Raw genomic sequence first — 72089 nt, forward strand, 5'->3', positions numbered from 1 at the left:
AGGGCAGACATAAAGAAGACAGAAGTGTCCAGTATCCGAGATGAATGAATGAATCGCTCACTTTAAAAAGAAAAATTTATTGGAAAATGTATTCAATGAAACAGGAAACCTTTTACCTATATTATCTTTATGTCAGAATTGTCCATTATCAAAGTTTCATCAGTTTTATTGGACGACCTGCAATGGATGTGAACGCTAAAGTATGGCACACTTTCCAAGGGGAGGAATGGTGACTCTGCGAGGTGATAAATATTAGAGGAGCAAGAATTGGAAGTGACCAAATAAACAACAAAGCACTTATTATCAACATTTGGAAAACCAAGAAAGCATGATTTGACTCTCTTAAAAGCTATTGAGAGAATGTGCAGATTAATCGCAGTGATTAGTACCTTACACAGTATGCGGCAGGACTCCCAGTCACGAGCCCTGCAGCTTTGCTTTGAGTGAAAGAGTCAGTGAGACATTATTAAATTAATTAAAAAATTTATTTAAAATATTTTTATATATTACAAATAATAATATGGGTTGTAATTACAAATGTTTTATGTTGGGTTATGATTAGTTTATATTTATTTTAATTTATAATTTGTTATGAGGGTTAGTTAAAATAGATTTATATTTCACATGAATATGATGGTTCAATATCTTCGCTGGTTTTTAGATAAAATTGATAGAAAAATATATTTGAAAAATGACCAAAATGTGTAATAATGAGAACATTTAAAATGTGTTAATCTTAATTATAAATAGTTCACGTGAAGTACTTTGATTTGTGGTCCAATCTTAACCAGGACTCCAGGGAATTGAACCGATGACTCCACAGGGAATTGAACTGGTGACTTCACATCAAGGAGTGCCTTAACAGAACACTCGATCATCCTCTGTTGGTGACTTCACAGGGAATTGAACAGGGGACTTCACATCAAGGAGTGCCTTAACAGAACACTCGATCCTTGTCTGTCCAAGACCCTGTGGACTAAGTATATGTCAATATTACTTGACCCATCATATTGAAATATTTTATCCATCATTCACATTAAATTATTACTATTATTCATATTTTTGAAATGTCACATATTAATTTTATTTTAACAATTCAATGAAGTACACATCTCCTTGTTATTTTTCTCAACAACAATTGCATTTTTTTTCAATTACTTCTTCTCTTTGTCCATTAAAATATTTTATTTTGTGTCACATACCCCGGTAACCTCGCATGTAAAAGCAGGGAGTTAGAATTTTTTTTATACAAATTACCCACAAGTAATTATTCAATTCACAACTCCACAATTCCTCATTAACCATTAGATATAATGTTCATTAGTTCATCAAGTAAATTTCAATAAAAGATGGTAAGTTGCATAACCATTAACCACCACCGTGGTAGTGTAATAACATAAACTGTCTCATGAATCCTTCCATCCATTTCATGATTTCCTTAACCATATTAATTAATCTCATACTTGGACTTTATGGTTATGCCATTAAATAAAGAACCATCAACATCAAGGATTCATCATCATCAAACTAACACAAAAGGCAATCACACCATTGAACACCAATATACCCTGGAAACCTCGTAGGGTGAAAACCAACAAACATTTAATCTTATTATTAAACGCTCGTGAGGGTTTCACCCTTCATTCAATGGCTTATAAGGGATTCCACCCCTTAACCATTGTTATAAAATCATTACAATGAATTATCATTAAGTTGTCATATAACTAGCTAAAAGCTAATACATTTTCCATGAAACTCTTTTCTTACATACCGCCACATGCAACATTGCTTGTGGCATGATTGTTCTAGCAATAGACGATCCTGCAACTCGAACTCATCTGCATGGACCATCAATCATTTTCCTGCCACAATGTCAAACATCACTTTTCTTTGGCACCAACTTCCATAGTTTCATGTCCATGTTGTTGTCAACAAGCTTTGGCAACAAGATTAGATACCATATTAATGAATCAATAATGAACCTCTAAAAGAGATATTTTAACATCTATTCATATGCATGAACAAGCATGGAATACTATTTAACTAATACATATACTCAAGTAAATATTGTTTTACCTCCACAATGTTTATTCACACTAATGCATAATTCTCTTTAAGAGATCTAACTCATTAGTTCTACTAACATGTATAACACAATCATTATATCTTCATACATGTACATGTAATAAACTGTTCTTTCTATGCTTAAGCACATATGTTCTTTTCACATAGTTATTTTCAAGAACTCAACATAGTTTCTCTATCATACGAAGAACATAACTCTTATATCACAGTGACTATTCTTTGTGCATACATTAGCTTATCATAATAGCCCTTCTTTAATATATGCAACACATATTCCCTTCATTAGAATACTACCATCATTTCATGTAACAAATCACATACTTCTTTCTTAAATGAAGTCATTATAACCCCATTTCTTTATCTTCCTATAAGTAAGTTCCTCATGCTTTCTCTTTCAAGAAAATATTGGGAATACCCATCTTTATGCATAAAAATCAAGAAAAAATAACAAGGTTAACTTACCTTTTTTATGCACCAAACTAGAAATCGACCCAACTCATCTAGCAAGACAATCTTTTCAAGAGATTAATATTTCCAAGAAGGTTAACTTAATACTTTCTCTACGTACACCCAAAATCATATTTCCAATTGTCACAACAGCTACCCTTATGTGCATGCAACATGTGTTTTTCCTAACACAATTACTTTTAATTTAATGCACATAATCTTTTCATGAAACAAGTATGGATTCTTGATATGATATGAACACTATTCATAGGTCCTTTAAGGAAGGAACCTCTATTTTTGTTTGCAAGAAAACTCTCATAAAAGCCTTCATCTTCATACATGAAGTATGCACTCTTTTTCTGAAAAGAAACTATAGAAATGAATATCTATGTGCCTAGAAACACGTCATTAGCTAATTCTATCATGCATGTAATACATAATTATTTCACCTGAACTTAGAAATTAGCTAGTATCACAATGCAATTAGCATATATCCTTTTTCAAGAAACCTTTATAAAAATACATATTTTAATTCAAGAAAACTTGGCCACTTTTCACATTATGTCCTCAGGACGTTTATATGCCTCATCTTCTTTTCTCAAGAAGATATTTTGGCTATATTTAGCAAGGATTTTATTCCAAGAAAATGACAAGAGACAAGCATTTCTCACACAAGACTCACATGTAGTCTTTCTAAGAGGAACTACCTATTTTCTTTACCAAGGAAAACATATAAAATAATCATTCTTTTACTGCATGCATTAACATATTTTCTTACCAAGAAAACATATAAATTAATCACTCTTTTACTGTATGCATTAACATATTTTCTTACCAAGAAAACATATAAATTAATCATTCTTTTATTGCATGCATTAAAATATTTCTTCTACCAAGAAAACATATAAATAATCAATCTTTAACTGACAATCCAAAAAAAACAACTTATTCTTCTCTATAAGGAATGCAGTTACTTATCTGTACTTTTGCCTCACTCCAACAAGGAAAGTTGAAGATTTTAATTGGCACTCTCGGATCTAAGTGTGCGCATTTGACAATGTAAATAATGGAACACGCATCTCGGCTCTCCATACGTGCGGTTCTACTTAACACCGAAACAAATCAAAATACATCTGAGCAACCCGTTGTCTTAAATGCTTAGATTTCAGAAGCCTTGACTGAGCTACCGTGGATGGGATTGCAATACTTCACATGTAGAGCTAGGTGATACGCCCGGGACATGATTTCCCTCCAACCGGGACCAGAGAGACCTTAGAAGTGAGTGCCATGGCCTTGTAGCAGTTCAATAAGCGTGCTTTCCTTAATAATATCATTTCTCGACTCTAGATTCTCCCATTGTCTGGTCTTTTGCAGCAGAGCTCGCATTAGTGAAGGAAGGGAACTTCCACGGGCTCTTCTTTTTTTGGAATCTTGGCCACAGCGGTCAGCTGGAAAATAGGAAAGACACAAATGGCTCTTAACAAATTACTTAGGGCCGCCAAAGGGGAAGGGACCTCCCTCGTCTCTCTACATGGAAAGCTCCCGCCCCCGCCCAAAACACCGACCATTTTTTCTTGATTTCAGTTTCCGACTAACAAGAATCAGTTTCGCAACTAACTCGTAAATATTTCATAACTATTTATTACGCTGAGTTATTACGGTAGGGATGTTACATTATGCTGATCGGTATGTCAATTTCAAAATACACCTTCTAGAATTTTAATTTAATTATAAAAAATTATTAAGTAGATGGTGGAGATTTAATATGCTCAAATATACGTAATAATGTACACATATGAATAATGAAGGGTTAATATTTATCTCCAAGTCAGTCATGTTATTCTAATTAATGTATCTCAATTAATTATTTAAAGAAAATATCATATCAACACATCATATTGGGTATGTGTTATTCATAAGTCATGGTATTGACCCATAGTATTTTAGCAAAAACTATTTACAAGTTAAGAATTTTCATGGTAAAATGGGGTGAATATTTGTGGTTATGAATATTGTTTAAATCATATATTAATTATTTTAATAACAATATAATAATAGTAATAGTTTAAAATCAAGCTGTAATTTAATTAATTTTTTTGTTTTTTTTTTTTTTTAATATGGGCAATGTGAGATGTATTTTGGAATAAATGTTTTGATGCCTATCATGGATGCCTATAGGTATTTACCAACCATTTAATATTTAAATATTTTATTTATGGCTAAGAGTGTAATCTTTTTACCTCATCTCCTCTAGACTTAGTTGTAATATTAGCAACAAATAGAGTGAGCATGTTAAAAGTAAAATATTTTGTTTATTTATAATTATTTTTCTCTAATTAAAATTGATACAAAATAATGTTATTTCACATGGACATTGAAATATTTTAAATATTTTTACCACTTTTACCACATTTTTTTCAGATTAAGTTGTAATATCAACAATACATTGAATGAATATGATGAAAGTAATTTTTTTTATTATTATTATTACTCAAGACTATTTTTTTGTTATTTCATTATAAAATTAAAAAAAGAAAATTGTTATTTTTTTGTTATTCAATTATAGAATTAAAAAAAAAAATTGTTGTTACATGACTAATCATCTATTCACCAAGGGTTGTAGTCGTTAACAACATAGAAGCTCAGAAGATAAAATTGTCCAAACAAAAATTTCAGCCACGGTTAGCCAAATGGCTATAAAAGCAACCAGTCCTTATAACAAAGATAAAAACCTGCTTGAGCTATATAATGGTTATAGAATAAACCTGGATATGTTGAATAATAAAACAAGATATATACAAAACTTCGAGAGCAGAAATTTCAGATGAGATTTCAGAAAAAACTGGGATTGTCATTTTAAACATGTGAGACATGTTATGTTGAATTACTGACAGTTCTTGCGGTCACATAAGTTGCTAGAAACATTAATGCAGGAAGGCTATAGGAATGGTTTGAGCTCCCTGAACTTTGTTGCTGATGGTATATTCATTGATATGTTGTACCCTATAAATGTATTTGTAACATACCCTGGTAACCTCACATGTAAAAGCAGGGAGTTAGAATTTTTTATACAAATTACCCACAAGTAATTATCCAAATCACAACTCCACATTCCTCATTAACCATTAGATATAATGTTCATTAGTACATAAAGTAAATTGCAATAGAGGATAGTAAGTTGCATAACCATTGACAACCACTGTTGTAGTATATTAACATAAATTGTCTCATGAACCTTGCATCCATTTCATGATTTCCTTAACCATATTAATTAATCACATACTTGGACATTATGATTATCACATCAAATAAAGAATCATCATCATCAAGGATTCAACATCATCAAACTGACACAATAAGCAATCACATCATTGAACACTGATATACCCTGGAAACCCCGTAGGGTGAAAACCAGCAAACATTTAATCTTATTATTAAACGCTCGTGAGGGTTTTCACCCCTCACTCAATGGCTTATAAGGGATTCCATCCCTTATCCATTGTTATAAAATATTACAATGAAATATCATTAAAATGTCACATAACTAGCTAAAAGCTATTACGTTTTCCATGAAACCCTTTACCTACATATTGCCACTTGCTACATCCTTGTGGCATGATTGTTCTATCAATGTACGATCCCACAACTCGTACTCATCTGCATGGACCATTAATTCTTCATCTACATATCACCACTTGCTACATCCTTGTGGCATGATTGTTCTATCAATGTATGATCCCGCAACTCATACTCATCTGCATGGACCGTTAATTCTTTACCTGCCACAATGTTATATATAATCTATACTTTGTGTAAGTAATCCAACTTTTCCTACCAATGTTGTCATTAACAACATTGATATCATGATTACATTTATAAATAATCATATTAACTAATATTTCCCTTCGCATAAGCACATATTCTTAGAGGACAAAACACTAAGGCATTCCTTTGAAGGGACTAACTAAAACATCAGTTATAATCTTCTTACATGAAAATTTACATAAACTTTATCAAAAGAACTAGTCCTTTAGCTATTACTTTTGATGCATGCAAATATGTAAAGCAATCTAACACAACTTGTTGTCTCTTCCTGCATGCGAATGTATATCCTTTCTAATGAAAGCTAACACAAATCTCGTGTGCATACACATCTCATTCAACAAGAAACTAAGATAATAGTTATGTTAGCATAAAAGTAATCACATATCATTTTCCTAAAGAAATATGGCTCAATAGTTCTTCTATCCATACAAAGAACATATCTCTATAACACAACGACTATTGTTTGTGCATCCAATAGCTTATCATAATATCCCTTCTTTAATGTATGCAACACATATTCCCTTCTCTAGAATTGTACAATCATTTCATGTAAAAATTTACATACTTCTTTCTTAAAAGGAAGTCATTATAACCTCATTTCTCTATCTCCCTATATGTAAGTTTCTCATGCTTCCCTTTCAAGAAATTATTATAGATACCCATCTTTATTCATAAAAATCAGGAAACAATAACAAGGTTAACTGAACCTTTTATGCACCAAAATCAAGAAATCGACACAACTTATCTAGCAAGACAATCTTTTCAAGAGATTATTATTTTCAAGAAAGTTAACATAATCTCTTTCTCTACGTACACACAAAATCATATTTCCAATGTCACAATGGCTATCCTTTTGTGCATGCAACATGTGTTTTTCCTAACACAATTACTTTTACTTCATTGCACATAATCTTTTCATGAAACAAGTATGGATTCTGGTTCTTGTATGAACACTATTCATATGTGTCTTTTAAGAAAAGAATCTCTATTTTTGTTTCAAAATATCTCTCATAGAAGCCATTATTTTCATACATGAAGCATGCACACTTTTTCTAAAAAGAAACTATCTTAATGACTATTATTTATGTGCATATAAAACATACGTTTTCTTCAAGAAAGTTAGTAATGATTATCTTTGTGCCTGGAAGCACATGCTCCCTTCAAGAAACTAAAATGAAGTGAGTCTAGCTCATTAGCTATTTCTATCATGCATGCAATGCATAATTATTTCACAAGAAACTTCGAAAGTAGCTAGTATCACAAAGCATTTAAGCACATATCCCTTTTCAAGAAACTTTTATTAAGAAAAATACACATTTTATTCAAAGAAAACTTGGCCACTTTTCATACTATGTCCTCAAGAAGTTTACATGTCTCACCATCTTTCCTCAAGAAGATATTTTGGCTATTTAGCAAGAATTTCGTTAATTTATTCCAAGAAAATGACAAAATGACTCAACTTTTACTTAGCTTTTATGTCCACACATTTTTTCACATTCTTCATTGCATACTATTATGTATATATTATCTATATTTGGTAAGAAATCTTTCAAAAAGATACCCAAATAAACATACATATATTTTTCCTTCAAGAAAGTGAGCAAGTTACTTATCTTTTCCCTGGCAGCCTCCTTGCCTCCATTACTTGTCAGAACCATGTCTTGAAAAGCCTTGAATATCGTATGCATGTTTTGTTCCATAACACCAGCCACAAACTCTCATGTTACTACTCGCAGTGGTGGGGTCGCAGGATGTATCGCACATCTGTAACCCAGATCAATTCCCAAGCGAAAGTCAATTCTTCAGTCTTGTTGAGAAGCTACTCGTAATTCTGGAACAAGACATGACCATCAACGGTAACAACCACGCTACGACGATGTATGACAAAACCACAGCCACAACTGCGGACAGTCAAGCAGTGTGCTATCCGCTTCTGGCAAGTTTTCCCCAATGTCACTGCTGCTACAGTTGAATACGTTGTTGATTCAGTTGGATACCATTTCAATTGTTTCCTCCCCTATTCGACATACAACTATTAGTTCCTCATTCATTTTTTTTGAATATCAAGAATTAGTTTTTGAAACTAATTCGTAACTTTTTAAAAATTACTATTTCATAAATGATTTTACCTTGAGCCTTTTTTAGGGATGTTACATACTCCCCCACTTAACAAGAACACTATCCTCGGTGTTCATCTCTCGTTGGAACTCATGATATAACCATCTGAATCGCACAAAAAGTGATCCTTCCTCTTTAAAATCAAAGATTTCATTCCAAGAAATGACAATAAACAAAAATTGTAATGTTATAACATAAGAAAAAAAATCAATAGTCATAAGTATTTATAATTGCAAAATATGCAAGTTCTAATTTCCATCGCTTGGCCCTTATTCAAATTCATAATATACAAAAACAAATCTCTATATCAACTAACCATTACTTACCAATGACTCTTGAAAATCATGAGCACTTTCATGTAAGCATTTTAATAGCGATTGAACAACCCATCAACCCTCCATGGTAAGTAACCTGTAATGTATGACTAATAAATTCAATCGCATTAGTCACAATATTTTGAGTCAAATGAAATACTTTTAACTATTAATCAATTGTGCAATGTTAGATGATTTTTAAATCACAGTACTTCTACAAGTACTTAAAGAGCACTAAAACTCTAATCATCAAAATGATAATTCAGTAAATCTCATGCACATTGTCTTAGCTCCCGCTAAACACATCCACACAGTACTTCTAAAAGTACCCAAAGAGCACCTAACTCTCTAATCATCAAAACAGTCAATAACTGCATCAAGTGAAAATCGTCTTAGCCCCTACTAAAACGTTTACAAGATTGGTAATACAATAAAGGAACTAAAATTCCAATAACTCCCTATAGATCACTAAAATCCTTTTGTGTTAAAATGTGCATAACATATTTTACACAACTATATATAAAATTCATTTTTAGTATAACATATAGCTGATTAGTTAATTTATTTAGCTATGAGAACCACAATAGGCTAAAGAATTCTCCTCCCAACCCATGGGAACTAGTTTCCATAGCTAGATCGAGTCATTTTCACATCCAGACAATTTCTTTGATAGAGACCTCACCAGGATTAACATGGAATTCCATTGGCTAACCATCTCAAGAATTCCAATGACCACATAGGGTCCAATATAGGATTCCTCTTGGGCCTCCTCCAACAGGCTCCAAATCAACAGAGTTGCCTCAGGATTTTTACCCTCTTCACCATCTTGGGCAACTCTTTTCCCTTACTGAGATCATTTATCTCTAGGGAAAGGAAATCTGGGTAGGCAAGTACCATCAACCCCTTCGGGCAGGCAACTGCCATCAACCCAAGGCCTTATAGCCTTTCACAACTATTTGCAACTTTCTGGCATGTTAAATTTCTCTTTTATCACTCTTCCTCAAAGCAATTTACATAATGAACCATGTGCACATTATCATTAACAAAATAAACATGCATGTACACCATGCATTTACACTTAACCCTCAACATGGGTCCACAACATCTAGATTAATATGAAACATATCTATCATACATGTTGTATGTATTCTGATTTTCCAAATAACACAATCATGCATATCATATAACATTATAATTTCTCATTTATGATTGCAATTCACATTGCAACAATTTACGTGACGAGTTTTCTTGTTGCCGTTAAGATACCACTACTTAATCCCATCCGCAACGTTAGTTATACATATGCATCATTTAACATGTATTCACTTTCCAAATCATTTTAGTTTGAGGCACAATACTATCATGCATAAAAGTATTTGCAAATATTCATTAGTGTTTAAATGCCAATGATGGTGGAGGTAACAATCTAAGCATTTCCAATTTCCCACAGTGTATTGCTATCAACAAACCGATACATGAAGTAACTACCATAATCACTTGTTTGTGAATTGTGATAAGCTTAAATCAAATTCAATTCACGCATATAAGTGCTATTAGTTAGTCATACAACACTAACCAATCACAACTACCAATCATCTTAATGAAACCATGGCAAAACTTAATAAAAAATTAGTTATTACAATCAAGTCTCACTACTTGACTCATTGTATATTTTCAATATCTAAAGGGGTTCTTCTAATGTCCTTTTAAAACACTCTGTCGTCCTATTCAAGGATGTTCCCCATATTTTACATTCATGCATTGACTCATTAAAATTAGTTCATTGTAACTTAATCATGTTCATTAGATATATCATTATTATTGCCATATTTGCAAAGCAAAAGTTGGTAGTTGATTGTCACTTTCCTTAATGAGTGTTCAATATTGTTCACATGTGTAATGAGTGTTCAACATTGTTCATAAGTGTGACAAAAGTTTTATTGTCTTTTATCCTCATTAAGAATCCAATGTCATGAACATAATTCTACAACAGTCTTTATTACTTACTACTCAATGCAATTATAAACATGAATCACTTATATCATGTCAAAAGTAATGTACTACATAAATCAATATGTAGTTTGTTAAAGTCATACTTGAGTTAATTCCCACTGGTGGCAAACCTCAATTTCTTTTCCGCTTACCAATTCCCAAAGGTGCCAGTGTTGCAACCTTTAGCTCTGATACCACTTGTAACATACCCCGGTAACCTCACATGTAAAAGCAGGGAGTTAGAATCTTTTATACAAATTACCCTCAAGTAATTATCCAAATCGCAACTACACATTCCTCATTAACCATTAGATATATTGTTTATTAGTACATAAAGTGAATTGCAATAGAGAACAGTAAGTTGCATAACCATTGACAACCACTGTTGTAGTATATTAACATAAACTGTCTCATGAACCTTGCATCCATTTCATGATTTTCTTAACCATATTAATTAATCACATACTTGGACATTATGATTATCACATCAAATAAAGAATCATCATCATCAAGGATTCAACATCATCAAACTGACACAATAAGCAATCACATCATTGAACACCGATATACCTTGGAAACCCCGTAGGGTGAAAACCAGCAAACGTTTAATCTTATTATTAAACGCTCATGAGGGTTTTCACCCCACTCAATGGCTTATAATGGATTCCATCCCTTATCCATTGTTATAAAATATTACAATGAAATATCATTAAAATGTCACATAACTAGCTAAAAGCTATTACATTTTCCATGAAACCCTTTACCTACATATCACCACTTTCTACATCCTTGTGGCATGATTGTTCTATCAATGTACGATCCCGCAACTCGTACTCATCTGCATGGACCATTAATTCTTTACCTGCCACAATGTTAAATATAATCTATACTTTGCGTAAGTAATCCAACATTTCCTGCCAATGTTGTCATTAACATCATTGATATCATGATTACATTTATAAATAATCATATTAACTAATATTTCCCTTTGCATAAGCACATATTCTTAGAGGAAAAAACACTAAGGCATTCCTTTGAAGGGGCTAACTAAAACATTAGTTATAATCTTCTTACATGAAAATTTACATAAAATTTATCAAAAGAACTAGTCCTTTAGCTATTACTTTTGATGCATGCAAATATGTAAAGAAATCTAACACAACTTGTTGTCTCTTCCCGCATGCAAATGTATATCCTTTCTAATGAAAGCTAACACAAATCTTGTGTGCATACACATCTCATTCAACAAGAAACTAAGATAATAGTTATGTTAGCATAAAAGTAATCACATATCATTTTCCTAAAGAAATATGGCTCAATAGTTCTTCTATCCATACAAAGAACATATCTCTATAACACAATGACTATTCTTTGTGCATCCAATAGCTTATCATAATAGCCCTTCTTTAATGTATGCAACACATATTCCCTTCTCTAGAATTCTACCATCATTTCATGTAAACATTTACATACTTCTTTCTTAAAAGGAAGTCATTATAACCTCATTTCTCTATCTCCCTATATGTAGGTTTCTCATGCTTCCCTTTCAAGAAATTATTATAGATACCCATCTTTATGCATAAAAATCAAGAAACAATAACAAGGTTAACTTAACCTTTTATGCACCAAAATCAAGAAATCGACACAACTCATCTAGCAAGACAATCTTTTCAAGAGATTATTATTTTCAAGAAAGTTAACATAATCACTTTCTCTACGTACACACAAAATCATATTTCCAATGTCACAATGGCTACCCTTTTGTGCATGCAACATGTGTTTTTCCTAACACAATTACTTTTACTTCATTGCACATAATCTTTTCATGAAACAAGTATGGATTCTGGTTCTTGTATGAACACTATTCATATGTGTCTTTTAAGAAAAGAATCCCTATTTTGGCTTCAAAAGATCTCTCATAAAAGCCATTACTTTCATACATGAAGTATGCACACTTTTTCTAAAAAGAAACTATCTTAATGACTATTATTTATGTGTATATAAAACATACGTTTTCTTCAAGAAAGTTAGTAATTATTATCTTTGTGCCTGGAAGCACACGCTCCCTTCAAGAAACTAAAATGAAGCGAGTCTAGCTCATTAGCTGTTTCTATCATGCATGCAATGCATAATTATTTCACAAGAAACTTTGAAATTAGCTAGTATCACAAAGCATTTAAGCACATATCCCTTTTCAAGAAACTTTTATTAAGAAAAATACACATTTTATTCAAAGAAAACTTGGCCACTTTTCATACTATGTCCTCAAGAAGTTTACATGTCTCACCATCTTTTCTCAAGAAGATATTTTGGCTACTTAGCGAGAATTTCGTTAATTTATTCCAAGAAATTGACAAAATGACTCAGCATTTAAAACACAAGATTCACACGTAATTTTTCTAAGAGAAAACTACATATTTACTTTATAAGAAAAACTACATATTTACTTAGCTTCCTCACGAGCGTTTAATAATAAAATTAAACGTTTGCTGGTTTTCACCCTACGGGGTTTCCAGGGTATATCGGTGTTCAATGGTGTGATTGCATTTTGTGTCAGATTGATGGTGTTGAATCCTTGATAATGTTGATTCCTTATTAATGTGATAGTCATAATGTCAAGTATTTGATTAATTAATATGGTTAAGGAAATCATGAAATGGATGCAAGGTTCATGAGACAGTTTATGTTATTATACTACAACAATGGTTGTTAATGGTTATGCAACTTACTGTCCTCTATTGCAATTTACTTTATGTACTAATAAACATTATATCTAATGGTTAATGAGGAATGTGGAGTTGTGATTTGGATAATTACTTGAGGGTAATTTGTATAAAAAATTCTAACTCCTTGCTTTTACATGTGAAGTTACTGGGGTATGTTACAGTATTGGAATCCGATGTTAGAAAATGTAGTTTAATTTTCTCAATTGTGTGCTTCCATGTTGCTAAATTCATGACTTCTAAGTGAGCACAACCTGACAACTAGTCGATGAGACATTTAGAGTTGCTAATAATTAATTTATTTTTTAAGTTCTTAATTTAGCTAGTGTCATGAGGGCCTAAATAACAACTAAACCTAAATAACAATTAAATTAGCTTTAGTATTTGTTCTAAGACCAAGTCTAATTCTAGAAAATTTTTTTTTTTTTCCATGTATCTTTATCAGTCTCTCTCTTTCACGCCCCCCTCCTTCACAAGCGCTCCCTTGGTCCGCTCCATCTAAAAATCCTATAGGGAGGTTATGAGGGATGATAAGATATTGGATTCTCCTCTATGTTTTTGATATTCCCTATAGAGTGAAATGATCTTTAAAGATTGAAGAGTGACACTTTTCCTTCCATCTTTGAATATAATTTTTTTTCTCAGGTGCCAAATACCCCATGCCACAAATATAGGCATGGCATCTAGATTTTTTGTATTTCGTAGCCCAGAAATGAAGTAATTCTTCAAATGAGTTCTAATCCAAGTCTTCTCTAATACCCATAATTTTAAGTACAATAGAACAAATATTCTGAGTAGCGGGGAATTTAACTAATAGATGATCAACAAATCCTTCATGTTGTCTACATAGAGCACATCCACTTGGTCCCACAAAGCCTCTTTTGTGTAAAGTTATCCCAGGTCAAGATTTTGTTACGGATGACCAGCCAAGCAAAGCATTTTAACTTATTTGGTATGTGTCAATTCTAGATAAGCTTATTCCATCATGTGCTATTTGCTTCTACCTCAGTATGTGCAATCACTACATATGTTGAGTAGGCTTTAATCTTTCGAGATGTGAAGTCCCAGCTCCAAACCAGTGTATACCTGGAATTTGAAGTTTCACTCCATTGATGTTTATCTCTTTGATGTAAGAATTCCATTCCATAGCAAGTGAAGCACTCAGTCCTAACTTAGCTTAGGGCATCCAATAGTTTAGGGAGGGCTAAGAGGAGTCCACTTTTTTTATATCATGCAAATAATAAAGCCCCTTAGAATATAAGCATTGTCTTAGTTCAGGGGACAATTTGTAGACACATTCATTACCTATAAAGGGGTATTTTCCAATGATGACTTGCTTTCCATCCCCAGCATTCCAGACTAACCGGTTGAAAAGATAGGGGAAGGAGGCCATGAGCACTTTTCAGATTATGGAGTCCATTTTGGTAGGTTTATTGGCTTGTCCTCTAATCTAGTCCACAACCTCCATTCTGCTTAGATATTTCTCCCCTATGATTTGGATCCAAAGTCCCTCACTAATTATAATTCTCCATAGGATTTCCTGGGACAAAGATTTTGCAAACCAGGAAAAGTTTTTGAAGCCCCATCCCCCTAATTTTTTAGGGATAGATAGGGAGGACCAGCTTTCTAGATGCACACCTTATTTTTTTTTTTTTTTTTTTTTTTTTTTAATTAATTTATTTTTTTTACTTATTTTTTTTTTTCGGATCATAGAAAATTGAATATCGTTTGCCTAATGGAAATGAGGATAATAGTGGGAATTTTTTCCATAGACAACCAATAAACATGAATGTTTTCCAAAACAATTTTTTCTAGAATCAATTTTCCCTTCAGTGATAACAAGTTGTAACAACATAAATTTAATTTCTACTCCACCCTTCTAATCGTCCACATCCAATCATCCTTGTGATAATAATTTTGTTTAAGAAAGTAACCCAAATACTTTATTCCACTTTCCAATGGGTAGAGTGTAAAGGCATGAAATTTTGAATCTTCGAGAGGATATCCGACCTGCCAATAGATTGATGGAAGGAGGATTCATTATGGTTGATTCCATAACAGTGACACTGCAGAAGAGGTTTATGGTTATGTGGAAATCCTACTATTCAAGTACATAACCTATTCCTAGGAGAAAAACATCATCCATGAACAACAGATGGGTGATGTATTGGTTTTTGGAAATTTTGATGCCCATTATGTTTCCTTCATGTTTTTCTTTCAGTTGGGGGTGACTCAAACCTTCCATCACTATCAAGAATAGAAGAGGTGACAACAGACATCACTTCCTGAGTCCTCAAGAGCAGGTGAATTTGTTTGAAGGTGAGCCATTGATTAAGATGGAAAAATTAGTTGAGGAAACACAACCCATGATCCAATTTGTAACTTGTAGGCCTAGCCCGATTTGAAGGAGGACTAGTCTTAAAAAGGTAAAATTGACTTTATCAAATGCTTTGTTAAGGTCCCTCTTGAAAATGAGGGCATTCCGTTTTTTAGTTTTAATACAATGAAAGACTTCTTGCACAATGCTTATGTCGTCATGGATTTGTCTCTCAGCTAAGAATCCAAATTGATTAGGAAATGGCTTCTTAGATAGGAACTCCTTGATCCTATTGGATTACTTTAGTGATTATTTTATAAACGAGGTTCCACAGAGAAATAGGTCTAAAATCCAGAATGGACTTAGGCTTTGAGCATTTTGGAATCAGAGCTATGTAGGTAGCATTGATGGCTGTTGAGACTTTTCTAGTTTTTTTTATCCTCCACCATTGATTTTAATTTTTTAATTAATTCTAATATAAAATGATGTTATAGACATTGAAATAATTTATTTATCACCTAAAGTAAAAGTGAAATATTTTTACCATATCTTCGTTAAACTAGATTATATAATTATTAATATCTTTAAATGACTTTAATTAAAATTAATTAATTACATAATTTATTTTTAATATTGTATTACAATGAATATCAAAGTGATAATGTCATTATTAATATCTCTAAATGATTTTAATTAAAACTAATTGATTACCTAATTTATTCGGTATTTTATTATAGTGTATATCACTTCGAAATTTAATATTTAAAAAATCACGCATCACTTTTTTTTAAATCATAGAATGTACCTCAAGAAATAATAATTAAAAAAAAAAAAAATTATGAAAAGAAAAATAAATAAAATTACAACAAAGTGAATTATATGAGACTCTGTCTGTGAACAGTCTCACCCCCAAATGTGTTCAAATACTTTCATAGAATGGTACCTCCAATTGACAGCTAAACTCTGGTTGACCGAGTTCTCGGTATCTATTAAAAAAAATAAAAGTTCAAATACCGTTGCACATCAAATTTGGTGCTGCATATGGCTCAGTATGCGTAGAAATAGATTTAATTTTTTGGGAGTAGTCTAGCGAGGCGGAGGAATTGTCCGGTTTCCGGTGCCGCCCGGAAAAACCTCCGGCTCCGGCAACCGGACAATTCCTCCGCCCTCCACCACCCTACTCGACTTCCGCCCACCTCCGCCACCGTCAGCTCCGCCACCACCCACATTAACTGCGTCTGACAGGAAGATGTGAGTTAATTCCGAAGAATGAAATTTCAATTCGAACTCTAGTTTTTCGCGCGGCACCGGAAACCGGACAATACTCCAAAATAATACTCACAGGGATAAACAAATCCATTTTCGACATTAAATCAATTCCAGGCATTCTTCACTGGATGAAACGAATCACAGGCGAAAGGAAGTGAGAGTTGCTTCCTCAGCTCTTTATCCTGTAACTGTTCAGCCTAACCACATTAAACATTCATAATTACAGCGATATTTAACCTAAAAAACCCTTAGATCACAAGAATAGGAATAGGAAGCCCCACATTGAAATCAAATCGATTTTAATGAATGGCCCACCGAAAGGGCTTTGAACCAGGAGGCCCCAGAAAATGGCTGCTTGCAGTACTGTATCTGGTTGTGCTCGCCGTAGCAACAACAGTTTTTTGTACCTGTTTATGCTATATGATTTCAGAGAAAAAACAGGATCGTTCAGCCCGTGATTGTATCAATGCCTGTAATCATGAATTGACGAATAGACTGAATCGAAATATTGATTTAAGTACTGGTTGGAGCGTCAAAGCTAATTCGTCCCCGCCGGACGTTCAGATCGTAGGAGGAATACATCGAGCTGCAGCTGAACAAAACGCTGAATCCGAGGCTCAGGAAGCTGTGGACCACCCGGGACTGGAGAAGGAAAGTAGACGTGTTTTCGGGCAGGTTCTGGGGCCTCATGAAGGGTCAATTGCTGAGACGGGGTGGAAGGCACTGTGTATTGGAGCGAGGGTGGGGCAAGAAGTGGTTGCCCTCAAAGAAATAGGAGTGCGTGACGCCATTGGCATGGATTTGGTACCATATCCTCCTCTAGTAATCCATGGAGATATGCACAGCCACCCCTTCCCCGACAATACCTTCGATTTTGAATTCTCGAATGTGTTTGACCATGCTCTCTACCAATCCCTCTTCCTTTCGGAGATCGAACGGAGTCTGAAACCCGAGGGAGTGGTCGTCCTCCATATGACCGTCCACAAACGGGGAGACAAATATTCTGCAAACGATCTGTACAGCGCCGAACCACTTATTGGTCTAGTCTCTTCAAGAATTCAACCCTTGTTCATATCAGGCGGGTTGACGGCTTCGGCCTCGATACAGAAATCGCTCTTCGCAAGAACAATATTGATCTAACCGCTTCTCAGGTGGGTTGAATTAGAAAAAGATCATTTGATTGCATTTAATTTCATTTCGTTTGATCGACACTCGAACCTCCTGATATGTACACGCTGTCCTGTTTCTGCCCAATGCTTTAGCAAATGTAAACAGACGAAATACTTCGATTCCCCAGGTGGAGGAACAATCTCATTTCGTATTGACATGGAATGAAAATTTTACAAGTATAACAAATTGCACATAAAAAATATTGAACATTCCACTTGATCTGTCGACATGACCGTCTAGTATCCCATTGTAAATGTAAATACACCTACACAGCACCTGGTTTTCTTTTCTGTTGCTCCCAAAACTATGAAAATTTTCTGTGGCGTGGCCATCATATTTGAATGCTGTGATTAATCTTATATCTTAGGCGATCGTCTCAAATCCCCGTGTCCTGCAACTACACAACATAAATCAATGTGGGGCTTCTCTTCACTGAGAAGCTTACTCTGGATTGAAGGCGAAGTGGCGAGAATGTGAAGCATTTGCTGAGCAGATAGGGTTTTCAGCACGAATCACAGGCGAAAGGAAGTGAGACATGCACAGGGTATTTTCTGTTTAATTTAGTGCAAGTGGATTTTTTCCACGAAGGCATGCACAGGGTATTTTCTCTTGCAGGTTTCAAACCTCCTGTCTATGTTATTTGAGTATTTTATCTGGTATTGGACTTTGGATTTTGAAAACTTCCTGTGCACGGGTTGAATCAATTTAATGCAAGTGGATAACTTGCATTTTTTCCACAGAGACATGCACAGGGTATTTTCTCTTGCAAGTTCCAAACCTGCTGTCTATGTTATTTTCCACTAACATGCATAGGATAGTTGGTGGGTCAAGCCAACCAAAAAATACTCTATATGCTTTAGCCTGAGCTAAATCTTGTGCGACTTTTCCACTGAAACAAGCACAAAGAATTTTCAATTGCAGGTTTGAATCCTGCTGTCCACACCATCATGATATTCAAGGTTTGAAATTGTTGTCCACACATATACACTTGAGCAGAAAATAAATTGCAGATCTATGTGTCAAGCATAGATGTTTTAGGTATTATTGATTTATAAATTCTCAAGCATAGACGTTTTTGGTATAAATTGCAGATTTATGTCAACCATAAACATTTAAGGTATTATTGAGGTGTGATATTAAAAAAACATACATTTTAGGTATCATTGTAAGACGTATTGAAAAACTTAAAAGTGATTCCAGGTGCTTAACGAGTAACTGGAAGGTAAGATTATATTATTGCAAATGCAAGGGCTTGACTAGCCACTGGAAGGTAGGATTATATCTATCAGAAAACGTGGAAGTAATGCAAAGTAATTTAGTTTCTAGCCTTTCCTAATTCTAAGGTTTGTTAATGACCTACAACAGTGCCCTGCTTAGAGAAAGAGATAAGGCAGGGGTTTTTCTGAGCTACCTTTATCCTATCTATTTGTTATTTCTTCTATTGGGATGTTGCTTCAGAAAACACACCCCAAGGTTGGGGGCCTGTACTTCACAACTTGAAATTTCTTCAGCCTTCATGCCAGGTTTGAGGGGCAACTGTTCCACCAAAATCATCTTGAAGGTAGGATTATATCTATCAGAAAACGTGGAAGTAATGCAAAGTAATTTAGTTTCTAGCCTTTCCTAATTCTAAGGTTTGTTAATGTCCTACAACAGTGCCCTGCTTATAGAAAGAGATAAGGCAGGGGTTTTTCTAAGCTACCTTTATCCTATCTATCTGTTATTTCTTCTATTGGGATGTTGCTTCAGAAAACACACCCCAAGGTTGGGGGCCTGTACTGCACAACTTGAAATTTCTTCAGCCTTCATGCCAGGTTTGAGGGGCAACTGTTCCACCAAAATCATCTTGAGATTAGCACCTGCCTTCGTCTCTTTTTGAGATGTGCCATTTGGGTGGGAAAAGACCACAGTGAGAAGTGAACCCTGGGGGATGGCTTACCACTCCGTTGACCTCACCAGTGAACTTATGCCCTGTTGGCAAATCCATCTGTTTTGATTTTTGGCAGATGTAATTTTGATATTTGAACATATTGAAAAATGCCTTTTGTGCACACTTTTAATATATCAAGTTCATTTGTTGTAACTGGTGTATTGTTGAAGATAGTAGAATTTCTTTGATTGTTGCTTATGGTTATTAAATTCTTCATGCAGATTGTTGAAATTGTTAAAGAGCTTGAGGGGACAACATTTGCACTTGAACGAACAGAAAAAGAAGTTGGTGATGAAGTCATTTCATTGTTGTGGCAAGATAAGGATCCTGGTAGTGGAAATGATACATCAGAAATGGATGTTTTTCGTCGGGTGGCTACTAAGCTAAACATCATGTCTTCAAGAGTTGTGTTGTCAGAAAAAAGAGCCTTAAAGAGATTGCTTGATAAAGCCCGCTTTGATAAAGACAAGAAGGAGTCCATTATCATATATCTCTTGCATCTTTTAAGAAAGCACGCTATGTTCTTCAAAAATGAGTATTCAGATGGTGCTGATTCCCCAAACTCAGGTCCATGTTCTCCATCCATCAGAGATTGCATTGGTGAGGTTAGTAGGAATGGAAGAAACATTGAACGTCGTGCTTCAAAGCTTCACTCATTTGATACAGATGGAAAGGAAATTCCTGGAAGCTCAGGAAGCATTCCAGTACCTCCTGAAGAATTCAGATGTCCAATTTCTCTGCAACTAATGTCTGACACTGTGATTATTTAATTTGTCCAAACTTATGAACGGGTTTATATAGAGAAGTGGACTAATGAGGGTCATGATACATGTCCCAAAACCCAGCAAAGCTTGACACATCTTGGTGTAACTCCTAATTATTGTGTCAAAGGTCTAATTGCAAGTTGGTGTGAACAACATAGAATTGAAGTTCCAGAGCCATCTACTCCATGCCCTCCTGTGGCAGGTTGGAGATGGGACTTGGCAGATTCTGGATCTGTCAAGAGCATTGATGGTGGTCGCCTGAGGGAGGTCAAGGTAGTCCCATTGAGGGACAATCAAGTTGCATGTGCTTGTGAGGATGATGTTAGCAGATTATCAACTGGTACTTTTGGTAACAGTTCTTACTGTGATTCACCAGCTATTCTAAGAAATGAAGGATCGAGTGAACTAGGTGATACAAGCCTTTCCTGGTCATGTGACATAGTTGAATCTCAAAATGTCAAAGACGACCCTTGTAAAACATATGAAAGGTTGCTCTCAAGCCTTGGTGGACCGTCACTAGAACTGCAATGTAGAGCAACAAAAGAGATTAGATTTCTCGCAAAGGATGATGATGAAGCTCGTTCTTACATGGGTGCCAATGGTTTCATTCACATGCTTGTGAACTTCCTACGTTCTGCTATTGATGCATGTAATGCCCAAGCACAAGAGGCTGGAGCTTTGGCGCTTTTCAATATTGGTGTGAATAATAACAGGTAGAAGGATGTCTGAAATATTTTTTAGTTTATCAAAATACACAAGTCTAGCAGATGTGATTTATTCTTTTACTAATCATCTTAAAACATTTTTGCTTACTTGTGTTCATGCTTTGTATTGTAGGAACAAAGCAGCAATCTTGGCTGCAGGTGCAGTGCCTCTTTTGTTGGATCTTCTTGATTCTGAAACATCTGAAGCAGCTGTAGCTGTCTTGCTTATGTTATCTAGTTTGGAAGATAATAAAGCTAGCATTGGAGCTTCCGGAGCAATACCTCTTCTCATTAAACTGATGGACTCGGAATCTAACCAATGTAGACAAGCTGCTATAAATGCCTTGTATAATTTATCAACATTCAAGGGAAACAGGTCCTACATGGTATCTGCAGGAGTTGTTTCCAGGCTTGCTCATCTTCTTCTTGTTGCAGAGGGTGACTGTACAGAAAAATGCCTTACAATTTTGTATAACCTTGCTTCTACTGAAGAGGGCAGAGCAACAATTGCTGATACGGAAGGCTGCATTGGAACCATTGCAGATATTCTTGATACAGGTAAAACCATTGCACAAGAACAAGCAGCAGCATCTCTCTTATTGTTATGTACTAATAGTTTTGAGCACAGTCAAATGGTTTTAAGGGAAGGGGTCATTCCTTATTTGGTTACTCTTTCTATGAATGGAAGCCCAAGGGGAAAGGACAAAGCACAGAAATTGCTACAGCATTTCAGAGAGCAGCGACAGCAAGATGTTTCCTGCCAGTCTTCTACAGCTGTGTGTACCCCTCAGCCATCAATCTATGGGGAGAGCTTGAAGGAAAATAAAACAACTCATAGAACAACTTCCAAAAAGATTGGCCGAACATTAAGCCTCTTTTGGAAGGCAAAGTCATTTGCTTTTTATCAGTGTTAGTATATGCGAACCAAATGGAGGCAGAACGTTTATCTTTAGTTTCTGCTGGAAGTCCTTGTAAATCAATTTCGATTGTTGTACGGTTCTAAATTTTCTACGTAGTTGGGACCATTCAGAGGCTGCCCTGACTGTTTACCATTCAGAGGCTGCCCTGACTGTTTGTTGTAACGAAGTTAGGAATTGAATCATCTCATAGCTTGATGATTTAGGAATATACTGTACAAAAGTTTCAGAGGTGAAAAATAATTAGATAACACTGCTTTGTCGCAGATTTGTACATTATCACAGAGAGGATAATTACCTCTTTCAGTAGATGTGATGTTCTTCTATTCTAGTATAGCCTGTAAATATATATCGGAGATTTAGTTTGATCATCACATCTTAATACATTCCAGACCAACTTCTCCTTGTTTATTGGATCACACTGAGTTTGCACTTGTTAATCTGTTGTTGCTACCAATAGATGTGTAAAATTTTCTTTTCAAGGTGGCCTATGGGGAGTGGTGATTGCTATGTTTCTTGAAGTAATTGTGGCTGGTATAGTATTATCTGTCCACCAAAGGACAGGAAACAAGAGATCAACGCACACGGGGTTATGTAATCAATCTTTCTCCTCCCATCTAAACGTTGTATAAAAATGTTTATTTTCCAAGGTATATTTTTAAAAAATGCTGCATATATTACATTGTAAATCAAGGATACAAGTACATTAATATTGTACTTATTCTAAGAAAATTTTAAAGGGAAATATTTGACCACGCATATAGGTGTGCAACTTTACAAACTTTTTAGACTCAAATTGCAACTATGTTAATTTGATCTTGAATTTGGTTAATCTCTCTTCATTACTATGTATCTGTCCAAGTTTTGGTATTTTAATTTTGAACTTCTGTATCTGTCCATCTTTGCATATTATGTCACAAGCAACCATACTCTCGAGTCAATATTTATATGCCTATATTGTTACCTTTGTTTCTTGTTATGTAACTATTGTTACCTTTGTTTCTTGTTATGTAACTGTATTTTCCTGCTAGCATTTTTCTAATGCCCCTTGATCTTTGTAAGCCTTTGAGCTTGCAATCTTTTGTTTTCTTCTTGCCTCCTTTATGCTTTCAAACATGCCTTTCTTTCCAGTGTCATGTTTGTGCTGTTGATTCTGTATCTCTTTGTCTTCCTTTCTAACAACTTTGATTTCCATATTTATGGTGTTGTTGACATGCGAAACAATGTTGATGAATTGTTAGTACATTGATTAGTAATCAACATTTTAAACAGTTGATTACTAATCAATGTACTAACAATATGATTTATATAATATTTTAAATCATACATGTTAAATGCACAAGTAACATCTTTTAGGGCAATTCCAACAGCACTAAATTGTATGAACCTCCATGGTGATGACATCTCATGATGTTCTGCAGTGCCCATGTAAAATTCTATTTGTGAATACCCTTGCAGCAAAACTTCTTGGATATACATTCCTTATACATTGATTGAGCATAGCTTTGAATCTTGAAATATATGAGGAAATGCAAGTTGCAGGAAGGTTAGTTAACCATTACTCATTTCAAATAATAGGCAATAGAATATTTACTCTCCGATTTCATGCTTTGAGAGCATCATAAGCCAAAGAATAGGCTTTTGGTTGCTGTAAGGACTAGGACAAATGGTTCCTAGCACACATCTTCTAAATTTCATATTCTAAAGTCATAATAAGTATTCTACTCGAGTCATGTGCATGCTTAGCTGATAGAAAGATGAGAAAAGGTGGCAAAATGAGGTTAACAAATTAAATTTTCAAAGTCAATGGGATTGGTGAGTAGTGAGAAGTGATAGTAACTGAATTGGACACAAGTATCAAGATGTGGATTTTTGAGAAACAGAGAATCAGGCATGCAGTAAATTGGATAGGTTGCAGAGGTGTCCAAAGCACCTGCACATCTCAAAAAGAGAAATATTCGAGAAATGTTGAGAAATGAGCTTAATTTCTGCATTGGTACTTGAACTGACTGGTGATTAGACCCAGATGTTAACGAATTTTTACAGCCAGTCGGTATGAACAAGACTTGGTGTTTCAATGTATGTTGTAATTTTGTGTCACTGTCAGTGGTAGTTTGGAATTTTCACGTTCTATTCACAGAATACTAGATTTAAATATTTCTAAACCTTGCAACACTCACAGATTATTCGAATAATACTGAACTCAAACATATGTAACCGTTGAGATTCTTGGATATCATTAATACTGAATTCAAATTGCTATATCAGTATTTGTGGTTCTTGAATTGCATTAATAGTATTGATCTTTTATGAAGAGCAATATCATGAGCACCGAAGCAGGAGACAGTCCACGTTTCTTCTCAGAGTCCACTAATATGATACAAATGGCCCAATTTAAGAAGGAAACTAAAATCAATAAATAAGAAACCTTTTAGGCCAATACAGCAGGCATAGATTTTTCGTTCAAATTCTCTGTTAAAAAAGTGAGATTGAGATATGGCTCCTTTCTGTCTTTTTCATGAGTTTTTAAAGTTCAAGGCTCATTGAGGCACTACCTACTCTTACATAAGGAACAAAAATAATTCTCAAAAAGAGAAATATTCGAGAAATGTTGAGAAATGAGCTTAATTTCTGCATTGGTACTTGAACTGACTGGTGATTAGACCCAGATGTTAACGAATTTTTACAGCCAGTCGGTATGAACAAGACTTGGTGTTTCAGTGTATGTTGTAATTTTGTGTCACTGTCAGTGGTAGTTTGGAATTTTCACGTTCTATTCACAGAATATTGGATTTAAATATTTCTAAACCTTGCAACACTCACATATTATTAGAATAATACTGAACTCAAACATATGTAACCGTTGAGATTCTTGGATATCATTAATACTGAATTCAAATTGCTATATCAGTATTTGTGGTTCTTGAATTGCATTAATAGTATTGATCTTTTATGAAGAGCAATATCATGAGCACCGAAGCAGGAGACAGTCCACGTTTCTTCTCAGAGTCCACTAATATGATACAAATGGCCCAATTTAAGAAATGTAGCTCAAGTCGGGGTAATTGATGTTGAGAAATGTAGCTCAGACAAGAACTTCCTGCACAAGCTTCAGTATGAATGCGGAGTGAGTGGTTTTAGACATTATGAGGAATGATGCAGAGGACAAGATGACATAGTGAGACCTACAGCAGAGAGCAACAGAATCTACAGAATCCCAATCCTGCAATCGTCTCAACAATTTGATTTCCAGACAGATGCAAATTACTCACAATAGTGCCTTTTTCTGAGGTTCCATCAAAGAACTCCTAAACTTGTATTTTATTGATTACCAAATGGAGTGGAGCTGAACATCAAAAGTTTAGAAATATAACAGATTGCTAGCAAAAAATTCACTGCAATGGATTTCATTATATTCAATTTATTACAAAATGCTAGAACTGTTTCCTCAAGACCGTGGAAACTGCCACAATATTGAATAATACTTCCCTTATGCTTCTAGAGCATCATTTCATGTAATGATGCCTATACAAAAGGTAAATTAATCTATCATAGGTTTATCGCTTGCTGTACAACTGGAAGTCGGAAAACCATGGACTAGATAAAATACACGCCTTCAACCATGACCATCACTTCCATGATGCGTTTTACAACAAAAAATATTTGTATAGATAAACATTGTGTGCTTGGAAAAAGACCACATTGCGTGCTTGGATGAGAATTGCATGCTTGGAAAAATACCACATTATGTGCTTGGCTGACAATTTATGTCTTCCACATTGAGGTTCAATGCATGGACAATCCTGGTTGGAAGCAGAACTGTAGAACAACCTAAAAAAAAAAGAGCATCCACGTTAAAATTTTGAAAATTAATCAACACCATCATTATCCTAGCAGACCATAAACTATATGTGACCAGGAACATCACCACACATATATACATGAGCACACAAGATCAAAATAAACACTTTCACCGAACACACAACTAAAAGATAACAACCGACGTTGATTTGGGCAATAGGACAGTTAACACTTTATCACAAGCATAAAAGGATAGAACATCGTTCAGTGAATATCAACAAATCATGAAGAGGGCATGTTCAGAATAACATAACAATCTACTATGCTATCATATACTATTCCATGAAGGAAAAATCAGCTTGATGAAGTCATGAAAATCCAACGAGATCTCTGACTAGAGGCAAGGAGCAAAAAATCCAACAACAAAAAACGAAATGATAAGGTTCAAACCTCATTGGCCTTTCACCATCTAACCATAAATTTATAAAGATGTAAAATATAAATATCTATAAATCTAATAAACATCGAACCATGAACATAGGTATGAGAACATAGTAACTACATGTTTAAGTATAAAAATCAAACATGTTGCATGAACATAAATAAGTAGAGAGATTCTATTTGACAGCCAGCATGATGGATAGGGAAAAAATAACAGCATGAGCATGAACAGATTATGAAAAAAGTATTTTCATAACAACATAACAATAGGGAAACATAAATATACTTATCATATGAAAAAGGGCCACCTGACGATGCCATGAAAACCTAGCTTATCTATTCTTTGTGCATACCTCATTGATTCCCACTAGAGTTGAAGTCCTTCCATAGATGATCAGTCATGGCAGAAGATGATGCTTCTCCACTTATTCTATAGTTACCTAGAAAAGTGTCAAACGTTATCGCAAAGAAATTTTCTAGAACATCAAGGTATATGTGCACACACAATGAAAGAGTGTCAAATGTACCTGGCATGGCAGGTAAGGTTGGATGGTCTTGCATCTCCCTTTGGTCTTGGGTTATCGCCATGGTTGGGGATTGTTGCATTGCTGTAAAAATAAACATAGCACATGTTAAAGAATGGTGATGATGAAATACTTAAATCTAAAACAATGACTTTATTCAACACATGAAACTAACCTGGAACCATAGACACAACATTATTTGATCGATGACGTCCTCTCTTATTGAGGTATTGAAACTCAAATGGTTCATATTCTGATGGATCAACATTTAAATCAATTTCCAAACCATTGTTTTTTTTTATGCTTCTTTTTGTCTTTGTAGGGCTAAGGAAACTCTTTTTCCTCTTCAAAGATGGATCAAGAGAACCCAATCCAGGTGTGAAGTCAAAATCAGTAATGTGCAAATTATTGGCTTCATCCAACATTTTTTTAAGCATACCAGTCAACTGGATTGTCTTCGTCAAAGTAGTAGGAGGGTTATCTAAAATGAGACGTGTATAGCTAAACAACTCTTCCCTTGCCAAATGAAGTGCCTCGGCATCTGCATCAACAACAGTTGTGGCCATACGAGTAGCATCGACATCTGCATCATGGTTTTGAGGCTCTATATCGATCTCAGGTGGGTCATTGCATATGTTATCCTCTGCATGCTGATGAAGCAATGGATTTGAATTATCCGAGTGGAAATACAACCAATTAACCTTTATGGCATGCTTGCAAATGTTTCCACGGATAGACCATGGACATTCACACGTTATAAAATCCTTACGATACCAAGTGACAAGGTATTTTTTACCTTGATCTGTCTGACTTCTCACCCAATAAGAACGGTTTATGCTCTCATGAGGACAACAATCAGTATCCATAATTTTTCTTGCTCGTTCCACTGATGATTCTAGTTGCTTTTCTCTCTTGTAGTTGTTTAGAAATCCTTCTTCTTTTAAGATTTCCTTGAACCGATAACAAGGTTCAACTGTTTTGAGTAGCATATGCAATAACCAATCCATCCTCCAGGCACATTTTTTCCTTCTATCAGATAGAAATGTTGTTTTTAAGTAACAATGGTATGACTCAACAGCATTATTGGTCTCCTGATTTGCATGAGGAAACTCCCGACAACCTTTCACCCACATGCCTAATTGCAAATAGAACGATGTCAGTCTCACTATATCACCTTTATAAAAGAAAAAAATGCATATAATATGAAAAAAATGTTTACTTACGAATCTTATCTCCAATGACCCAATTCTTGTTGAAATAGTCTAAGAACTTCTCTTCATCTGCAAACTTAATAAAAAATTGATTGATTGCATCTTCAACTTCATAATTGAGAGTGTGTTTCATGATGAAACCTAAGTCACTGAACATCTCTTTGGCTTTTATGGAACTAGTGGCCAAACGATTGACATTTTTTAACCAAGCCCTCCGTACATGCCAAACGCATAAGATCACATCACAACCTGTGATCCTCCTGCCATATTCAATGCATGTTAGTGTGGTATTTTTAGAAAAAATGCAAGTTTGGTTATATCATGACAATGTTAAAGTTACCTCAGGGCACTGATTTCAGCCAGTGCATCATCAACCATGAAAGCATTGACTTTCCAATCAGGACGAGCTTGGAAACACTTGTGCATGAGCTGCTCCAGCCATATTGCAATATCATCTGATGTGTTTCGTGATGCCACGACCCATGCAACAGGGACTCCACTTTGTTGTTCATCAAATGCCACGAGTGTATACAACTGGTACTGTCATTTTCAACATTACATAAATTCAAATACAAGTTATTAATTATTCTGAATGTATACAAATTAAATAAATATATTCAATAAATCATTGGCATCTAACTTACCCCGTATTTATTTGTGTTAAATGTTGAATCCATGGCTATTAAGCTATTGTGCGATAACTTGACCATTGTCTCCAACATCCACTTTGTTTGAATCCCTATTATAAAAGGGACCTCCACACCATTGGGATTTTGGTAAAAGAAAAAATCTTCTCGATGCTTTTGATACCAAAGGTTTACACTCATTTCATCCTTTTTGTGAAGTTGATAATTTCCCTTCGCCAACTTATTATAGATGTTTACAATATCTTTCCTGCATAAGAAGAAATCTCTATCTCGAGCTGCCACATCGATGTCAACATGCCTTTTAATGTGGGTTCTATACACTACATCAATAGGCACTCCCAAAAAGAAACAACTCTCTACATATGCAACAATGTCCCTTGACAGCTTTGGCCTATGCAAGGCCCTGGTCTCACCTGAAATGTCACATTGACCATGACAAGCCCAACCTTCCCTATCTTCATGTTCATACATATTGAAAGTTAATATTGCTCTATCAGGAAATTCATGCATAACTTTCACAATAAAGTGGCATTGGCAACCCCTCTTCTGCACAAATGAGGTCCTTCGTTTAGCTGAAAGATTTCCTCTTTTGTCCTCTGGACCAAATGAACAATGATAACTACACAAAAAATTTAAATTGTTAGTACATACAAAGAAAGATAACCATGGTTTCAAATGATCCAAACAATACATATTTTAAATACTCACATATCATATTGCAATGCAGCAGTAGCTCTTTCTTTTGGTTCTTTTTTTGTTTTTCGTACGAATTTACATGGAGCAATAGGATTTTCCTCCTCTCCTTTGATAAAGTCAGCAACTCGTCGTAATGGGATTACAGCAACTCGATCAATACTATTGTTTTTTCTATTTATTTCCGCCCAAACCAAGTCTTTACTAGAGAACGTCATTTTGTCTTTGAGGTCTTGCACCTCAAGATCAATGATATATTGCCATTTGCTTCGTTTGTGCATTTTCAACTGATCTGGTCAAACAATATGCAAGGACATCAAAACCAAAATTTCAATCTTAACAAGTTATCCAACATATATATAAATATAAAACCTCTTTTATGCTTTTTTTGAGGTCTAAAATATCAATCACTCAATAATGACAAAAATAAATAGCACAAAAGGATACAAGAAATTTGGAATGCAAGCATTTCCTTTAAGATGTTGCTTCTTTCCTCATTCACTTTGAACATGGCGTTCCTAAAAGAAAAGATTCCTTTGACAACATGAACAGATGCAATCCAATGAATGTTGGCCATGTTTTTTTAGGGTGACCATTTGCTAAGCAGGACTAGACTTGAATGAAAGGGCTTTCTACAATGTATGTTTACATCACAACTCTACTAGTACTAGCTTTCGATCAAATGCCATATTTGAGTTTTTCAACCAAATACGAAAAAGAGGCTTCAAGCCATTTACTTACCCTTGATAAGGTTACTGCCAATGGATCAGATGGATTCTGTTACAAACCTGTCAACCTATTAGGAGACAAAAGCATTCAAAATCAGTCCTTGAGTCCATGGGTAGGCTCGGTTCCCATAGCCATTGCTGCTCCTCCCCTCTATTTCCAGCTTTAACCAATGTTTGTGATTGCTATATGTATAAAGCACATTGGATTTGGGTTTGAGTGGGGTGTTTTCGGGGTTGGGTCGATGTAAAGATTCAAAGAATCATGGAGAAAAAGGATGGATACTGTAACAAAGATATGTATGAGTTAAACAAGCATCGTTTCTAAATCCTTACTCAGCGAGATCCTTTTAATGAATTTTGTACCACAAAAACGGTCTATATTTTCATATTGAGCCATATAAAAGTTCTCTCTTATATTCTAAATCTAAGAAAAATTGTGAAAGGATTGGATTTTATTGATATGGATTCAGTTATTGTTTCAAGTTGCTGCTCTTTATTTAGCTGGATATCCTAGAAGAACTAAAGTTTTTCAAATTGAATATTTTTCTTGAATCTTCTCAAGAAGAGGAACCAAATAAGGAATGACCCCTTCCCTTAAAACCATTTGACCCATGAATGCAAAGAAACTCAGCTATTGTTTCTGATTGCATAATGTTAAGAAATTAACCAAGCTACAAGATTAAATCATTTAGAACTTCCTGAAGCAATGGCCCACATTACTGGCCAATTATGCACTTCTAAAGGTAAAGCTACTCGTACCAATAAATTTTCCCTCCTTTTCTATCATTTTCTTATAATGGAAGTACTTTCATATCAAACAAAAAGTCAATAGGTTAAGCAAGCACATGGAACGAAAAAAGAGGGTTAGAAGGTTAGACAAGCACATGCACTTTCTAAGATATTAGTCTCATTCATGCACATCATACTTTAATCCTAAAGCTGTCCTGTACTTTACTTTGTGATGTTATTCCACATTTGAGCACATCAGTAATCCTAGACAAGTATTTCTGTATATTGTATCACATGAGAGATGGTTTGGTAGTTTTTTGTTTTCTAATTCTTGGAGCTGTGGCTTTGTTGCACCTACCCCTGAAACACTTACATTTTAGTATGATCTTTGCCGATGTTTTTAGATGGAAAGAAAAGGAATTCTGGAATCTGGAATCTGGAACTTTCTTTTTTCTGTGTGTGCTTGGGACAAAATATATTTGATTGATAATGTCATTGCATTTGTGAGCTCATTAGAGAATTTCTACACTACCAAAAAGTAACAGAAATAATAGTCATGTTACCAGAGTGAAAATGAAGTTGATTTCTGAGCTAAATTGTAGCCCTTCCAGCTCTGTTTTCTAATCCTTGTTTCAGCTGCGTGAATGGTTTTTTTGATGCACAGTAGGTTGAAGACTCAATCTTTCTTTGAAAATTGTCTAAAAAACTGGATGCTTGCTTCTTTGGATGCAGATCGAATGTTATGTGATTGGATATGGTTTGGAACTCAACTTTCTCTACCTTATGATCCTACTCTACTCAGTATGGTGTTTTAGTGTAACTGGAACAAAAGAGTTTAGGTTTCAGTTTCCATGTCCTCAATGTTTATGGAAACAATTGAAAAGCTACAAGGCCTTTGCTTCTCCTTTTCCGTTGATTGGAGGAGATATGAATTTCACTTCGTTTCTCAAAGAAGTTTTAGATTCCAACCCCATAATGGATCCGCAAAACCATTCATTCTATTATATGCTCGAAAACATTCCCCTGATTGATTTAACAAGTTAAATTGTCGCCCACTTGCAGAAATTTCCATATTGATGTCAAAGTGGTGGCCAAGAGTTTGGACAGATTTTTGGTGTCTGAAGAATGGATGGCCAGACGATTCACCCTTAAGTCATGGGTTTCTTTTGGAGGTTTTTTTTACCACCTCCATGTTCGGTTGTAGAGAGACGTTAGCAGTCCTATACTTCTTCCTTCAAATTAAACGAAGATTGATTTGAAGTGGAAAATTTCAGGAGGCTGTTGGAGAACTCCTAGAGTTCTCTATCCCCATAGTCAATAGGTTAAGCAAGCACATGGAACAAAAAAAGAGGGTTAGAAGGTTAGACAAGCACATGCACTTTCTATGATATTAGTCTCATTCATGCACATCATACTTTAATCCTAAAGCTGTCCTGTACTTTACTTTGTGATGTTATTCCACATTTGAGCACATCAGTAATCCTAGACAAGTATTTATGTATATTGTATCACATGAGAGATGGTTTGGTAGTTTTTTGTTTTCTAATTCCTGGAGCTGTGGCTTTGTTGCACCTACCCCTGAAACACTTACATTTTAGTATGATCTTTGCCGATGTTTTTATAATTTCATGTGACAAAGTCGAGGTTAGGTCTCTACAAATACAGTTCCTATTCTTGTCAGACGTTCGTATCTCTTTGGGGACCTCTGGCAATGCAAGTACTTGCTTAATCACCCAAATGGAAGTAGGTCGGAAAGAACAAACAGGTTTTATACTAATGTTTCAATCTTTACACTTCATGATTTGAACATAGGAATCCATTCATTCTTAAGAGCTAAATAAAATTTGGGAAATGTTTTGTGTGCTTTGTGTTGTAGTTTACTGTTTGATTCACTGCCCGATGTGTTTCTGACATATTACAAGGTGACAAAGTTGTTTGTATTAAGGTCGGTTTGATTTCTGCTCATTTCACATGATCAAAGCAGCTATCATCACGGGTGCCAGAAACAACATTAATGTGGACTACTGGAGTTGACATTTCTTCTAGCTAACAATGCCGTGCAAGATTGCAGTTGCTATTTGGTAAAACTGTATAACATGGGTGTTGAACAAACTACCAGAATATGATTGGCTTGTAGCACTACTTAAAATCATATAGAATTGGATACAACAATTTGGCCACAAAGAAACCAGAGAACGATATAACTGAGAACCTGCCTGGTTTTCGCCTGGCTGGTGCAGGTGGTGAGCTGCAGAGAGTCGAGAAGTGAATTTTTCGGTTGTGCTGGTGAGCTGCAGGCGCGAGTCAGTCCATTCTGTGAGTTTTCGGAGTGTTCTGGTGACCTAGTGAACTACAGGGGAGGGAGCTGCAGGGGAGGGAGCTACTGAGTACCAGGTCGAATTGGTTAGGAGCAGCGCGCGAAAAGCCAGACTACTCCTTGAAATTTCATTCTTCAGAATTAACTCACATCTTTCTGTCAGACGCAGTTAATGCGGGCGGTGGCGGAGCTGGCGGTGGCGGAGGTGGGCGGAAGTCGCATAGGGTGGCGGAGGAATTGTCCGGTTGCCGGAGCCGGAGGTTTTTCCGGGCGGCACCGGAAACCGGACAATTCCTCCGCCTCGCTAGACTACTCCTTTTTGTTTTTATTTTCCACAATTAATTTCTTTAAATTTGAATTGAATTTGTTGTTGTATTTCAATCTTGCTCTTAGTTTTTTGTTTTGGGTTTTGATTTTGGTTTTATTTTTTTGGGCTATTCCTTATGTATGTATGTCTTAGTTTTTGTTCCGGATTTATTTTTTGGTTTTTTTAATTTTTTAGGATTTTTATTAAATTTGATTTGAGTTTTACTTTTGATCGGGGTGTGAGTTGGAGGACATAGCCATTAAAAATCTCATAATGAAAAGGACATGAAGTGATGGTGCCACCGCCTCCCACATGCTTGAAGTGTAAGGTGTGGTGGTCATGGTAGGCTTAAGGCAAGCAGGGGAAGGGAATGTGGCAATTGCATGCAGTTGAGTTTACTGACCGCAAAGACGGATAATAATTCGGAGGGTGTAAGCACAGAGGTGATGACGACGAAAGTGGAGCAACGACATCGAGAAGGTGAGGAGATATGACGTCTCCAAACGCGGATTATCAAGTATGTTAACTGGCTCTGCCTACAATCCATTATGCTTCCCTATGTTTGGTCTGGTAACTAGGGCTTGCATGGGGGCACGGGGTTTGTGTGGGCGAGCAACTGGGGCGGTGGAATTAGCCTGGAGGAGGAGGTCTGCGGGAATAATCCCAGGTCCATGGGGTCTGCTTGGGTGTCTCTCAAGTTCGACATTCTGTTATCTCACATGGGGATTATAGGGTTGGGATGGGAGGGAGTCTGCGAGAGAGAATTCTTGTTTATTGTATGCCTGGAAAACCCGGGGGTCGAGGGTAGGGAAGCTACAATTGTCTTTGTGTTAAGACCACTCTGGTTCCTGAAATGCTCTAACGCTAAGCCCCTAAGGAGCGTTAGTCGGGGGGAGATTGTCGCGGGATGGGGTCTTCTGAAATTGGGGAGTTGGCATGTTGGTAACATTGGCGAGGCCAACTTCTGCCAGCCACAGGGAAGGGGGGTGGTTAGCAAGCTATGGGCAGGGTGCCTTGTGGGGGCTCAAGTTCAGATGTCAGGTCGCTAGGAGGACTAGAGTCACGTTAAGTGGAGGCTAAACCAGGGGGAATGGGGGCAGAGGCAGTCAATGAGGGGTAAGGAAGATGAGGGGAATGGTTCTTGTAGGCTTGGCCTCTGGGATACAAGCTTGGTAGGTGGCCACGAACCTCGCTTCCGAGACCACAATCACAGTGCGTGTAAGGCAAGGGTCATGTAGGGGTGTCTTGGGAGTCTCGGGTGAAGGTTCCTTACGCTCAGGGGTTATGAGCATTAATCATGGGTGGCAGGTTTGTTTCATTGGCAGAACCTTGGGATGACGACAATATAGAAAATAACATTTTGGAAATTATGGTTTCTTGTTCCCGTAACAGGTCAGTTGAGAAGTAACTTTCCTTGGCTGAGAAAAGCACAGATGTTTGTCTTTGGAAAATTTCTAAAGTTGGCAGGAAGGTACAGGGGTATTGAGGCTATGGGTCGAGCAGCAACTGCCAAGGGTTGAGGGAAGAGATCGCGGGGGAGCTAAGCCGAGGCTGAGCCAAGCACTGCGGGAAAACATTGTGGTAGAAAGCCTATGGCCAACCTGATCTAGGAAGCGACGACTGCTTATGCGGATGGAACTAGAGGGGAAATCAAACGGATCATAGCAGAATGGGAGGAAGATATAAATCGCCAAGCGAGTGTTGAGGCATCAGACACGGAGGATTGGAAGATCCTGATTCCGGACCTGGGACACACCAGAGGCCGAGAGGCTGAATAGAAATAGTCCATATATATGTATTGGATCATGAAATGCCTCTTGGGCAAGGCCATGGAACAAATCTAGATCACTGTTGTCGAGAACTTTCCAAATTATAAACAATACTTCCAAAAATTGAAATAGGATGACCACTTGGATTGTATAGAGAAATATTTCCCATGCATGTTCGTGCCAACTGAGTTGCTAGGCTCCAACGCGAAAGACACAGCCCCAGTTGCATCGGCATCCGCCGAGCAGGATGAATAGAATGCTGACTCTTATTCTTTTTTTTATTAGTTTTCAAGCGGATAGATTTTAATTTACAGTTTGTAGTCATATATATGTATAGACAGCTAGAATGTGGTTGTGGACATGACAATCAAATTTGTATAGCTTGGATAGATAGACTAAGTATTTTTTGCTACTAGACGACTTATAAAATTTGTATAGCTTGGATAGATAGACTAAGTATTTTTTGCTACTAGACGACTTATAATGTAGTTAGGTGGTCAACCGACTTGGTTCCCTGATGGGCAAGTTGAGACCACCTAACCAGGATCTATATGGTTGTAACTTGCTTACTTATTTTATAATGAAAAAAAAATGATTTGAGCTTTGATATATCATATCTATATTAAAATATATGGTGAACATTATATTGTCTAAGGTATTGGATATATATTTTATTGTCTAAGGTACTCGATATATTTTTAATATAAACCAACATTTTATTGAATTTGTTTCTTTGTTGGCTTTTTGTTATTATTAGTCGATTGCTACCTCATATTGTTGGTTTCCTGTAATCCAAAAATGTTGTGCACTTGATCTTTTTGGGTGGTATCCAACTCTTTCTATTTACATGATTAGGTAAAAAAAAATATTGGGGAATGTCTCCCTGTGGGACATAATGGTTGTTTCATTGGGATGTTATCCCTCCACTCTTTTAAATCCCACAAATCCCACATGCCTGTGATAGTAAGGCTAGAAGGATAGGCGTCTTATTGGAGTCTAGGATTCTAGAGTGGTCTGCGGACGGTATTAAGCTAAACTATGAATTTTTGATATATGTGGTTTGTGTTCTTGTGTTCTCACAATTTTGCATTAAAGTTTTTTTGGAGTCGTGACTTGTAAATTATTTTGTGGATAATTATCACGACCCATCATAGTGAAGATAATGATAATTTAATAGTCAACAATAATAATGATAATTTACTAAAGAAATGAAAACCAATTTAAATAAAGTCATAATAATATTAATGTAATCTATATTAATTAAGAATGTAATTAAATAATAAAGATAAATAAAAAGGTTAATTAATACAAATAATTGATAAATAATTAATAATAAGTCTAATTAATTAATACTAATGAGGTTAATTAATATAATACTAATTAAAATGATTAATAATTAACTAAAATTGATTAACAAAATAGTTAATTAATAATGATTAATAATATGGTAGATTAATAATAATTAATAAGAGGGTTAATTAATGTAATAAATAATGTAATTTTTGTGATATTGATTAAGATAATATGATAAAATAAATTTGATTAACAATAAATATGGTTAATAATGTGGACCATGATTTGCTAAGTTTCCATCCATCATCACTATTTTTTTTTTTTTTTTAATTTTAAGGCCTCTTTGATTTTTCATTTTAAATAATGATCAATAGACCCAATGACTCTTGCAGTTTCCAAGCATATGTGGTGTTTAGTTATTTTTGAATGTTTAGCTAAAACAAATATCTTATATGTGGTTTGCAAACTGTTACATATATCTGGCAAAGTTACTAGTCTTATCAACCTTTTCTTAAAAAAAAAACTATTTTTTATTTCTTATTTAAAAAAATTTAATTATACAAATCCTCATGCCAAATATCATTAAAAAAAAATGTATGAGTTTTAAAAATTTGAGAATATTCAAACTGAAAACTGATATATTTGGGAGACTGAAAATGGTGGCAAAACAACCCTCGAAAAGGAGTAGCAAACAGACAAATAAATGGAGCAATGAAAATATCTATACGTTGAATCCAATAAAACAAGAAGCAAAAAGGGTCTTAAAAAAATTTCAGACATAAAGAGGCCAGAAGTGTTAAAAAAAGTGAGACATAAAGATTTCAGCAGTGTCCAATATTCAAGAAGATAAAAACATTGAATCCCCCACGTTTAAAAACAGAAAGGATACACATAAAGATGACAAAAGTGTGGAGTAGTATCAGAGAAGAATGAATCTGATTTGAACGCTAAAATGTGGCACGCTTCCCAACCTGAGGGATGAGGACTCTGCAAGGATAATGTTTAAAATGGGAAAGGAAGTGCAAGGTGACAAATATTAGAGGGGCAAGAATTGTAAGGTGACCCAATAAACAACAAAGCATTTATTATCCACATTTGGAAAAAAAATTAAAGGGTGCCAATTTTTCAAAAGAAAACTAAGAAAGCATGATTTGCCTCTTTTAAAAGCTATTGAAGGAATGTGCAGATTAATAGTTATGTTTTAGTATTGAACTTCACAGGTTTATCATAAATGCATAGAAAATATTAAATTATGCAATCTTAAAATGATTTGCATTACAAAGGGAATGGATGCATTATAAATAAATAATGATACTGAAACCAGGTATTTAATCACACCAGTAATTTATTAAATAAAGTATACTTTTATATAAAAAAGTTGTTATGCACTTCGATCATATCTTTAATTATAATTTCTAATGTTAGCATTTGCACCAAATGTTGCAAAGGAAACGCTGTAAGTCAAATTTTAGAAGAATTGTGACATATAGAAAATCACTGAATATAAAATTAGCAAACAAAATGTCATTCAAACAAATATTTACACAATTTGGCCATCAATATCAACCTCTGATATATTTCATGGGTGATGTGCATGGACTTGCCTCCTATTCTTATACTCATACATCCTGGTAAATAAATGACCAACTTATGAGACTGACCAGAAACCAGAGATGTTGTGGATTGATTCTCAGACAAAACAATCTCACACTCATCTCCATATGAACTCATTCCTTCTACCATTATCTATCAAAACATGGCCCCTCCACTTGCTCCTCCCCATCTAGGAGATGTATATACATGTTTATAAACCACATCACGTGAATTGTCTCTCTCACTTGTGTGAAATCATGGGTCTTTGTAAGATTTCCCAAACTCTCTAAACAAAACTTTTTCAATATCCTGCTTCCATCTTCAAGGTGACTCTTTATCCAACTTTACAAAAATGAAAGCTGGGTCTCCTCATCTACCCCAGCAAGCCTTTAAAAGTTAAAATCACAGTTCAATATATTAGTGCAAACTCAAACATTCTCACCAAGTAATGAGCACTTGTTACTATAATAATGAACTGCATGCCTATAAGATTACATGAATGAATGCAATAGCTGATGTGACTCAATCAATTTATGTAAAAACCCAACATCTCAAACATAGATAGAAGTCGAGAGAACATATCTAAATTTGTAAAAACCTATCAATCTCAAGCTTTTAATCACTCCTATACAATATAAACATGGGAAGAAAAGATAGAGACTTAGCATATGACATGATAGGAATGAACTGTTGCAAAATAAAGTCCTTTGATTTGGTTATTGGTGATGAAATTTGTTCCCACAAAGAATCCTCGATTGATCTCTCTTTTGTATTCTCCATAAAAACCTGGATTGATCTCTCTTTTATATTCTCCATAAAAACCTTCCAAACCAGCCTCAAGAAGGTGGTTTCCATTAATGGATTTGATATGGCTAGCCATCTCGTCTATCCATCCCTGTTTGATCATCACAGTCAAAGCACTACCATGTTTACTCACAACACTTACATCATTACCAAAATAATGAATCGCTAGAAAGGAAAATTTTAAATAGAACTCTACCAAACTATGAATATCGAAGATATGGTGTTCAACAATAGTAACAAGACCTTACACTAACATCCTTGTTTGAATCTCAAATTACATTTGTTTTCCATTTTCCAGTTTTGATTCAAAGAAAAAAGGTGATATCTGACCTGGATGGTCCTCCCAGAAGGATCACTTTGACAAAGAGGCTCATCCATGAACTCCCATCCAAATATTGTAGGGCCATCCTTGTAGGCTACTCGAGTAATGCTTTTCACTCTAGTCAACACAATCTGCAAGAAAATGCATTGTTGAATGCAAATTTGATATTAAAAAAAACTCATTCACCATCAATCCAAAATCCTTACTAACAACCAAATAATTTACTGAGAAGAAAACCAAAACTTAAAAAAATAAACTAAGAAAAGCATAACAAGAATATTCACTTCTTCCATGTTATCATCATCAAATTGTTGGTGACAAGTATCCTTGCTTGCATGCTTGGTTTATCAATCAAATTAAATTGAAATGGAAAATTTTCATATGCAAACCAAATCACATTGTGTCTACGTAGTAGGGATACGTAGGAGTACATAGGATGCTAAGAAACATGTGAACACTACCAACTGGGCTTTCTGAATCTGAGCCAAGCATTGGTAGTGAAATTAGATGTTTTGAGGACAAACCAAATTTGGAGAAGTAAATGACCCTTTACTATGTAGAACTTTGAAATCTACTGTAAGGGGTTCCTTGTAATTTGTATATCCAATGAGAAGAAGAAGCACCACCTAGTGACTGAAAACTGCATGTCATCAAGCTCTTAGAAAAAGGATTAAGCCAATTCTTACTCTCAATAAGATTGATAGGCTCTTCCTTGAGTTACAAGTTGATGGGGTGGATGCTTATCATACCATATCAAGGGTTATTGAGAATGTGAATGTGGTCATGGATACTTACGAGGATGATATGCTTAGGGATGTTCAAGTTTATCCAGAGAAAGGGATAGTTGCGGTCTCAGTTGGGCTTTACATAAGACATTTTAGGACATTTCTTTTGGCAAAGGGATTTTTACCTTTGCAAACTATATTTCCTCTTTTCTGAAATCAAGTTTAATTTCCATTTTTTAAACCTTTGATAAATGAATAACATTGTTATATCTAGCCTCATCAAATATTGTATGCTTAAATTTCTTTACCCAAACAATTCCTATTAATATTTAGGGTACTTACTACCACCAAATGCTCATCTTTGTGGGGCATTTTAAGAATTTGAATGGGATACCCATATTATCCAACATTTTCATGTGGGTGATAAGGCCTTAGTGTATGAGAATCTCCTCTAGCCTCTCATGAAGGTTCAACCCTACAACTATTCTGCTACATTTCATAAATGCCTTCTCCTCATAGCTCATATTCACTTCCATAAAGGAGCCAATGGATTGGATTTTAAATATCTTTTTGTTGACATGGATTTGTTAAACACAAAAAAATTGCATTGCTACATTTCATAAACCCCTTCTCCTCATAGCTCATATTCACTTCCATAAAGGAGCCAATGGATTGGATTTTAAATAATTTTTTTGTTGACATGGATTTGTTAAATACAAAAAATCTAACCCTTACGAGAAGTCAAGAAATTAACCTCTTTCCTAATCATCCAATTTTGATTTCAAGATCCATGGTTAATAGATGAATAGAACCAACAAACTGAAAAAACATCCAATGCCTCGAACTACTTTATTTCAAAATGCAAATGCTTCTAGGGGTAGCCATTTTGGGATTAACACAATGATGAAATTCCATTAAAAAAAACTACATGGGTCTAAAACTGAGTTTCCTTTCAAAAGGAATTAGAAAGTTGATATGACTGGATCTTAAGGAATGAGTGGAGCTTAATGACAGGCATACTCAATATATTTCCTTGCAGCATCCCAAGGCAAGTGAGCGTTGCTTACGCAGGGTTGAAACGATAATGAATATAATCAAACTTTGTATTCTCTGCATCGTAGCGGATTCTACACAGGACAAAGCAGAGCCGGATCTCCGAAAGGACATCTAGAAATCAACGCTGGTCACAGGGGCATCAAAGAGAACTTTAATGAACTGCCTGGCTTCAGGTTCCACCCTACAGAGCAGGAGTTGGTGGGTTTTTATCGGAAGAGAATGGTTCACAACTTCAACTTCATACCAACACTTGATTTGTATCGTCATGAACCATAGGATCTACCCAGTATGTACTTGAATCCCACTGTATTAGGGGTTGAATTTCACTAGATTGTAATAGAAAAAATTAACTCAATTGTAGATTATAAACTATTTCTGAATATGACAGATAAAAATGAGTTAAAAAACTTAATATTTTAGGAATCAACAATGAAGATAAAGATACCTCTATATTATTAAGCATAAATTGAATTAATATCTATCTTGTGATTAATTGGTTGTATCTGTAACGTTTTGATGTTTGGATTTTGAATTACTGTAACTTGTAATTAATTCGTTGAATGAATCTTTGCAGACTTTGCTAGTTTGGGTGAAAGAGAGATGTTTTTCTTTGTCTCGAGAGATGAGAGGTGCCGAAATAGTCAAGGCCGACCGAATCGCCTAACAACTACTAGCTACTGGAAGGCCACTGGCTCTAATTATTCTATTCATGATTACAAGGCTCAGTGCATTGGGCCTCAAATTGCATTTGAATATTTGTCAAAGAATCCATGGTCAAATTACACTTGAAGCATTCCAACATCGTCAAATCACATCAGAATTCCAGAATTCATCATTTGCTTCTCATTAGTTTGTTGTCCATATTTTACATCCCTACAACGATATTGTAAAAATGATTATAGTATGATGAAAAATAGTCATGTAAAAGACCTAGGTAGCTTAGAATTTTACTAACAAGTGAGTTCACTCTAGGAAGTTTTTTTCCTTAGCTCATTATTTGTGTTTTTCAACACTTATAATCACTTAAGTTTTTCTCATAGATATACTCCAAAGCTCGAGTGTGGATTGACGGTAGAGTCTTAGGTGAGTCCTAGTGTCTAGAGCCAATGTATATTACCATACTATATCATCTCTAAATTTTCGCGGAATTTGGTTGATTCTAAGTCTCAAATTTTAATTGCTAAAAGTTCCCGTAGGATGTGATTTATCTATAAGTCTATGATGTAAAATGTAACAAGTGCTTTCTATAGAATTTGTTGAGGGTATGAGTACTCAAAATTATACCTATACACCTCAATGTTCTATTTAGACACACTTTGAGGGTCAAAAATGTGTATTTACCCCTCAAAATCCATATTTTCCAATTTTTGGCAAAAATGGCATATAATTAGCCAAAAAATAAAATGAGAGAAAAATAAAAATTCTATCCAAGTTAAAAACGATAAAAAAATGAAGTGGAATTTACTAAGAAGTAAAGTCAAGTCGAAAAATGATGGGACTCCACAAATCAAGCAAGAGAACCACCAAGGAAAATTCGATGGTCCAAGAGAACAACTAATATCCCAACAAGTTGATTTTTTTTAAGAAGATGGTCCAAATTTGTTGATTTGAGTAATATTTTTTTGAAGAAGATGAGGAGAATATTTTTAGAGGGTCATCTACCACTCCAACATTAATTTACCACTAGACATGGCTACTCCTCCAAGGAAAACAACTATCCTCCATCAAGATCTGCGTAATTCATTAAGGGAAGCCATACAATTTTATGGAATTGACTGGGACTTGGTTTGAAATTAATGTGAAAACATTTCTAGATGTGGTCCATACCACTCCACCGCTTCATCCAGTAGTATATGTGTTGTTAGAAGATCTAGAATAACTAATAGCATAAGTAGACCCACTCAATGACATTGTGCTTCATTGTATGATGTGTTGCTTCATCCAGTAGTATATGTGTTGTTAGAAGATCTAGAATAACTAATAGCATAAGTAGACCCACTCAATGACATTGTGCTTCATTGTATGATGTGTTGTTGATTAATTACAGTGAACCACAAATATATGTAGAAGAAATGAATGTAGAAATAAAAAATAAGTGGGAGCAAAGCATGGAGGAGAGGGATTATTTGGTATATAACCACAATTAGGGCTTAGTTCCATTACCTAAAACTAAGATAGAATTGTTGGGTAAATACGTTTATAGGTTGGAAGATGAGGCAACACTTTTGTGAAAGGGTTTGCATAGAATAAAGATATTGATTTTGATGAAAACTTTTTCTTTGTTGTTAAATCTCTTTCGTTAAAATAATTTAAATTCTACTCACACTAGAATATTTGCACTTGAATAACTAAATGTAATGAGAACTTTTCTCACCTCAATGTGGATATGGAGAGACAAATTTTATTCTTTGTTGTTAAATCTCTTTCGTTAAAATAATTTAAATTCTACTCACACTAGAATATTTGCACTTGAATAACTAAATGTAATGAGAACTTTTCTCACCTCAATGTGGATATGGAGAGACAAATTTTATGCATCAGACCCACGGTTATTAGGTCAAAGGGAAGGATAAATTACTATGCATCTTTAAGAATAACGTGCATGGCCTAAAACAATATCCAAATAGTGTTATTTAAAATTCTAAAATAATCTCCAAATAGTGTTATTTAAAATTCTATAGGCTTATGATAGAACAAGGTCACTCTCACCACTTTTTTTATTTTAACATAGTACACAATGGTAGTTATAGTATCATGCTATTGTATATAGATGCCATGTTTTTTCAAGCACATAACATGTAGGATTAAAAAACAATTAGCTAATCATTTGCAATGAATATGAGAATAACAAAAGATAGGAAAAATATTGAATTAACATTGTCTACAATGGTGAGTACATAAAGAAGGTATTGGAAAGATTTAAAACATAGGATGCAATGCTAGTTAGTACATGTTTGGAAAGCTATTTCAGATTGAATAAGGAGATGTGTCCAAGACATAAGAGGAGATACACTCCATGTCCAAATTTCTACACATTTACATGTTGATCTATAAGGTGTGCACAAGGTAAGATATTTCACATGAGTTGAACAATCCATGTAAAGAGCATTAGTAGACAATAAAGTGGATTCTCATGTATTTGAGAGATATGAATACTTGAATTTATTTTTTTGAGTTTCAAATATTTTTTTGTATATGAGTATTTAGACATGGTATGCAATATATAGTATCGTAAGATAAGGATGTGGTTTTACTAGAAATTACAAAAGGAAATAAACAAATTTCTGCAGGAGTTAGGAAATAAGAAATAAAATGGTAGGTTGTATGGATTCTCATGTATTTGGGAGATATCAATACTTAGACATTATTTTTTTGAGTTTCAAGTATTTTTTTAAATAAAATTTTGATACTTTTATTAAGTAAGGAATTTTGCATATTTTTAGATTTCAAGATAAAAATTTAGTAAAAGAAAAACTAAGAATATTAAAGAATATTACGTCAAATTTTAAAATTTGAAAATTTAATATTTAATATTGGAGTTGTCTTTAGTTTAACTTTTTGGACTTTCCTGTGTTGGAATCTTGTGGAAAAATTTGAGGTGAAATCTTGATTTGTGTTATTTAAACTAGTTTTTTTACTGTATATATGAATTTAGCAACCTGGAAAACCCCTAGCGCATTTTGATTGCACAAAATTAGATTTCAATAAATTCCTACCGGATTTTAAAGAAATTTGACCAAAAAAACCCACCGTGAAAACTTCTAAAAAGTCGCACTAAAGACAACTCATTTAATATTTATTCTCTTATCATATGCTATTTATTCTAAAATTTAAATAAGGATTCTATTAAAGTTAAATAAGGATTCAAAACCTAATAGATTTTACTTTTAAAATGGTTTAATAAAAATAATTCTTCAAATTACATTGCCATTTTGATTAACGTTTTCTCAAAATTGTTTTAAAAAAAAACCAGTTTATAATTAAAAATCACATAAAGAAAAGTTCTTATAACCTAAGTTGGTGTTAGAAACTATCATTTAATATTGAATCACTTGAGTACTCTTAATTTATTTTTTATTTTTATTTTGTAAATATAAACACTTTATATTTTTTTCCAGAAGCAAAGTTGTATTGCCATATAATCTGAGAACCAACATAGATTCATTTCAGACAGACTCTTTCCCACTCCATTTTTATATCATAAGTTAAGTAAAAGGTGTCATCTCACAAACTCATTAGAATGCAACAAAATACACAGTATCTTCAACTTCAAGCTAAGCACCATGAAGCCAAAAGTGATTACGACCATAATCAATAGGATCCCAATAGCTACAAAGAGTCACTATTATCACCAAAAGAAACATACATACTAATCCAACAAAAGAGCAGCCCAAACGAGTTCTGAACATGTCTACACTTCAAACCAGAGAGCTATAAAAAAACAATCGAAACCAGGAGGCATATTTCTAACCATAGCATCCCCACTTCACATTAAAAGTAACACAAACTTGCCTTGCACCATGTCAGCAATGCAAGCCAAAAAGAATCCCATGTAAGTAGAAACAAGAGAGTCCTGCAAAAGAAGAGCCATGCATACCAGCCCTGCACCATAACAATAACACATACCATTGAAAGTACATCATAAACAAAACCATGATACATGCCAAGATAACTTGGTTTACCCAAACAAAATCATAAGCCTCGAAACTCAGACCAAAGCCATACACCATTAGAGATTTACTCTTAATGATTTGGAAAGGGAACAATAAGAGTCAAAGCACTATCACTTATTGGAGGGTCTATCAAGTCCCCAGAAGCATAATCACTTAGAAAAATCCTTCCATCTTTGACATATGAGAATCAACATTGTATAGGAAAAAACGCATGTTTTGAAGCATCCGCTTTAAGTGCTCTAAACCAAAAAAGACATTGTAGTTGTTGACATTCTTATCACAAAAGACAAGTCAAAGAAACATTATGAGTTGTTGATTAATACCCAGAGAGCTCAAGAAATGCCACGGTTGTCGATGAAACCTTCCATGGGCAGGAAACCACTTTTCCTCCTCACATACTAGTTCAAAATCTGAAAAAGTAACGACAGTCACCTGCTTCCTTTATTTCTAGAAGAAGGATCTCACACCTAAATTCCAAAGGGACTGCATCAAAGGCAAATGCAACATATTTAGAACCAAAAGGCTGAACTCATCTATCACCATAGTTATCAAAGCCACCTCCGCTACTCCTTATTCACTGCATTTGAGGCATGATGACAGAGGCAAAAGAACGCACATGACACTGAATCAACAACCCACACCCAATGAAACTATTTAAGTAAATAAGAAAAGAACCTTTTGGTACCAGATCAAAAGACAAGAATTTCATCACTAACAGACTAGACGCAAGGACCAACACTTAATACATTGTCTAGTTCCCCACACTATAAACTCATAAACCACAAAGGTAGTCTACCAAATTTAAAGACATCAAAGAGAGTCAAAAATAATTGGAGGGACCAAAATAGAAAAAACTTTGCTCTAGAACCCACTTTCCACCATATCACACTACCAAACAACACAAAGAAGTATCCACCATAAAGAGAGGACTGAGAAGATGGCCTGCGCAGCGGTTTTCTCCTTCCCTGGGAATGCTTCCAGAGTCAATACTGTAGTCGGAGGCGGAGAGGCAGGGACGGCCACAGCCTTAGCTCTCCACAGGAGCGGTCGCAAGAACGCGTTGCCGGATCAGTTTGAAGCCCTTCAAGCAGCCGGCAGGGGTTTGTTTATACAGCCCAATGACAGGATAATACATGACGCCCTCGGCATAGAAGAATTGCTAGAAGGGTTTAATTTATTAAAGGTAGATCTGAAAGCGAAGACCGAGAAGCTGCACGAGTGGTCAGATCGCGTTTCTGGACTCAGATCCCAACTCGGGGGCCGAGAAACGATAGGAAATGGCTTGTTTTATGCAGGGATCGAGAGCCTGCGTTTCATCTGGCGTATATCTCTACTGGTGTCTCTTGCATGCAGAAATAAGGGCCTGCATGTAACAGATCTGTACCATCACACATCTGCATGGGCCAATCACGGTAGCCACAGGCCGGATCTACACCAGAACGCAAAAAGAAATGGCAGGGGGGGTCTGCATGCTGCAGATCTGCTCCCTTTTTCAATGCAGTGGCCAAAACTCTTCAGATCCGGCCCAGATCTACCTGATCCAGCAAATATTCGAGACCCCAGGCAGCAGATCGGTGGCACCAAGCACAGATCGAGCAGAGGGGAGGTAGATCTGGACATGCACAAAGGAAGACAACTCAAAACGAGACCAGATCTGAAAGCTTGTTTACAGCCAGAGCAGGTAAGTCGTTTTCAGATTTTTATTAACCCCCCTGAGGGGAAAACCCGATTAGTGTGGGTTCATGCAGAAGGCACCATTTTGCAGCTGAAACAACAGATATGGACAGAGATGGGGTATCCAGTTCAAATCCAACATCTAGTGAGTGGTAGGTGGTCCCTCCAGGACTGTAGAACGATGAAAAGCTATGAGATCAACCCAGGAACAACCATTGTTTTAAACCTGAGGCTGAGAGGAGGGGCTCTACCTCAGGGACAGCCAAGTTATTCAGGGGGAGCCAAGGGGAAAGCAACACCCCAGCACCAACCCAAAGGAGGCTTATCCTACAAAAATTTTTTACAAGGCAACAGAGACTCGGGGCCCTCGCCAGACCAAGGTGGAAATAAGCCCAAGCCATACATTGTAGATCAATTGGGACAAACCCCAGCTCTGAACTTTGACTCTTCAGGGCTTGATGATTTCGTCAAGTCCTATGAAACACAGGCCCTTATATGTCGTTTTAACAGCTTCTGGCCAAAACCAATGGATCTATTCCACTGGATCTTCACCAATTGGACCATGGAATGTGACATACATCTATGTTCCAAGGGGTTTTTTATAGTAAGATTCACATCCAAGGAAGTCAGAGATACAGTCATCAGAGCTGGGCCGTGGTTTTGGGGAACAGCAGGGCTGTTTATGACCCCATGGTTTCCAGATTTCGATCCAAACACAATGACTGTATCCATAGTACCGGTTTGGGTGCGCCTCTACAACCTTCCTCTTCACTTCTGGAGTGAACAAGTCCTGGAAGGTATTGGGAACAACATAGGGAAATATATCAAAACAGATCTGGAAAGGATTGATGAAAGGATCTACACCTTCGCACGCATTTGTGTGGAAGCAGATCTAAGCAAAGGGTTGTCGGACAACATAAGGCTGATTTACAAACAACAGAATTGGTTACAGACACTAGACTATGAAAACACAGCTTTCAGATGTAGGCTCTGTAGGCAGACAGGACACCTGCAAAGAACATGCCCAGAAGCCAAAAAAGTAAACAGCAAGAAGAAGCAGAAAGGGAAGCAGAGGAAAGGATGGAAATTTGCCACCCCAGACTCAGAGGACGAAGAATCAGAAGCAGATGAGGAAGAGCCTACTACAGAGAATGCAGAGGCTACTCAAGAAATAGAGACTCAAAAGGGTACCACATCAGTCACAAAGGACTCACAGATTCACTCAAATCAGGTAGAGAAGAATCAGGCAGAGATGACAAGAGTGGACCAAAGCATGGGAGGCATTAAACGACATCACCATTCAGATACTTCAGATTCAGACAAAGATCCAGGTCCACAGAATGTAGAAACACAGTTAGTAATTGCTTCGATTGAGCCCATTCAAGGAGAATGGCGCAAGGTCGAAAAGAAAAAGGGGAGAAAAACTTGAAGCGTGAGTTATACTCACTGCCGGGATTCAGCTTTTCTTTCTTTCTCTCTTCTCTCTTTCTCCTTTCTTATTCTTTGTGCACGTTAGTCTGCTAACGTTGCGGGGGTGCGTCAGCACTCGAGCCCATGGAAATGCCCAGCATATGCAATGTAACTTTTTATTTTTTTTAATAAAAAGTTCGCTTTTTCTTCGGAAAAAAAAAAAAAAAAAAAAGAAGTATCCACCATCAACTGCAACAGAATTTTCGACCCTGAAAGACCAGTAACCGCACATTCCCAAGGAGGTACCCAATTGAAAAATGATACCCAGACCTAAAGCACAGGGTGAGGCAAAAATCCAAAATTTTCCTTATGACCATAAACAAACCCAATTAAATACCTTACATGCAGACCTAGGTAAAACAATAGTGACAAAACTAAAAACAAGACCCAACGTGAATTAGAAAATGACAAGGAACTCACCCATGACAAAAGCCTTCCAGAGAGAAGAGAATGAGCCCCACTATCAAAGCACCACTGCCCCAACAAGAACACACTAGGCTCCTCCCCGACTACCACCAAAACCAAGAAACAACACAACCACTCTCCAACCAAGATACACCAATATGCATCCACCAACAAAACCAGAGATTGAAACCAATCCACCTTATAATGAAAACAAGTACTAAAGGAGGATGAGGAGGAGTCCTCACCACTCCGAATGAATAGACCATCAACTTCCTTCATACTTGCTAAGACTTAATAAACTTCACATCCCCACATATTGGCATGCCGACTAAGAAACTTGAATGAAATTTTACCAAGCCACCCATCCTCTCTTATGCTCCAAGTGTTACCTTGGCTCATCCCTTAATGCGAATATTAAATCTCCACAAGCACCCCCATCGGGGATACTACTCTTAAATTTATTGCAAAATAATTTAGATAATAAAATTAATTATCCTAATTTGATTAAGATTAGTCGAGCGACAGTTGGTGGGGATGAACAGGAAGAGCGAAGAACAACTAGGGTTGATATTGTGCAGGCGATGTTCTCCATGGTAGGGCGAGGAGGAGGGAGCTCTACTCCCTCCTACAAGCAAGCGGTTACCAGCCGTGGTAAGAAGCCATTGGAAGAAGTCAGAAGAAATGACGAGGGGAAAGAGAGCAGGGAAGAAGGGAAGGATGGAGACAAACATTGTGAGAATCAAAGCACTAGAGACAAGGAAGAAAATGACAAGGAAAAGGGAGCAAAAACCAAGGCTCAGAGGGGTCCTTGTAAGCCTAAATCTGAGGTTACACCCAGGGTGGTCCTGAATGATCCTGCACTGCAGGCACACAGGGACCACATGAGCACTTATGCTATTATTTGTAAATTCATGGGAGTATGGCCCACTGAAAAAGCTTTACAGACATGGATTAAATACCATTGGAAACCTAAAGGGAGCATTGACCTACATCTAGGGTCAAAAGGATTCTTCACAGTGGTCTTCACTAACATTGAGGATAAAGACAAAGTGTTTGAAGGAGGGCCCTACTTCTATGCAACTGCTGGCCTCTATATGAGGCCGTGGATGATGAACTTTGTCCCGGAGCGGGAGACTTTCACATCAGTACTGGTTTGGGTAAGACTTTACTCCCTTCCTCTTGATTACTGGCAAATAGAATCGTTAACAACTATAGGGAATAAGTTGTGACATTTTGTTAAGGCATCAGAAGCTACTAAAAGAGGAAAATATACTTCCTTTGCACGAATCTGTGTGGAAATGGATCTCTCCGGAGCTCTACCGGATGAGTTGATCTTGGAAGTTTTGGATGAAGAATGGGTGCAAACAGTAGATTATGAACATATTCCATTTAGATGTCGCAGATGTCATGAGCATGGGCACCTGTTCAGAGATTGCCCTCTCAGCAAAATCGAGAACAGGAGTAGAGATTATACTATGAAAGATACGAAGAGTTTTCAAAAAGTGAGCCATAGAGGAAAAGGCGGCAAAAGGTGTCTTAGGCACCATCAAGCTAAAGGGGCTCAAGTTATGCTGAATAGGTTCTAGATTATCGAGGAGGAAGAAGAGACTATAAAAGCAGATCAGGGATTAGAGGTAAATCCAGAGAATAAGGAGACAGAGGAGAACAAAGACCAACCAAAGTACAATAACATACAGAAAGAGGCTATGATGAGTGATGTAGAACTGGATATGGACCAGGAAATTACCCAAAGTGAGATGGAAATGGAGGATCAGGAGCTGCAGGAGATTTTAGATAGAGAACACATAGACTTAGAAGGGTTCTGGAAACAGGGAACCATGGGAGGGTTAGATTCGTTACCTCAAGAAGAGTTCTCTAGAGTACAACAGTTGTACTTATGGAAAACCCAGGTAGATGGGGAGGAAAGGCAAGGCAATACGGCAAAACATGGCAACAAAGGTGTGAAATCTTCAAAAACCACACCAGGATTAGCACCTTGAGGCCTTGGAAAGAAAAGAGGCAGAAAAAAGCAGAATGAGTTGCTGATGGAGTGTGGAAAGCTAATGATAGACTCAGGTAAGATGAAAGACCTAACTAATTACTCTTTCACTAATCTTTAATGATGAAGTTTACTTCTTGGAATATCAAGGATCTAGGTAGTAAAAGGAAACAAAGATTACTTAGTAACAAGATGAAACAAGAAGCTAAGGATGTCATTTTTATCCAGGAAACTAAATGTTCTATACAAAAAATTAAAGAACTTCATATTAAATGGCTTAGTCGTTTTGAGTTTCTAGAAGTCAAGGCAAAAAACACAGCAAGTGGTATTCTAACTCTTTGGAATCCCCTCAAGATTGGCGTAATAGATGCTAAAGCTTCCAAAAATTATCTATCATTGGTCATGCAGCCTGTGTGGGATAGGGAGATCTATCTAGTAACAAATGTTTATGGCCCTCGGAGAATGGATGACAAATTGAGATTCCTTGATTCTCTTATGGATCTCAGAGATAGATATGTTGGGATTCCATGGATTTTGGGTGGGGACTTCAACATGATCAAATCACTATCGGAGAAAAAAGGGGGCACCAGAGCTCTCACCAAAGATGCCTTAGCTTTTCAATCCTTTTTGGACACTTTGAAACTGGTCGACATTGATACAAGTAATGGTCTCTTTACTTGGAACAATAGGAGAGGAGGAGGGTCTTTGGTGGCCTCAAAGTTAGATAGATTCATCTTATCAGAGGACCTTATTCTCAATGATACTGGTATGGGAGCAAGGATTCTGCCCTTTGGAGGTTCTGATCACTGGCCAATTCAACTAGAGATCAGGGGCATTGGTACTCCCAGGAATAGACCTTTCAGATTTGAGAACATCTGGCTCACCCATCTGGATTTTATCAACAACATTTCAAGTTGGTGGTCTGAGGATCTACATATTCAGGGTACAAGTATGTTCATTCTTCACAAAAGACTAAAACACATAAAGCTCAGGCTTAAAGAGTGGAACAAGAGAGAGTTTGGCAACATTTTTGAAGGTAAAAAAGTTGTTGAAAACAAATTGCAGATACTCAACCAATCCATCATCAAGGTAGGCTTTGATAAAATCAACAATGATAGAGCCACCAATATTCAACACGAGTGGGAGAACTTATGCAAACAAGAGGAAATTTTTTGGAGACAAAAATCTAGAGTGCAATGGTTAAAGGAAGGGGAAAGAAATACCAGATTTTTCCATAGATCAACCTTGGCAAACCGGGCTCATAATAGAATCTCCTCGATTAAGGATGAGGAAGGGAAACTTGTCAATACCCATGAAGAAATTGAAGCTGTTTTAGTTCAACACTTTAGGGGGATTGCATAGGAAAATATTCCAAACAGAGAGCCTTTCATTAAGAATATAATAAGACATATACCAAGACTAGTGTCCAGAGAGGATAATCTCAACCTCAGCCAACCAGTTACTGAAGAGGAAATCAGTGAAGTCCTCAAGGAAATGCAGAATGGTAAAGCACTGGGTCTTGATGGTTTTAATGTGGACTTCTTTAAATCATGCTGGAATATTGTATAACAAGATATTCTGAATGTGGTAGAAGATACCAAGAGGAACAGAACTATTCTGAAGGAACTCAATACCTCCTTCATTTCACTGATCCCTAAACAAGATAATGCTCTTACTCCTAATAAGTTTCGACCCATAGCATTGTGCAATGTGGTTTACAAGATTATATCCAAGGTTGTAGCTAACAGATTCAAACCTCTTCTCCCCACCCTTGTTTATGGGGAGCAATCTGGTTATGTGGAAGGTAGACAAATTCTCAATAACATCATTCAAGCACAAGAAGTGGTGCACTCATTGACTAGCAACAGGAATGCGGGAATGATCATGCAACTGGACATAGCTAAATCCTATGATAAGTTAAACTGGACCTATATAAGGAGGGTTCTTATAGCTTTTGGATTTGATCATAATTGGGTTAGATGGGTCATGCTTTGGTAACCTCTTCTAGCTTTTCAATTTTGGTAAATGGCTCTCCCTCTGAGATTTTTATTCCCTCAAGAGGCCTTAGGCAGGGATATCCACTCTCTCCCTTTCTCTTTATTCTCATGATGGAAGGACTTGGTAGATCGATTAAGCAAGCAAAAGCCAAAGGCAAAATCAAGGGTCTTCAACTTTGTGAGAATGGACAGACTTTGACTCATCAACAATTTGTGGATGATACCATGTTGCAGGGGGTTCCTACAGTCAAGGAAGCTTTGGCATACAAACAACTTCTAAATGAATTTGGTCTAGCCACAGGTATGGAGGTTAATATTTTCAAATCTAAAATCTTTTTCTTTAATACTGATATTGCTATCCAAAGGAACATCTCCAGAATTCTAGGTTTTCAAAGAGATTCTCTTCCTTCGAAATATTTGGGAGTCCCCCTTACTGCTAAACCTCTTCATAAAAGTATTTGGGAACCGATGATTAATAAGATGCATCATAAAATCGTGAATTGGACCTTCAGATCTTTAAACTTCGCTGGCAGGTTGGTGCTTTCAAAGGCTGTTTTACAATCTATCCCAATTTTTATGCTTTCAACACTCCCTATTCCAAAAGGAGTCTTACAACAATTCAGAACCATTCAAAGAGACTTTCTCTGGGGGAAAGGGGAGAAAAAAAGGAAATGGGCCTTAGTGGCTTGGGAAAAGATTTGTAAACCCAAAAATCAAGGAGGTCTGGGTTTGGATGATCCAGAGGTTCTAAGCAGGGCTTTAGGAGCTAAGTTATGGTGGAGATGGGTAAAAGAACCAAAGGCCCAATGGGCTAGTATTTGGACAGAGAAATATGCCAGCACTTGGGACAATAACGATCTTATAAGGATGTCCGGCAATATAAAGGGCTCATACATCTGGAATAAGGCTTGGGAGAACAGAGGCTTAGTTCAAAAGAATAGCTTCTGGGAAATTAGAGAGGGGGACTTGGCACTTTTTTGGGAAGATAAATAGCAACAAGAACCAATATTGCTAAATGAGCAATTTCTGGACCTCAAAAGAGAGACAGATATCAAGGGGTTATCACAGGTCAAAGATTTTTGGGACCAAAATAATAATGTAAGTAAGTGGAGAAAGTGGAGGAATATGTTTTACGGGGAAGATAACCCCTTGAAAACTAAAGCTGAGGCTCTCATGAGGATACTGGAACAAAGGAAGATCTTAGTAACAGGGGGGCATGACCAATTGAGGTGGGGCAACAATAATGAGGGCACCTTTAATCTGAAGGAGGCTAAACGCAAACTCCTCGAAATGGACTCTCTGGCTCCGGATAGAATATGGTAGAATCTATGGAGGCATCAAGGTTGGGTGAAGATTAAGCTCTTCATGTGGCTTATCTATCATAAGATAATTCTGACTTGGGATAACATAAGGAAAAGGGGTGTGTTGGGGCCTTCCAGATGCCCGCTCTATGAGGCCCAAGAAGAAACTATGGAACACCTCCTCAATAATTGTATCTTTACCTCTAGTTTATGGGATTATTTTGCTAACATCTTCCAAAGGAGTGACAGGGACAGAGGGTGCATCTTCAACACCCTAACCAGATGGAGAAGTAATTACTCAGATAATGAAATGCTCGGTGCAGCTTGGGCTCTAACACCTAGCTTCATTATTTGGAATGTCTGGAAAGAAAGGAATAAGAGAATTTTCAAAATTGAGAAGAGATCCCTTCAGTGTCTTTTAAAGCAAACTTTGACTGAGCTTAAAGAGACGATGGGTACCATAGTTCGGAACTCCCCTAATAATCCACCCTCACAAGCTGACTTGAGGATTCTGGGACTGTTGGGAATGTAGGGGCTTTTGTCGCAGGGCTCAGACAAAAGAGTTTTGGTTAGGGTCTCTAAACAGGAATTCTGGCATCCTCCCCCTTTGGGATTTCTGAAGTTTAACATAGATGGGGCTTCTAAAGGCAACCCAGGTAGTGCGGGCTTTGGAGGGGTGTTAAGGGATGTTAATGGTAATATCCTTTCCATCTTCCATGGACATTTAGGTAGGGCTACAAACAACATGGCAAAAGCCATGGCTATGGAGCAGTGCTTAGATCTCCTGGTGCAGGATAACCGGCAGAATGTAATTATCGAAGCTGACTCTGAAATAATTATCAACTTTGTGAAAAAATTTAGTTGGGGCTCGGAGCTGGAGAGGGTTTCTAAACGCTGGAGGTTGATCCAGGTCTTCCAAAGGATCCAGTTCCACCTCAGAGGCCTACGTACGGTCAGTTTTAACCATGTACGAAGGCAGGCCAATAAACTTGTTGATTTACTAGCTAATCAAGGGGTGAAATGTTCCATGTACAGGGTTACGTTGGGCGGGCATAGGTGGCCTTAGGACAGTTTCATGGACCAGTGCGACATCCAAGCAGTCGAGGATATGATGGTGTACCGGACCAGAACTATGGAAGCTCTGTCCAATAATGTGGTTGAATTATGAGGTGCTATTTTCACCTTTTCTCGTTTTTTCTCATGTTGCTTGGAGGCGTTTGCTACCAGAACAGTTGTTTGGAGGGAAGAGTTGGTACGACCCTCAGGATCACTTACGGCGGCAATAGCGAAAGTGGTAGCGGCCAGAATCCGAAGTCCAATGGTGACCTGTACATTCCTTTTACGCCGTCAAAGGTTGTTAATCTGCTAGCGGAGTGGTTTCTGGTATATCGGGGGCCTCCCAGGTGGGAAGTGGTTTTCAATTTTTGGGAGCGATCATACTCCTTGGTCGACACGTGGCAGTGGGGCAATTTTGGTTTCCAGCCTTATCGGGCATTAAATAGCAACTATTATGTTCGAAGCAATATGTTCCTCCGTCGTAGGATCTAGCCCGACAGATCTACGGTTATGATCTGTTGAGCTGGTCAGGGGCCATAAGGTTAAAGGGTGGACGTCTAGGCAGTGCGATATTTTCCTCTACCGTTGGATCAATTTGGGTGGATCAACGGTTAGGAACATGCGCGCTCATTGGTGCTTCCAAAAGGTTTTTGGCGGGAGCCTTGATTCTGCGAGATCATCCACTGCAGTTGGTGGGAGCTAGGAGCTCTGAAGGCGATTTAGAAAAAAAAGGGCGAAATTTCATAGTTTCGTCGGGATTCTTATGTGACCTAGATACTTGTTGCCATTTTAGGGGGTGTAGTGTTGTGGGTTAGGATCAGAGTTCTTACACTTAAATCGTGGCCCTTGTTTCTCTAGAAAGTAGTGTTGGTCTAAGATCCATGTTTCCATGTGGATGGTTGTATGCTATGTAAGCAATTTTCTGATTTAATGATTATGAAGGTACAACTCTTGCTTCAGCAAAAAAAAAAAATAATTATCCTAATTGCTTGATTGATTTTAAAATATCTCTAGACACAAAACTTAGTAAAGCCCTAGGAAAATATTGGAAGATCTAAAGGTTCCTTTAGAATCATGAGTTGTAATATCAACATCAAATAACTTGATTACTCATGGGATTATTGTAAAGAGAGTCAAGATAATAAAGTTGATTTAATTGTTGCTTCATTGACCTTAGTAAATATTTTGATACTGCATCTAGAAAAAACCCTTTGGAAGATATTAGAAGATCTAAAGGTTAATTTAGAGTTGATAGTTGCATCTATATGGCTATGTGAAAACATTATTGATGAGTTCAAAAGTAATGGTGTTGGATTAGAAGAAATTAAGTGTAATATAAGGATTCCGATTAAGCAAGGACAAAAGTAGATATTGATCATTATTATTCAAACATGTCTCTTTGCATATGCCCAAACATATGTTGGTTTGGTACCATTCAAGGGTTACTAGACAAAATAAATTTAGAGTGTGAAAATTTTCAATGGACTTAGGTCTTATATTAGAAGAACAAAACTATTGGTGCTTGAATTGTGAACAAATAGGTCATCTTTAGGACTCTTTCCCTTACATGTGAGCTCATTCAAAATGGAAAAAGGGTCCCAAATCCAAACCAAAAGGTTATCAATCTCAAAAATAATTTTATTTGAAATATTTAAATGACTATACTATAGAAATTTGCAAGATGTATCTCCAAAGAACAATATTAATGCTAGTCTTGTAGATCTAATTGTGGAATCAGTAACCTCCCCAAAAAATGGGGAAAAACAAGAATCTATGATGGTATACCCCATGAGGAATGAAGATGCAAATGAAACCCCATTAGGGGGATGAAGAGGCCACATGATTTCGATAACTTAGATTCGAATAAGGATTTAACAATCCCTTCAAACATTTGAAACTAGGATTCAATTCTAAAAATGATTATTTTAGAAGTTACTTGAAAAGGAACAAATATGTAATGATGGATCAATGTCTAGAAAAAGATGACTAATAAAGATCTCAATAATGGTGCCTAATCCATTATGGGGGCATCAATATTTTCTCTATAATTTTATTGGTATCATTATAAAGACATAACTTCTTTTATGTGTTATTTGTACATACATAATGTACTTTTTGATAATTAGAAAGACAAAAGAATCCCTGACTACACATTTTGGACATTATTTCCTAGATTTTCCCAATTTTTCTAGTGATTAAGTGTAAGGAGATTTTTCATTTTGTTTTAAGAACATTAATTATTAGAAATAATTCTCATAACATCCATCACCATCCTTTAACAAGGTTGTAGAATTTTGATATCAATAATACCTGAAATTTGTTGATTATTATATTAATCATCATATATATATATCTTAATTTATGTTGTTTACTGGAATCTAATATAATTACCCAGACCCAACCAACTTTAAATTTAAATAAATATAAAATACCCAAAACACACTATTTATGATTTTAAAATAAAAATATTATATAGAATTTTTATAACTTTTATACAAATAAATGATTATAACATATATAAAATATCTATTAAATCAAATGCCTAAAGTGTGCTTTTAATTCAAAAACGAAAAATACCATATAATCAATTTTGTGTTGAAGAGCTACACAGGAAATACAACTGTAATTAATTTAATATAATGAAATTAATTGAAGGTCTATTTTTAATTTTCAATTAAAAAAATTAATAAATTAAATATAAAATCTAATAATTTTATTTTCTATATATATTTTTAATTAATAAAAAATTATAATTAAATACATATTTCTTTTCATATAAATTTCCCATTAATTTTTTTTTTAAATTAATTTTATATCTAAGCATATTATATATAATATTGAGTAATTTAATTGTTGGTTAAGTTACTTGCATTAAATCATCAATCCATGTTCGATATTGTTACGAAGTAGACTCACTATAGATGCTAAGTTATTCAATTTTAATTAGAAAGAAAAATTATTCTATAGAAATGATTGCACTATATATACTAGGTTATTCAATTTCAATTGGAAAGAAAAACTATTCTATAAAAATGATTACAAGATAAAAATGAGACCTATTTATGAAGAGTTCTAGATGAGTGCACACACACAAGCTCTTTCTCAAAAACTATAATCAATAAATATAATATTAGAACTAGAAATGTAAAGAAATTCAAAGTAAAACCATTGTAATTCTAAACTACACAAGCTTTGAAATTCTATTCTATTGAACTTCAAAGATAAATCTAGTGTATTGAACATGGAAGGAAACCTAAGCTATTGAAATTTTGAAATAAATCTAATCTGTTGAATTCAAAGACAATTTTAATATGTTGTTATTGAAAGAAAATCTAATATATGAATCAAAAGTAGATCTATTCTATGAGACTTTGAAAGTAAATCTATTCTAAAAAAGCAATACTTTGAAAGTAAATATATTCTTAAAAAGAAATAACCACGAAAGCAATGAGATTTTACTCTAAGTGAAAAGAAAATGACATGAATTAAAGTGCACGAAGCCTAAGAGATTACTAATATGTGTGTACTAAGCCAGAGCTAATCATTACTTTCAACTATAAATTTGAGACTAAGCGATAAAAGAACAACAAAGTAGATGTTTTTTTTGTTGTTTTCGGTCTTTTTCTCAAGCACTTGACCTGTGGGCAAGCATACCAAATGAGTAAAAGATGAGATAAAATCCTAACTAATAAAATCGAACATCTAATTCTAACTATGACATAACTTTAATCTAAGTGTGAGAAAACAGATCGTGAAGAAATCAAACGAAAGGAATGAAAAACATTTATACTATTGGACTCACATGTCTTTAATGGGCCCTCCTAAGGAGTACAAGGTACTAGAAACTCAAATCACAAAATTGAAATCACATGCAATAATTATAACAATGCCATAATAGATTTTTGTATTAACTACAATGTGCAAATAGTGTCCACAACAATATGTCTAAAAAATAATATCAATCTTTGAACTTCCAAATTGTGTTTCGCTTCCAAGTGAAGCGTTTATATAGAGTATAAAAAATAAAACGACTTGAGAATTAGTTGCCTAAGAACTAGAATAGAGATTGATATCTCAGTGTTTGAATTAAAATTAGAGTCTTTCTTCTCACAATTCACTATTGAAGGAGTAAATAGTGAGAAGACACATCATCACACAACTTCAGTCTTCAATCTTATCTTCAACCCTCACTGGCTTGAAGATAATTCTCACTCGCTTGATTATAGAACTGATTCACTAGATATTTGGCGTGTTACATGTGCGCCATGGCTATTTTGACAGTAGGTTTGACTTAAGGATTGCATTGAACCTGCGATCTTTCACTTGTGTCCAATAGGTGGATTTCCATCTTGGAAACATTTGGCAACTTCCCATATGCTTTGGCTGATTTTTAACACATGTAAACCTAAACAACCTTCAATTCGGCTGCAAAATGTCATAACAACTGCGAAATATGCACAATTCGGTAGTTATTTTCTAGTTAAACCAATTTCACAAAGTAAAACATATAGACTTAAGCTGATAACGGACATTTACCTTATTAATGGAATTGCATGGCCCAAATGACTCTTAACTCATGGAGAAGATGGAAGGAAATGGAAATAGATGACAAAGAAAGTGAAAAAGGAAAGATAAATAGTCAAAAAGAGGAAAAAATTGGAAGCTCAACATATAATATTTTTAAATTTGATCTCTTCACCAAGGGTGAATAATATTAATACCTTATGTAAGAATTCCCATATTCATACAATAGCCACATTTGATGATTTCGAGGTAAGGAAAGATGGTGAAGTTGGTAGACATGAGTGTTAGCTAGACTACCAGATAAGTTAAGGATAGCCATTTCAATTACTTCTTACATTCTCTTCATCCTCGTACATTTACTTCTTGCATGTTTTGTTGATCTAGTACATGAATTTTATTATGACTTGGTCTAGCCTACGAGCACTCCAACCAAGATGGTTGTCACTTAAGGATTATGGTTCAAAAATTTTAAAAGCTATGTGAATGTGGAAAGATACCTTGTTCCATGCTTCATTTGGGTAAGTTACCTTGAGTATCCATGGCTTTTTTGTAGTCTCCTCCTATCTAGTAGTGATCTCATGTTGATTCTAACCTTCACAAAATCGCCTTGTTCTATCATCCTAAATTCATCCTTGTTCCTTTTGTATCTTGATCTTTTGGACTTTCATCTTCGATTTAGCTATGGAGCTCAACTTCCCTCCCCTCCTCTCAAGTGTGCCTCTCTCAAGGGATTACTAGCAAGCCAAAGTACTCTGAGACTTGCTCCACCAATTGGCATTTTTAATACCCCTCCTATTCTTGTCTCTATTCTCACTATGCCTCAGAATGACTCCTCTTACACTCATTAGGAAGTAGAGGAAGGAGGGACCTTGTCCCACACACAGGGCTAAGCCAATGTGGAAGTATTAGTAGCTCGCTATTGGGAGCATATCTCTCATGCAACTAGAGAAGAGATAGACATAACCGAGAAAGAGGCCATAGTTGAGTGATGGTTCCTTTCTAATTGAGGTAGAAGAGAATGTAGTGCAGGGACTCCAAACACTGGAATCACTCGCTCTCGACAAACTTACCACATGAAACCAATGGTTATCTACTGGTACATCAAAACCATCAAGAGAAAAGTTTTGATTGAACATAATGAAGCTCAACAAGAGATATTGCTCAACATAGATGTATTGCGTATTGCAAATGCAACTTATCATATTGGACAACAAAGTCTCATTGCCAATTAAGAAAATTACTAATTTGAATTTGCATAATAACCTTTAAAAAGAATGTAATCTAACTGCTACCCAAGGGAACTCTCCCACTACTTAAATGATGTTTCTATTTCTATTTTTTTTGAATTTTTTTTTATTCAATAAATATAATAAACATATTAACCTTATTGTAAAGTTTAAGTTCTATGTCACTATATCTGAACCGTAGTATAAACCAATATTGCTAAATTTCTTAAATAGCAAGTTAATAGCTATAAAGTTGTAGAATTCCCACCTAATTCACAAAGGGAAAAATTATATATATAATATAAATGTTTGTCTTTATCTCCTCCTCTATCAGAGATTTATTTATAGTACTATTTAAAGCATTTATCATTATTGGAATTTCTTGAAATGAAAGCCTGTTCTATGTCCATAATTATTTTAAAAGTACCCAGACCGTGAGTGCACGGAGACATGTGTATACTGAGGGTACTTTTTGTGTTCATGCTCGTGATCTTTACAAATATAGAAATTCCAACAAATACACGTGACATATTGTCTCAGACCTTATCTCAAACAATGCATTGACTTTGATTCTTGCATTTCACAAATACAACATTTCAATAATGAAAACAACATTTCAATAATGAAAAGCATTCTATGATTTGTGAAGAGTGGACCAAATGACAACACTATTTTATGGAAATTTGTGTTTTAACATGATGACAAAAAAATGGGGATGGAGATGATTATGTGTAAATTTTGAAAAAGTGTATATTTATGTGTAGTTTAACGATTTTTGTAAATTTATGTTATAGTTAGTAAACTTTAAAATTTTAGGTATTTTGGACATTTTTGATGGTGCTGAATCTATTTCCATGATAAAAATAGGTTTCAATCGCTGTCTTTACAAGATTTTTTGAAATTTCTTTTATCTGAATTCTGACCACTTTTAACAGTTAGGCAATTCCTCCACCTTATTAAAAGACTCCTATATTTGTGTTTTAACTATAGTTACCAAATTCACTCGTATTGGAGAAAAAGATACAGAAATTGGCTAATTCAATTCGATTGCCGAACAATTCGGTTAAATTCGATCTGATTCTTACGTGTTAATTTAGCAGGTTAATTTACTGCAATTGCTAGATGGGAGTGCCTCTCCTTCCCTTCTTCTTGCCAGCAGTAAGCCGAACTAGTGTTGACCTATATCTAAGTTTTATCCCTTCCCTCAATAAGAAACGTTCTTGAAAAACAAAAATAAAAAACGTTTTTGATGAACTGAAATAGATAAAGGAGGATATATATATAGAAAGAACGATAACTAGATATTAAAAATATAGAAAATAAAAGTGAAATTAGAAAAATTATGGTTTTTCAGTTATGGAACTTAACAACGAGCAAAAGAAAGAATGATATATAGAAGGAAAGATAACCAAATGCCAAAATATAGAAAGTAAAAGTAAAATTAGAGAAGTTGTGTTTTTTCAGTCTTTTCAACTCAGTTATAAGGAAAGAATCTCTGGAAGTGTTTGATTTTTTTATTGGTGATAGTTTTTTATTTATGGAAAGATTGTATATTATACTGATAAATTATAGATAAATTTGTTTTATAAATGTGCATCTATTACATAAATAAATCTCTAAATTAAAAAAGATATTATATTTGAGATCTGAAAAAGAGAAGTTTTGGAGGGAAAATTTTTTAGATGACTTTTACTTGTAAGATTGTTATATTATTAAAAATATTAGTTAATAAAATTTATTTAAAATTTAAAATAAATAAAAAACAAAATTAACAAACATACTACTCTTTAAGATGTCTATTATGGAATTTTTTTTCGAATTGAATATTTTTAATTGGAATTTTTATCGTATCGTACCAAATTTGAATTCAAACTTGGTAACTATGGTTTTAACATCGTGATAAAATGGTGATAGAGATGCCCATTGTATAATGTTTAATTTCATTTCGTCTTTGAAAAGTAAAATGATTGAGGGAATTGTTTGTTCGACTATGGACTGAAAAGAGACCCACATAATAAAATATAATATTATAAAATTCAGAAATAGTAAAATATAAAAGATTTATGATTGAGGGTGTGCCCATCACCTCCTTTGGTAGATATGACAATACAATGATTATGAGTCTGGATCCATTGTTTTGATGCAATAAATTTTATCACTAAAGACAGATATTGATGCGATATTGCCTTCTATACAAATAAATTCATTATTATTTTCGTATGAAAACAGTGTGTTTCAAATATGGAATAATTGTACTGCAGTGTATCCGGCAGGACTCCCAGTCACGAGCCCTGCAGCTTTGGTTTGGGCGAAAGATAGATTGATTGAGATATTATCAAATTTATATATATATATATATTACAAAAATAATATAGATAATATAAATGGTAATTATAAATATTTTGTGTTGGATTATGATTAATATGTTTATTTGAATTTAGAATTTGTTTGGGTTAAGAGTATATCTTAAAATTATTTTGTTTGGTTAAAAGCTTGTTTTCTTTAGATTTAAGGAAATAGGTTAACGGCCCAAGATCAAGAAGTTAAAAAACATCTTTAATTCAAAAGATTAATTTCTTGAATTTTTGAATTCAATTTCTTGTTATAAGATCAGTTTCTTCAAATTTTTACATACCTAAAAACAAAAATTATAAAAAATACATTTAAATGAAACAAATTCAATCGAGAGTGTGCAGATTAATAGCATTGAACTTCACTGGTTTACCATACATACGCAGAAAATATTAAAGTATCTGTTACAAACCCACATGTCAAGATAGGCATAAAGAAAATTTTTAAATACATTAAACAAAGATCTTTTATCATTAAAATACACATTTACGCCAAGACTATAAATTCTTAGTAGTGTTATTTTTTTACATTACATCGGAATAATATAATATGGTCATTTTTACCATCAAATCAAAACATAGATTTTGTATACTTGCCACGATTAATGTTTAACGTGATCATACATTGGTTGGGTTTCTAACCAAGTCAATTAGCCCGCTTACCAACCTTCGAACCACAATTAGCTATATTGTATATCTAACTGTGATTAAGTTAAGGATTTTAATTCTATCATGTCATTGTGCTAAACATTAATTTGCCACCCGTTTTCATTTATATTGCATTAACTCTATGGTTGTTGTATCAGCCTAGGTGTGGAGGTAGGTATTGCCTCTCTGGAGTCTTTGTCTACAGCGTTGCCGTCGACCTTGGGAGTGGCCCTCATCAATGGTACCCAAATGTTGCTTCGAATTAGACAGTGGTGGAGAACCTCGGGGTTCTATGCCTCTAATGTAGTGATGTCGCCTTCTAATTTTCTTTCTCCCAGAAATAGGCATAACGTGCTCCGCAGAGGGGTTTTACTGTGCTCTAGTATTTACAGGTCTATCCTTTGTTGTTGGAGGTTGCTTGTTCTCCCAAATTGGTTCACCTATGTCATAATATGTTTCCTATTCGATTATGGCTTCCTTAGACAGGCGCATCCAGTTTCTGGTTTAGCATTCTGCTGCGATGAGGGTTTCTACATGCAGCTTCAATCCAAGTAATTTTTGAATAGGTTTGTTTTCTATTTCTATCCACAAGCTTTTTACCCAGTGTTTGTTTTCATACGCAAGGTATTAACCTTTGTTACTCCTCTCAGTTAGGATGGAGGATTTCGTAGGTGGCAGTGGTTTGGGCGGAAAGCCGAAAAAGCCTTTGCTCGACCCACTAGGTGCGGTGATGGTTGTCCCAACCCATCTATCGGGTGCTTGAGCTTTGCCCATTATGATCTTTTTAGGGTTTCTTAGGTTGAGAATTTTGGGTTCTAGAAAAAAGACTCTGGTATGAGAGTTGTTAACTTATCTGTTTGTGTATCTGCAATGTCTTTACTGTTAGAATCTTGTTGGCTTTAAAAAGTGAATTGTATTTGTATACATTTTGTAATAGATTTAACAGCGGACCAAAACCCTGGCCCAACTCTATTTTCTCCCTTTCTTGATACTAAATTTAAAACAATTTTCTTATTGCTGTTAGGAGGGTTTTATTGGCCACCTACAGTTCTTGTTTGCCATTTGACATAATTGTTGTTCTATATACCTCTTTTGGGTAATGTAATAGTTGGTGAGACGCTTTTTCATTTTCTTCAGAAGTAGAAGTTGAAATGTTCATTTTTTTTTACGTTGAAACTATAAATTTTGGTCGACTATGATTTGTCAATGGAGTTTACTATTATCTGGTTTGGCCCTCAAGGGTAGGAATTCTGGTCATACATGAAATAAAAGGATGTATACCTATTTTTATTGGTCGCAGGACTATAACTCAGTTTTATTTTTGCTTTAATGCTACAAGTTATTTTGTTAATATCAGAAGGTTCGTGTTCCTAAATAATTTATTTTTACACAATAGATGTTTATACAGGTTATTTGATCATATATAATTATTCCTTCTATCCCTGGTAATCAAGGTTTTCCTTTACCTTTTAAAAGGATTATGGGAAAACTAGTTTGCTTATATATATATATATATATATATATATATATATATATAGATAGAGTATAAGAGTCTCGACAATTCTTGTTTTCTTGATCTGTTCTATTGCCATAATGTTTGCATATCTAAACTCTGTAAGCTTCTATATAATTATCACCACGTTTGATAGTGTTTCTAACTAGGTCTGAGAAAAGTAATTCTTCTTTTCAACTAGGTACATAAAATTTTCTTATGGAGTATTCTATACAAAACGCCCAAAATTAACCATTCTATTTCTAAACATATGTTAGCAAATATCAAGCATAAATTTATACATATCAGATCTATACTTATTTAGTATGAAATTCCACTTATCTGAAACACGCTATCTTCCAGATTTGGTCTGCAACTAGACCTTGAGTTGCTTGCTACTTTTCCTCCCAACCTTGAGACCACTGTACCAGCTAGTCTCCCCCCATGTTGTTCCTGAATACAAGAACCATCCTCTTTTTGTCTTGAGAACCCACTGCCTCACAACTATTTGGTCCAAACCAGATGTAGCTACATAAAATTGTCTGGCATCTTAGCGCAGATTTTCTTTCGTTTTCCTTTGCTTTCTTGGTCACTCTCTCTCCTTGATCTCAGATACCCCTATCCTCTTGATCTTTCTTGAATAAATCCTCAAGAAATTAGTTAGGGACAGGTAATTTTCAACCTAACTACTCTAACAGGTGAAAACAATATTTACATGTAATTGTTATTTCATTTCGACATAATTTAGTTCAAGAAATAGTTTTTATAACTTAAAATAATAAGTAGTTTGTTTAACTTGCAGTAAATTAAATATTTACATTGTCTGGGAATATCACATCTTCCCCCCCTAAGATATAACATTGTCCCGATGTTTTCCTTATGAAAATAATTCTGGAAAGGTCTCCTTCATAACCTGCTCATCTTCCCAGACAGCCTCCTCCAGCCCATAGTGCTACCATTGCACTTTAACTTGGGTGATAACTCGTTTCCACAACGTTACTTCTCTCCGGTCGAGTATAATTAGGGGTTCGACCTATACAGAGCAACAAAAACACAATTAAATCATTAACCAGCTTGTTATAATAGGTCCTAATTCTAAAAAACATATTTATTATATAATTTACCTGAACGTTTTGCCAATTGATTATATGGTTAGAATCATATATGTATTTCTTAAGTACAGAAACGTGAAAGACATTGTGCACATGAATATGGTTGGGTAAGGCAAGTTGGTAAGCCACTGGTCCGATTCGAGCCAAAATTTGGAAAGGACCGTAGAATCGGGGTGCTAATTTAACACATCCGGTCCATTGCAATGTGTTTTTCTTGGCTTGTACCTGAATGTAAACATGATCCCCCACTTGGAATTCCCGGAAACTTCTCTTCCGATCAGCAAAGTTCTTTTGCTGGTCCTGAGCGGCTTTCAAATTGGCTCGTACCTTTTTAACCATCTCCTCCATTTCCTCTAACATATCTGGTCCTAGCATCAATTTGTCCTCTGGACCACCCCAATTCAAGGGTGTCCTGCACTTACGCCCGTATAACACTTCAAAGGGACTCATCTGTAAGGATGTATGGTATCCATTGTTATAAGCAAACTCTACCAAGTGCAGGTAGTCCTCCCATTTAGATGGTTGTTGCATTACATAAGTCCGCAACATGTCTTCTACTACTTGATTTACTCGCTCTGTCTGCCCATCCGTTTGAGGGTGATAAGCAGTGCTGAAGTGTAGCTATGTGCCCAATCCTTCAAATAGAGCTTTCCAGAATGCTGATGTAAATTTCACATCACGGTCGAAAATGATCATCTTGGGTACTCCATGTAATTTAAAAATGTTTTTCATAAAAATGTTAGCAATTTGTACCGCTCTATAAGTTGACTGTACTGGTATGAAATGAGCATATTTGCTCAATTTGTCCACTACCACCATTATTGAGTCATTTTGCCTTTTAGACTTGGGTAGTCCAGTAATGAAATCGATGGATATGGTCTCCCATTTCCATTCAGGAATAGGCAATGGGTGGAGTAATCCCACTGGGTGGTGGTGCTCTGCCTTTACTTACTAGCATTCCAGACAGCGGGCTAAATATTCTGCTACCTCCTTCTTCATACCAGGCCAGAAAAATTCCTTTCTAAGAGCAGTAATCAGTTTCTGGTATCTGGGTGGCCTGCATAAGGAATCTTATGATATTTGTCTAAAATTAAATTTTTAAGATTTTTCTGATTAGGCACATATATCATTTTCCTATAAATCAACAAGTCTTCTGAATTTACCTCATATCCCAATTGTTGTTCATGGTTGTTCAAAATTTTAGCTTGCTGCCATAAATGTTTATATTCTAAATCTTGCATGGTTGTTTCTCGAATCTGCTCATAAAAAGTAGTTCGTGATTCACTAAAAGAGATATCATATAAAAAATTTACCTTTCGACTTAAGGCATCTGCGATTTGGTTCTCTTTTCCTTTCAAGTGCTTGATTTCAAAATCGAATTCGCTTAGGAAGTCAGCCCAACGAGCTTGCCTAGCATTCAAGGTGGGCTGTTTGAAATAGTTTGTTAGACTATGATGATCAGTCATTAACAGAAATTTCTTACCCATCAAGTAATGTCGCCACATCTTCAAGGCATGGATGACTACTGTTAGCTCTAATTCATAAGCTGAATATTTTTGCTCATACTCTTTAAGCTTCCTTGATTCATAGGCAACAACTTTGCCTTCTTGCATTAATATGCCACCTACACCTTCTTTGCTAGCATCTGTACAAACCACATACTCTTTATTGGGATTAACAATGCTCAAAATGGGTGCGGTGGTAAGTAGATGTTTGAGCTGATCAAAACTCCTTTGACAATCAGAGGTCCACCTAAAGGTTTTTCCTTTCTTTTGCAGAGAGGTAATGGGATATGCCACCCTAGAAAAACCTTCCACAAATCGTCTATAATATCTGGCTAGACCCATGAACGATCTTATGTCAGCTACATCCTTTGGTATCGGCCACTCCATGATAGTCCTTATTTTCTCTGGGTCCACTGCGATTCCATTCTTGGTGATGACATGTCCCAAGTACTGGATTTGTTCTTTAAAGAAATCACATTTACTGTACTTAGCATACAACTGGTGTTCTCTTAGAACTTGCAAAACAATACGGAGATGCTCCTTATGTTCTTCTATGTTCCGAGAGTAGATCAGTATATCATCGATAAAGATTAACACGAACTTATCCAAATACTGATGAAATATACTGTTCATGAGGCACATGAAGGTCGCTGGGGCATTAGTCAGTCCAAAAGGCAACACCACAAACTCATAATGTCCATAACAAGTCCTAAAAGCAGTTTTTGCTATATCTTCTTCCTTTATCCTAATCTGATGGTAACCAAGCGGAGGTCAATTTTTGAAAATATGGTTGCACCCTTCACCTAATCAAATAACTCATCTATACGGGGAAGGGGGTATTTATTCTTAATAGTCAACTTATTTAACTGACAGTAATCCATGCACATTCGCAAGGTTCCGTCCTTCTTCTTAACAAAAAGCACCGGAGCTCCCCAAGGTGATACACTGGGACGAATGTATTTTTTATCAAGCAGCTCTTGTAAATGCATTTTTAATTTTGTTAACTCCGGTATGCTCATATGGTAAGGGGCTTGGGAGATCGGGGCAGCTCCAGGAATCAACTCAATGGAGAAATCTATGTCCCTTTTTGGGGGTAGTCCCGAAATTTCTTCAGGAAACACATCCGAAAAATTCTACACCACTGGTATATTCTCTAAAGAAATAGTTTTATCCTTAGAATTAGCATACCCTACTTGTATTTCATAAACCTGGCAACCTTTTCTGATGCATTTCGCTAATTGCGAGATTGTCACAGGCCTTAATTTCAGAGGTTTTTGAATACCTTGAATTTCTTATCTTTCTCCTTTCTCGTCCAAGTAATTAATGGTTTTGGTTTTACAGTTAATGAGGGACCAATGTTTTTCCAACCAATCCATACCTATAAGGATGTCGTATGATCCCAGGAGTAACACATTCAGGTCTGCCATAATAGACTGACCAACTAATATTAGGAGACAATTGTTGACCTTGGCCAACACCCTTATTTTTGCTCCCGTGGCTAGTTGCACTAACCAAATATTTTAAACTTAACAACTTACAAACAACATTGTTCCACTATCTTGGGGCTAATATAACTCAAAGTAGCTCCTGGATCAATTAAAATGGATATGGTTCAGTCAAAAACTTTACCTTCGAATTCAACCATGGTTGGTTGATATTCTGCCTGATGGTCTTCAAGGGCAACATTAATTTTAGGAATGCTTCTTGCCACTTCTCCCACAGTAGATGCTTCTTGAATCTGTGAAATCTGATCAGATCCCTTGTGGTGTGGGCAGTTTTTGACATAATGCGAGCCTCCACATCCCCAACACTATACAAGTGGTTTGGTGGTCAATTCTACTTTAGTTCTGCCTGACTGCTCATTCATTTTGGTTTCCCCTGGTAGTTTAAATCTACGCTGATTTCTGTTCATATTCCGGTTAGTTTGACCTTTATACAATCCTTTGTTGACTGTGCCCTTATTTCCCTTGTGATTGGTAGCAAATTTAATCCCCTTTTTGTCAACCCATATCTTTCCCACATCTCCCTTTTGTTTGCTTTGCTCGTAGTATATCTGTGCTTTTCATATATCTTCGTCGATGGTTTTCAGGTTATCAAACTCAAGTTGTTCTTTTGTGAATAGTGGAAGACTGCTGATAAACCACTGCACTTTTGCCTTTTCTTCCTGTATGTAAGGGACACACCGAGGTAAGGATGTGGATATTATTATAAACTCATCCATAGACAATTGGCATAGTCGGAGATTGTGGAACTCCTTTGCCTTTTCATCATAAAATCTTTCAGTTAGATATTTTCTTTAAAATACCTTTGAAATTTTTCCTAGGTTATGCTTTGTTTATTTACTCCGTGAACTGTTTTTACTTCTTCCCACCACACGGTGGCTTTCCCTTGTAGCTGGAAGATGGCTAAACGAGCCTTTAAATTATGGTCGTACTCGTACAGCTGAAAATACTTGTTCATATTGATGAGTCAAGCTTCCACTGCCTCTTCCTGTTCACCATCAAAGATGGGAGGTTTTATTTTCCAAAATTCCCCTTGTAGCTCCATTTTTTGACTTTTTTGTGTCTTGTGTCCCGACACATTATCTGATTCTTCTTCGTGATTCTCTTCGCCACCTTCTGTTTCCACATTCTCAGGTCGAAATTCTTGTTCACCAATCATATTTCTGTGATCAGGGCTCGGGATTAGTGGATGATGATTATGTCTATCAGATAGACTCTTCATAATCTTTTCCTGCTCCTACATCAACCTTTTGTTATCTGCCCGTAGTCGGACCATCTCATCCTTCAATTCTTGTATAGTTTCCATGATAGTAGTATTGGTATTGCGCGACTCTCCCCCTAACTGCAGCCATACCTCAGGATTGACTTCTTCAAATGATGTTGGCCTTGTTCCCATTACGGACCCGTGTGGTGGTTTTCCAGTCTTCCTCATGCTAACTACTTTCCCTTCTTCCTTTGTTCACATCACAAATGTTGTTATTTACTTATATTCCAGAGGTCTCAGTTTTGCAACCTGAGCGTCGTGATACCATATGTCACAAACCCACATGTCAAGTTATGCATAAAGAAATTTTTTAAATAAATTACTTAATAATAGACAGAGATATTTTACCATTAAA

The 72089-nt window shown here is 35.6% G+C and overlaps 2 protein-coding genes, 1 long non-coding RNA gene and 1 pseudogene across 5 annotated transcripts; 2 read left to right on the top strand and 2 right to left on the bottom strand.

The window, feature by feature from the left end:
- The first annotated feature begins 16905 nt into the window (after positions 1–16905).
- Positions 16906–20541, top strand: LOC149254402 (uncharacterized). Of its 2 annotated transcripts, none has more exons than XM_089460147.1 (2): positions 16906–18241; positions 20412–20541. In XM_089460147.1, exon 1 carries the CDS (start codon positions 17397–17399, stop codon positions 18228–18230), a length of 834 nt encoding a protein of 277 aa, XP_089316273.1. In that variant the 5' UTR covers positions 16906–17396; the 3' UTR covers positions 18231–18241; positions 20412–20541. The 2 variants fall into 2 exon arrangements, with proteins under 2 accessions (XP_089316273.1, XP_089316274.1); XM_089460148.1 differs by lacking the exon at positions 20412–20541 and adding an exon at positions 18628–18792.
- LOC149254403 (U-box domain-containing protein 45 pseudogene) lies at positions 20406–22984 on the top strand (annotated as a pseudogene). The gene is made up of 2 exons (XR_016265487.1): positions 20406–21667; positions 21792–22984. The product of XR_016265487.1 is annotated as a U-box domain-containing protein 45 pseudogene (transcript).
- A 3211-nt stretch (positions 22985–26195) lies between these two features.
- Positions 26196–27581, bottom strand: LOC149254404 (uncharacterized). The gene is made up of 3 exons (XR_016266289.1): positions 27345–27581; positions 27171–27257; positions 26196–26406 (listed from the first exon to the last, which is right to left on the bottom strand). It is a non-coding gene; the product is annotated as an uncharacterized LOC149254404 (long non-coding RNA).
- A 58-nt stretch (positions 27582–27639) lies between these two features.
- On the bottom strand, positions 27640–30292 carry LOC149254405 (uncharacterized). The gene is made up of 6 exons (XM_089454771.1): positions 29908–30292; positions 29197–29818; positions 28893–29092; positions 28565–28812; positions 27676–28476; positions 27640–27644 (listed from the first exon to the last, which is right to left on the bottom strand). The coding sequence occupies exons 1-6, from the start codon at positions 30171–30173 to the stop codon at positions 27640–27642; spliced, it is 2142 nt and encodes a 713-aa protein (XP_089310897.1). The 5' UTR covers positions 30174–30292.
- Between the last annotated feature and the right edge of the window lie 41797 nt (positions 30293–72089).

The sequence above is a fragment of the Pinus tabuliformis genome, chromosome 7 (assembly GCF_031772625.1).
Source record: "Pinus tabuliformis cultivar Carrire ecotype Pingquan chromosome 7, CPIR1, whole genome shotgun sequence".
NCBI classification, from domain to species: Eukaryota; Viridiplantae; Streptophyta; class Pinopsida; order Pinales; family Pinaceae; genus Pinus; species Pinus tabuliformis.

What these genes read in the sequence shown, in the direction of transcription:
- LOC149254402 (XM_089460147.1), top strand. Translation starts at nt 17,397, where the DNA reads ATGGCCCACCGAAAGGGCTTTGAACCAGGAGGCCCCAGAAAATGGCTG.
- LOC149254405 (XM_089454771.1), bottom strand. Translation starts at nt 30,173, where the DNA reads ATGCACAAACGAAGCAAATGGCAATATATCATTGATCTTGAGGTGCAA. An exon ending in GCTGCATTGCAATATGATAT is followed by an intron (nt 29,819 to 29,907) that starts GTGAGTATTTAA and finishes TTTTTTGTGTAG; the next exon opens with TTATCATTGTTCATTTGGTC. An exon ending in TTAACACAAATAAATACGGG is followed by an intron (nt 29,093 to 29,196) that starts GTAAGTTAGATG and finishes TGAAAATGACAG; the next exon opens with TACCAGTTGTATACACTCGT.